This window comes from Aricia agestis, chromosome 12, assembly GCF_905147365.1.
Source record: "Aricia agestis chromosome 12, ilAriAges1.1, whole genome shotgun sequence".
Classification (NCBI taxonomy): Eukaryota; Metazoa; Arthropoda; class Insecta; order Lepidoptera; family Lycaenidae; genus Aricia; species Aricia agestis.
In genome coordinates, this window is record NC_056417.1 from 151,907 (window position 1) to 209,749 (window position 57,843).

A 57,843-nucleotide genomic window follows, 5' to 3' on the forward strand; every position below is an offset into this window, starting at 1 on the left:
AATCTGTAACCTCAAAATACTAGTAAGTAGGTAACGAGAATCATTGTATTGATCTTCCAGCCGCAGTAGACAATTACAATAAAACGTTATCGAAATGCGCAATAGGATTTTATAATTGGAGTCAATTGGATATCACAGTGATAGAGTCCACTGTCCACTGCGTCGTGAGTCGTAACTACTTTTATGAGAGAGTTTATCTATTGAATATTAGCACAATATGTGCCCCCCGACCACGCGACCACTGACTTACTCGGTGAGCGTATGTATTGTGTAGTATCTAGATACTCAATGCGAGAACTTCAATGGATTTACTTTGATTATAGGAAGTTTGCCGAGTCACAATCAACTACTCGGTGTAATAAAGGCAAGTCCAAAAGACCAAAACAAAACATTTTAATAGCGATATCAATAATTGTAATAAATGGGCCGCCGGAATTGTGAGTAATTGGCGCCACCGGGCACACTGCGGGGAGCGGGGCACGCGGGTCGCCCTGCGAAGTACTTCAACGTGAATTAGGGTTTTTCTGCTTAGAAACTATAATGACCGAATGTGTCCTGCGCCTGGATGAGTTTCGACGATGATACAGCTCCGAAAATAGTACCATGGCGTTACTTCCTGTCGCAGCACAAGGAAAGTGAGAAGTTTAGTTTAGTTAGTGCCGGCGGCCGGCGCGGCCTCGCCGACCGGCCGGCCTCGCAGCTGGACGTTTACTTCTTGGGGTTCGCTTTTCCTCCTCGCGGCTCGCTGTACCCATTGCGCCGGACAATGGGGCTCGACCGCGATCACGAAGGGCGATGCATTTATTATATTCACTTATAAGCCTTTAGAGTTTAGAGTTATGAATTGTTTTACAAAATACGAAACAGTAATCAGGGCGAGCGAAGCGAGCCCTAGTATATCTTTTTTTTTTAAATTAAGGTTCACAAAACCTGCCAGACAATTTACAGATAACATTAAAAGGAAATGTGTTTAATACATAACATTAGTGTTTGGCCCTCTCGATGTGAACACTGCATGCATCAAAAAATTAACAATAGGTAGGTACATTACTCGTAACAGTCATTTACAAAAATTTAAATGCTAGATAACAATAATAATCCCACAAACTTTACATTTTGTGGTAAGTATAGATACTTTACGGAAAAAGTATCACGCCTATAATAATTGATCTGTGATTTAACATAGTGATTTCTATTTAGTTATATGTAGATGTGTTATCATCAGTCAATAAGCTGTGACGACGCGAGCCCTCACAAAGCTCGGTTTTTAGCTAGTTATTAAAATATTAATATTATATCCTTTCGAATTAGGGTAAAAATATTGTGCAGTACTTATTTGAAACAAAAGAAATATTATGTGTCGTATTTGTGTAAATCCTTATAAACTCTAGACTTATTTCGACCCTTATAATATAGAGGTGTGAGCTGTGAGTTGTGACACGACGGGTGACGACACCATATTATTAACTATGTGTAAAAAATATTTTGAGAGGACAATGCTGAGGTGCCACGCGGAAGTTATATTATTAACTTTCAGAATAAATTAATACGCATTTTAAAGCGGTTCTGGGAAATAAGCAATAGAATATAGTTTATTGTGAGATTTGAAAAAGAGGTCCAGCTTGTTTAAAACACAGTAATATCTTTTAGGACAATTTCAATAAAATAATACAGTTAAAACAATTTTTTTGTTTGCAACAAAATTTTAAACTTAATTAGTACTACCCAGGACGTCCCAGCTTAGAACACTATGGAAACTAGGACATTTATTATTATATAACCGTCCTGGGAAAACAGGACGGTTGGCAACCGACGTTTGACGACCTCTGTGGCTCAATTGGTTGAGTGTGTGGCAGCTCAAGCCGTAGGTCGCGGGTTCGAATCCCGCCGACGGAACAAAAAGTTTTCAATGTTCCCGGGTCTGGATGTGTATTAAATATGTGTATGATATAAATCTTAAATATACTATAGTATTATTAACCTACTATTAGGTAAATGTCTCTTGTACATAGAGTATTCTGTAAAAGTAACAGCGCTAAAAGAGTTACCTGCTTTTTAGGGTTCCGTAGTCAACAAGGAACCTTTATAGTTTCGGTATGTCCGTCCGTCTGTCTATCTGTCTGTCTGTCCGCGGTTTTGCTCCGAGCTTATAGGACGTACAAAGCTGTAATTTGGCATGAACGCACATAAAAATGATGCGGACAAAATGGTACATAAAATCTTAAAAAATATTTTTTTATGCTACCTCCCCTACAAATCAAGCGGGGATGATTTTTTTTCCGCGTCCACCCCATCGTGTGGGGTGCCGTTGGATAGGTTTTTAAAAATAATATTATGAGTATTCATAGATAATTTTCCGATTTAGGGATCCACTTGTGAAGTATTAAAGTATAAAACCCTTTCTACCAGCTAAACGGTTATGCTGAATTGAAAACTATCACGGCTAAGAAGACTTCATAAGTTATTGAGTAATAATCGATCAAATAAAAAAAAAGTATTCGGCGAAGTATAAAGAAACTTTTCGTTCAAATTATACTTTGAAAGTAACTGAGATAATGTTGTAGTAGTTGTAAAACTCGTTATAAATGTATATTCATTGACCAAACAAAATTTTTCAAAAATTTGCGGTACTACCGCGGAACCCTATATTGCGCGTGGCCCGACACGCACTTGGCCGGTTTTTAATAATTCGACGATCATCGTACAAGCAAATTCATGATTTCTTATCCCACTACTTTCACAGTCTGTAGCAGACAACGTACTTTACACTGTGGAACAGTTTTGCATTCCCTTCCCTTCTCCACAGATAAGGGAATGCAAGACTGTCAATTCAGTACAAATTTACAAATGCGTCTACGGGTCGCGTTGCGGTCTGAATTGACCCTGATACGTACTTAAAGACAATTTATTGTAGGCGTCATTGCCTTCTAATCCTTCTATACCTTACTCACTCACTAGACTGTATACGGTATACAATCTGGATGAATCGACAAACACGCTGATCGTCCATATTATGCACCGCGTAAACCGTATTACATAACAAAACAGCACATAATATTATTAGTTATTTATTACACACAACCACAACGACAACCGTCTCCGTCTATTAATATTGAATACGTTTACAGAGAAAAGTCCATATGTATTGTAATGATCGTATGCGACATAACGCTGTGTAAATAACGTTTACGATCGCTTTCTGTCTGCACAGATAATATTTATTATTAGGTATTGTCTCAGATAGTAATGTACCATTGTTAGGAGCGACCGTACTTCGGAGCAAGGAAACGAGCGACGGGTCACCTGATGGACACAGACTGTCCGTGCACACTCGCAAGTCGGAAGCCTGCCATTTGTGCCGATAGCATACTAGTCCCAGTATTGTCACAAACCAATAAATCTATATCAAAGCCATAGCTTTCATATAGATTCATTGGTTTCTGACAATACTGGGACTAGTGACTACCGAGTACCGACTACGGAGTTAGTGTAACAGTTTACAGAAGCGCAAAACAAAATATTATATCATACAGATTGGTAAATATATTCTTCGAATCGAGTTATCTTAACTAAGAGGCAATGGTTTGCTACGTAGTACTTCAAATAATTCTGAAATCATCATAGGACGTACGTGAGCCTGATTCGCGTAGCCGTAGTCTAGCATGCGTATTCTAGTATAAACTAAGTAATTATGATCTACTGCATGTTATTTATATTGTGACAGGAGGAGTACTGGATTAGGAACACGACGATGGCGCGTGTAATTTGCATGACGATTGACAGTTGAGGAAGGATTGTATTTTCGGAAGTATTTGGGTCTATGTGAAGGTTACCAGGCCGTTTCCTTCCCGGCTTCCGGTCGTAAACTAACAGTGTCTATCTATGATAACGATGACGGTAAAGACTTTAGACCCAATTTCACCAACCTCTGTTTGTTAAATCCTGACAAGGCATTACTTAACGGACCTTAGAAAATTAAACAGACTGTCAAAATACTTATGTCCTACAGTAAAAATTTAACAGCGGATTAGTAAATGCAATGTTAAGTGAACAACGAGTGAACAACTATCAATTCGTTCATTCTTGTTATAAGGCGACGAAATTGCAATGTACAAGATTAATACGACATGTTTGCTGCAATGTGTCACTTTCTTCCTTATTAGTATAATAGTAGATAATGCGACCAAATTAAAATATCACTAATCGCATACATTTGTTACGCTTTAATAGTTCTACTTAATTTACCAGGTTAATAATTATTATCTATCAAAATTCAAAGCTGAAAACATGAATCATAATACAAACTTTTATTTACATATTTCGGTTTGGTAATTTTGATACAAGTTAATATATTTGCAATGTCAAGGAAAATCCGAAGGCTGAATTTTTGGCAAAGTGAAAATAAATAATTATTCATAACTATGAAAATAACTAATAATAAGGACGTAGCGGAAACATGGCGGCTCAAAAGTCAAAACAGATTCTTTTATTGATATTGCATATTATTGTCTTTGAAAGTTGTTATTTTGACTCATATAACAGCCTGTTAAATATTTAACAGACCTCCACAGCAGGAATTAAATTTAACACCGTGTTACGACATGACATTAGGGCCTGGTGGAACGCTCGATAGCTCTAACAGGCCATTAACTGATTTAACAAGCCATTATTTATTTAACATTGCTTGATGAAACTGGGTCTTAGAGTTTTGTTTTACATTATCATAGAAGACGTAAGATACTGTATCTTCGCGTCGTTACAATGCATTAAAGTCCATAGACATATTATCTATGGACGCTTCACACCACGTCAGTCTAGCCCCATGCTAAGTACCTGAAGGACTTGTGTTACGGGTACCAGATGACGGAAATATATTTTATACTTTTATATTATACATATATTTAAGATTTTTATTATATCATACATATATTTAACACACAACCATTAACCAAGACCCAGGAACATTGAAAACTTTTTGTTCCGTCGGCGGGATTCGAACCCGCGACCCCCGGCTTGCGCTACCGACGCGCCACTAGCTGAGCCACAGAGGTCGTCATAAAGAGAGTGGCAGCATGTTGGCCGTGCGCGTGGATTGTGACTCAGAAACCCTTTTAGGCTGCTACTGCTCCTATTTCATTGAGGTGTATAGCGGATAACGGATCAAACAGCGGAGAACCCTGAATCGGGCTTTGCTCAGTTTCAGAATCCGACGGAAAGTACCACGTCCACTAGTGGACCCCGGTACTAAAATTCCAACAGCAGGCTTCGGACTAACCGAGCACTAGGTATAGCAGCCTTCACGCATATTCTCAAACGTTGGATAATTATAGTAAATACCGCATATCAATAAATTTACGGATTTTTACGGATTTTTTTACGGACGGATTCTTAATTTTGTTAGTCTCGCTAAAACTCGAGAACGGCTGAAACGATTTTTTAAATTTCGGTATCGTCTGTTGAAATGTTCGTGGAAGTCCAGGGAATGTTTAAATTAGGACTTAGAAGGGAAGTGTTACAGAGTTCAACGGGTAATTTAGTGATAAACATGTTTGTCATGTTGTTACTCATGGGCGTAGCGAGGTACAGGCAGGGGGGGGCAGCTGCCCCCCCTTACAAGAGCGATCGGTCGCTAATCCTCACGAGTTTCATACCTAAACGTGGAGCAGAGAGAGTTGCGGGGTGAGAGGGGAGGCATTCAATCAAAGTTTTTAATTTTTACCTCACCTTCAAAACTATTGTGAGATATACTCAATATGACAATATGAGTTATGTTAAAATAATCTGCCCCCCCCATATAGAATCCTGGCTACGCCCATGTCGTTACTAATAATTGTTGCGGAAGTACATCATCCTCGTGATACGTATCTGTAATCAGTAATCACCATGACACACGTTCAGCACCGCGGCATGGCGGCATGGCGGCGGCCGCATACGAGTACGTCATGTTAAGTGTTAACTTATTATCGCTATCACGAGTTGCATCTCGATTGATCGCTGGAACTCTCTAGAACAGAAAACCGGCGTCAAACAGCGCTTGCGCTGTGTTTCGCCGAGTGAGTGAGTTTACCGGAGGCCCAATCCCCTACCCTATTCTCTTCCCTACCCTCCCCTATTACCCTATTCCCTCTTAAAAGGCCGGCAACGCACCTGCAGCTCTTCTGATGCTGCGAGTGTCCATGGGCGCCGGAAGTTGCTTTCCATCAGGCGACCCGTTTGCTCGTTTGCCCCCTTTGATTTCATTAAAAAAAAAGCACAGGGGAAGTTCATATAAAATAATAAAAGGGGAATTTGATACATCCTTAAGGTGGGTTGCGCCAACTTACTTTAAGTATACAGTTCGACAAGGCTTTATATTTTGAACGAGGCGAGAAAAGCAACTAAACGCTTCTATCATACAATAATCGGCCAAGTGCGAGTTGGACTCGCGCACGACGGGTTCCGTACCGTTATAGATCAAACAGAAAAAGCCGAAAAAATCACGTTTGTTGTATAGGATAGAATAATACCCTTAAATATTACTTTTATTTTGTTTTCAGTATTTGTTGATAATTATAGCGGCAACTGAAATACACAATCTATGAAAATTTCAGAAGTCTAGCTATAGCGGTTCTTGAGTTACAGACTTACAGCCTGGAGACACACAGACGGACGGACGGACGGACGGACGGACAGACGGACGGATAGACGGATAGACAGACGGATAGACAGACGGACAGACATCGAAGTCTTAGTAAAAGTGTCCCGTTTTTACCCTAAAAACCTAAAAACGCCATTTTTGACATATTGTGTCTGACAGTTCTCCTTTACCAGCAGCTCTCCAGTCAATGTCACCCACGTTCATTTATAGCCTTGTCGAGCTGTAACTGTAACTTTAACCTTAACTACAATGGAAAATGTCAAATCTTTGGTTAAAGTCATAAATGGACGCCATAACCATTCAGCACAAAAAAACTCTATTACGTGCACTTTTTCCACTATATTCATTAATATATACATCTATACATCTATATCTATACATATAAATAAAATTGGAGTGTCTGTCATATTGAGAGAACCGTTTTTTACTACATGCATATGAATGTTACGCTACATACACCAAAACAACATTTTTTTCAATTTTTGTCTGTATGTCTGTCTGTCTGTTTGTTCCGGCTAATCTCCGAAATGGCTGGAGCGATTTTTACGGGAATTTTTTGGCAGATAGCTGATGTAATAAGGAATAACTTAGGCTACTTTTTAACCGACTTCCGAAAAGGAGGATGATATATTTTACTATTTTTTGTATTTATTCTCGGACAACTACGCCATTTGTGGACCAATTTTCAAAATTCTTTTGTTCTTGTATAAGGTGAAGCCCGATTTCGGTCACATGGTCACAAAAGTGATGATCTGATGATGCGATCCATGAGGAATCGACGGGACTCCTTGAAATTCATATATAAACATTACTAAAGTACGCGGACGAAGTCGCGGGCAACAGCTAGTTATTACTACTTTAACTTAAGTCACGACCGGTTTCGATCATAAAGTTAATATACCTAGCGGAATAGAGCAACAATCTCGAGCTGTCAAACGTAAACGAAATTGGTTTCATCTGTGTGTAAAAATATGTGTACGTATACACTTACACAAGCATGATTGAACATGATTTCTATGTGATTCAATTGTCAACGTGCGGCACGTGCCGACTGGACGTCAAAAAAAGAGTGCTGCTGTCATGTATCACACGTCTCTTTTTACCACGCAGTGTTACTGATAGTGACATCTCTCCTGCTCAGGCCTTTGTTTCTCTATTCCGCTAGGTATATTAACTTTATGGTTTCGATATAAATCATCTTTAGAGTTGTCAGCATCATGGTATTTTTTACAATTTGGTAGAATTTTTCGTCCAATAACGACAATTTTCTACTGATGTTAAAATTAATACAATATTTAGTTGGATTTACCCATTTTTATTAATTAGAATAGTTGTGTTTAAAATGAATTTCCACCAAGAACCGACAGTACAATCAATTATATTATATATAACCATAGAGCCACAAAAACGCCATTTTTGACAGTTCTCCTTCACCAGCAGCGCCCCCGCCCACGTTCACTTAAAGCCTTGTCGGACCAGCTGCAGCTAGTAGCTACAGACATCTGTCAAATTCTGTGGTCAAAGTTAAGGTTAAAGTTAAGTTAGCCTTAACTATATAACATCATATATATAACATCTATTGAGTAAACTCAACTAATGCGACCACATCTTGTCCCGATAAACTCTTTGTAGTTTTTGAGGCAAGATTTATTGTATTCTGTAGTATCATTGTATACAATATTGAACAAAATAAATAAATAAATAACCATAACTTTGACCATAACTGTAACTATAACCACGCCTATGGTGCAATCAAAGGTGCAAACCACCCTTAGTAGGTATGGCTTAAGTGCTAAACTATAATTATTATAAGGGACAGATATACATTTAACATTATACAAATATACACCCTATAGTATTATCACTTGTATTGTAAACCTGACATAATATTATAAGTATAATATAATCGCTTAAGGCCCGTATAAATAGTTGGCTTTCAAAATAGCACCTTCTCCGCGACTCTCATTAGTCATTGTAGCTCAGATTTTTGTCAGCAAGATTAAGAAAGAAGAAGATAGGTAGTTCGCAATAGTTTCGTGACTCTACATAATATAACTACAAAAACCCGTATTTAAGTAATATCCCTCTAATTTGCCTACTGAAAATACCTTACCCATTATTGTGATTTGTGATAAAGCTGTACAGAGCAAATAGGCAACTAGGGCCGGCTGCTTCGACTTGCAAACTATAGTAACTACGTCTCACCGGGAACACTCTAGAGTGTAGAAGTCTAGACTCTAGCTTGCAGTAGTATGTTCTAGTTACTAGTAGATAGTATGGCACTCTCTATTCAATATTACAACTATTAAATGCATTTGTGATATTGTGAAATAAGAGGTTATTGTTAAGATTATTGGAGATAGCAGACGAGCATTAAATTCTCAGCTTATTTTTTTAAACGGTAAAAAATTTACAGGCTACTGCAAATATATATTATGTATAATAGCATTATTATTTAGTTATTTACTATATACAAGAATTGCTCGTTTAAAGATATATTTTAGATTGAGCCACGTAGCTGTGACATCACTGCATGGTGTCACCAACGTTAGACCCTGATGCCTGGACAAATTAAATAGCCACAGCCCACAGGCAATATTAAACATAATAATTGCAATTTGTTTGTAATATTATATTTTGGCTTATATTATTAACTGATCAGCATAGTAATATTTCACAGACAAAAATAGTAAACACCAAAATACAACCACCTTTTTAATGTATTATTTTTTACAAAAAATTAAAACCGACTTCCAAGGTAAAAAAGTAATAATATGAACTAAAAAGTATTAAATAACTTTTGCTCTTTAATATTGCCTTTTTCAGAATTCGTCTAAATCTCAACTATTTCTGTACCTACATACTACAGTCTTCATTACTTTGAAGTCGGTACCAGTCCCAAAAGTTTCAGATATTCTGAAATTGATTGAACTCACGATTAAATAAGCTGGTACCGACTTCAAAATAATGAAGACTGTGGTATGTACAGAAATAGTTGAGATTTAGACGAATTCTGAAAAAGGCAATATTAGAGAGCAAGAGTTATTTAATACTTTTTAGTTCATATTATTATTGTTTTTACCTTGGAAGTCGGTTTTAATTTTTTGTTAAAAATAATAATTTCACTCTTTTTAGTCATCTACAAGCATAAATAACCACTACGAATGTTAACTAGATTCACATTATGTTACTGTAAGCAAAAATGTGGTAAATGCTTGCAGTTATCTAAGCGATGCTGCAATTTCCAAACTTTTGACTTTAAAGGTTCAGGAGTTCTGTTCAGTGTATCTGGGTCCATGGACATCTTCGTATGAAATTTCACTTATTTGTAACATATGTTTAAGTTACTTACTAGAAACAACTTCTTAACCACTTTGTGTTATAATAAATTTCAAGGATTTACCTCGACTGCTCATAGATCCCATCATCAGATCACCACTTTCGTAATCGTTATACAAAATTTAGATTATATCCACAACACAATATACAACAACACAAGAATTTTGAAAATCGGTCCACAAACAGCGAAACCATGATCAAAAACATCAGCTTCGATGCAAAATATCACGAAAAGTACCGAATTGGGTCATAATGTGATGACCCATGGTATAATTATAATTGTGATGATAATTATTAATTAAATTGATATATTGGCCTATGCTTTCAGTGGTTTAAACAACGCCAAAATCCCCGAACCTGTATCTATGAGGATTCAAAAGTTCTGTTGGGTACCTTCGGATCCAGGGTATATCCTGGTGTGAAGTCTTACTTTTTGGTAGCATGTGCCTCGAATACTTCAGAAAAAATTGAAATCACTATATGTTTCCATACAAATTTCAAAGAGTCCCTTCGATTCCTCAAGGATCCCATCATCAGATCACCACTTTTGTGAACATGGTACCAAATTCGAGTTAAACCCTATACAACACAAAAAGAATTTTGAAAATCAGACCACAAACGGCTGAGTAATCGTTGAACATACATAAAAAAAAGATACATACAGCCGAACGTATTACCTCCTTTTTCGAAGTCGGTCAATAAAATGATACCTAACCAAAGATTTAACATCTCGCTATCCTATTTATGCGAAAGGACTCCAAATAAATCATTGCTAAACCAAAAGTAGTAAACGATCACCAAAATTAGTAAATGATTACCAACATTATGCTCCATATACCTAATTTCAGCAAAATGGGTTCAGTGATTTGGGCGTGAAGAGGTTACAGACAGGCAGACACACATTCGCATGTATGATGTTAGTATGTATAACTCTCATCATCCATGCTAATATTTTAAATTGGAAAGGGTAAGTGTCCGTCTGATTATCTCTTCAGGTCCAAACTGCTAAATATAACATAATAATAATATGGAGTAAGAATACTTTTTTTTGTTCAATATGCTTACATTTTTGTCAATAGTACTGATTTATTTGGACAGAATCCATACTAATATTATAAATGCGAAAGTGTGTCTGTCTGTCTGTCTGTTACCTCTTCACGCCCAAACCGCTGAACCGATTTTGCTGAAATTTGGCATGGAGATACTTTGAGTCCCGGGAAAGGACATAGGATACTTTTTATCCCGGAAAAATGTACGGTTCCCGCGCGATAAACAAATTTTGGCGCAACGGAGTTGCGGGCGTCATCTAGTATCTATTTACTATATTTGGTGATCATTTACTATATTTGGCGTTCGATTATAATTTGAAGTGTTGTCGTGACTAAAATAGCTGGTAGTATTGCAATTTTAGACTTTCTTTTTGTGGTGGTAAGTATATTTTTTTGGTAAACAAGTTTAGGGTATCAGAGCATTTTTTGGTGGTCATGATATTTGTTCCCACATTATATTTTATATCCCACTAGCTGTTGCCCGCGACTTCGTCCGCGTCAGCAAAATGTGATAAAAGAAGAAAATGAAAAAGAGAGAAATTTTCTCCTTCCTTACCCAAATAGTAAAAATGGGATCTTGACGATCTTGTTAAGTAGTTAATCTGGTCACTTTTCATGAACCTAAAGTTGCAGATAAAAACGCCAATAAAAGTAAAATTATTATTTTTAAACAAAAATTGAAATCGACTTCTTAAATGAACTAAAAAATATTAATTAATAATTCATATTCTGTACTTAGTATTTCTGTTCTCAATCTTCATAATTTGAAGTCGGCACCAGTCGTGTAAGTTGCAGTTATATTTTGTCATAGAACTGGCGTTTAGGTGAGCTAGTAGTTGGTACCAACTTTAAAATAATGAAGACTGAGAACAGAAATACTGTGTAGGTACAGAATATGAATTAAGTATTTAATACTTTTTAGTTCATTTAATATAGATCTACAAAAAAACGATAAATTGCACAAAGAAATTGCGCTAAAGTTAGCTGCTACGGAGTAAAAAAATATTATGAAGATTGAATATAGAAATAGTTGAACTCCTGGATATTTTTTGGGACACACATAGGCGCGCTATGTGTGTCCCAAAAAATATCCAGGAGTTCCCTCTATATCTCACGAATTTCAGTACCAAATCACCACTTTCGTAAGCATTGCACCAATTTCGGGTTATTGTACCTCCATAAACACTAAGTAGCAAGAAAAGAGTTTTGAAAATCAGTCAACAAACGGTGGAACAATAATATAATCAAGAAAATAATGTGATGATTCAGGGCATAATTATAGTGATGTTGATGATGATTAGTATTACTGACACATTGACATAATAATATGCTTTTAGTTGTTGAAACAACGCCAAAATTGCCGAACATATATCTATAAGGATTCAAGAGTTCGTACAGCACCTTCGGAACCAGGGTGTACTTCGGCGCAAATTCTTATTTTTTGGTAGTTTAAGCTTAAAATCTTTAAGAAAAACGTAAAATCACTATATGTTTCCATATAAATTTTAAGGAGTCCTGTCGATTTCTCATGGATTGCATCATCAGATCACCTCTTTTGTGATCATGTTACGAAATTCGGGCTACATCACATACAACAACAAAGGAATTTTGGAAATCGGTCTCTACAAATGACGGAGTTGTCCGCGAACCAATACAAAAAAGGTCAAATATATCCCCCTCCTTCGGAAGTCGGTTAAAAAGTAGCCTAAGTTATGCCTTACTACATCGGCTATGTGCCAATAAAAGTCCCGTCAAAACCGCTCCAGCCATTTCAGAGATTAGCCGGAACAAACAGACAGTCAGACATACAGACAAAAATTGTAAAAAATGTTGTTTTGGTGTCTGTACCCCATAAACATTCATATGCATGTAGTAAAAAACGGTTCTTTCAATATTACAAACAGACACTCCAATTTTATCTATATGTATAGATGTATAGATGTTTAAGAAAAAAATTGAAAACCAGAAGGCTGCTGAGAAAACTTTGTATTCATATTGCATGAAAAAAGGTGGATCATATTTTTAGAACACGACGATACTCGAAAAACTCTCGTAAGGTGTTCGTCTTCGCGCTACCACATATTATTACAATGTGTATTGAAGTAATTTTTTAGCGCAAGGTCGCAGTCGTCGTAGATTCAGTCGAGAGGTTAGGAAGTAAAAGCAAAGATAAAACCTAACAAAACTTTTATTTGTTAGAGTGGGACAGCGCTATCTGTGTTTGAGCTTGTCTCGCTCGCGGTTCTGTTTCTTGAGTTCGCGGTAGGCGGCGACGACGTCGAACCTGGTGCGCTCGCGCCGCGCCGCGTCCGCCGACACCGCCCCCGCCCCCGCGCCGCCCGACAGCATCGCGCTCAGCAGCAACGTGCGACGACCCGGCTGACACACAAACACACAACACATAATTATAAGTTACAATGTCAAAATTAACTTAAAAACGATTTAAGACATATCATTGGTTGATAATTAATAACATTCATTTAGAGACAAGTTACAGCAGCACCAGTATTACCATAATATTTTAGTGTGTCTGCCACACACTAAAATATTATGGTAATACTGGTAACATTGATTTGATGAGCATGATCATTCTTCAATCATCTTTCAAAAAAAGATGGTTCAGCTCTTTGAGCAAAATGATCATGTATTATTTGAATATAGTATTGATCATTTTAGTTAGGAGTCGGGCCTCTATCATGAGCTCTTAAATCCATTCTTTTTACGTCCTTATCTGACTGTAGTCCTTATACAGTAAAGTGTATGGATTTAAGAGCTCATAATAGGGCCCCTGTACTGTAAGTCTACTACGAAACTGTTTTGAGACTCAAACAATCTGACGAGAATGCCGCGTCCTGCTCTCACAACGTCATTTCACGTTTGTTAGAGTAAAACGCGGCATTCTCGTCCAACTGTTTGAGTCTCAAAACAGTTTCATGGTACAAGGCCTGAGTCGTACCCGTGCAGCGGCGCCATCAGCTTTCGCGTGTCGGGGCTTGACGCTGAGCGCGGGCGGCGCCTGCACGATTTCGCCGAACCCCACCCGCTCGTACACCAGCTCCGGACGATTCTCCTGCTTCTGAACATACAAAACTTTAATTCCTTTTTTTTACACACATTTATTACAACAAAATTCAATTAAAAAAAAACAAAACAAACAAATTATATATATATATATATATATATATATATATATATATATATATATATATATATATATATATATATATATATATATATATATATATATATATATATATATATATATATATATATATATATATATAATTTGTTGTAATAAATGTGTATATATATATATTATTAATATAGAATATTAGTTAGGATAGTTTTTATTTCGATTAATTGTCCTAATAATTTATAATTAAAATGGGGATTTGCCTACCAGGCTGCCCACGGGCCGCCCGCATTAAATGCGATCTCGCGGGCAGGCCAACGGGCATGTCTGTGCCCGTACCTAGGAATTGACCAGAATGACCAGCAGACATGCAACAGACCTGCCCGTGATGGACGGCTCGGTATTAAAACAAAATTAGTAATGGCGATTTTGCTGTCGAATTCTTTTTTTTTTATTTCACTTTTTTCTAGCGAAGCACTATCAGGCTGCTAGTATTATTATAAATATATTATAATATGTGGCAACGATCTGACTTCCAAGTAACAATTAATTGTTAACTAAACTTAAAAGGTACAACACCTGTGCCTCAGCTTTCTCCTTCTTGGCCTTAGCACGCGCTGCCCTCTTTTGTGAGCGGCTAAGCTGGGGCTCACTAGATTCTGTTCCATTTTTAGCCTTCTTCCGCCTTCGCCGTTCCCTTTGAAACTCCATCCTTTCACCCTTGGAGTCAAATTCTTCTACATCATCAGGAAAGTCCAAATCCACACTTGGATTGTTAAGAGTTTTGATAGCATTGTTGATTCTCAGGGAAAAGCTCCGGCCACTTTCCCCAGGAATCTTCTTTAGTTTGGCAACAGGATTATCAGTCTTGATTAATTCATTTTGACCTGATGAAAACATTGCACAGAACGTTACCTTTGACAATATAATATGCATATTGAAATCTACTTTCTTTAATTTTGTAAAAAAAAACAAACATAAGTGTAGCCTACAAATTACAAAATAATAAAAGATATACGAACCTCGATTATTTGTGGTCTTATTGTGTTTCTTTTTCTTTTCTTCTAGGTTAGGTGACTTTTTGTTTTGAAACGCAAATAATCTCTCTAAAGACTTCGGTATTGGCTGGTCATCTGGATCTTTCGGTGGCGCATTTATTTTCCCTTTGAGACTAAGACATACGATTTTATAATTTATTGGTATTAGCCTAGTATTAGCACAATACAAAATAATTACTTATAAACTTTAACAACTTCTAACCTTTGTAGCCGACGCGCTTGCTGCTCTAAGGGATCTTTTACACCACGATGTTTTTTGGATGGAATTTTACGACCCATTATAATAAGATTATGTTTCTTATATGTAACTATAACATTTAATTATTGCAATCACTTTAATAATTTAAATAACAAGAACACGCTGGGCACCTGCGTTTACCAACTTATAAACTGTCAAATGTCACTCAACATGTGGCTTTGACAGCTGTCAAATTGAAGTGTGATAATTATAATATCTTAGTACAATAAACAATAAAGGTGATTTAATTTTAGTGAAATCTGAAACTAGTGGAAAGCTAGATAAATTATTTCACGGTCCATTTAGTGTTGTAGAAGACATGGGACCTAATGTTAAAATAATTAAGAATAATAAAGTAGATATAATACATAAGAATAGGACAAAAAAGTTTATAAACTAAAAAAAAATGTACTTTGAAAACTATTAAATAAATATAAAAAAATATATAGAAATGTAATTACTAATTATAATAATTAGTATTACTAGTAACTTAAAAAAAATAAGTATAAATATTATTTTTTTCTTTTCTCCGGGGGTGAAGTGTGATAATTATATTCTAATACTATGCTATAATATATTATAGTATAGTATTGGTATAGCTTAATGTATGATATTAACTTTATGCTTATTTCCCAATGTGTCCAACGTTGTTCCGAATATTGTGGCGTAACTTCTTAATAATTATTGTACCACCCAAGTAGAAGCTAAGTAATAATTTTAAGTGAGATTAATAAAGATGCATCGGAGGAGACAAGTCGTTTTTATTTAATAACTCTACAAGTCCAAACTCTTCAAAATGACACTGATTTTTTTTTCTGATTGTTCATCTGGTACTTTGTAGTCGTAGTACAGTCTGTCAAAAAAGTCATGAAATTAAAAAGTGGCAACATCGTAGTGTCATCCCTTTTTTTATATTGGTTTGAAAGGGATGACACTACGATGTTGCCACTTTTTAATTTCATGACTTTTTTGACAGACTGTATTTAAATATTGTTGGTACTTGGTACTGATAAATATCTATAGACTATAAATTATAATATAATTATAGTGCGTCAAGAAAGTCATGATAAGCGGGAAAATTTTCTAAACGTATTTCACGCTTAAAAGGTGTATTTTTTTCTTTGTATTTTCACAAAGAACGCTTATTACATTTTAAATATTGTCACCTTTTTATCTTGTTAATCTCTATTGGCACATTTTTATCTCGAATTAATAAAGTTCTCTTATTTTTTATTTCATAGGTACATTCTTTAGGCAAATATTATATAGAAATAAATTTATATAAAATAATATGAAATTAAAAAATACTAAGTTTTTTTTATTGTAATAGCAACATTATCAAGAGCTCGATATCTATTGGTGGGGGCTTGTTTTTGAGGCAGCAAGGTCGTTCTTTGTGTCAAAAAATTGTACGTATGACGAATACACAGCTGTAATATTTACATCGAGTGACTGATTATTTTTGCTTAATAACAAAGGTCGTAGTGCGTATATGTGTCAATAATAGCTAATTTTATAACAAAATCAATACTCAGAACGCTCCAATGAGTTTAGTGGGAAATCATAGTGCAGAAGGAACCAGTTCAGGAGGAATTTTCGTACAATTTAATCAAGATTGCACGTAAGTAATAAAAAAACAACACTACAATCTAATCGTTAAAGGTTGGAAGGATTCTGTGGTCCTCAACGCTGGCGTCGGTGGCGCGATGGGTGCCCGAGGAGAGGAGGTGTAGTGAGCAGTATTAAGTATCGAGCGTCAAGGTCCGCTCTGTCGCCTCTGTGTGATGTCCCGGGCTCGGGGTCACGAATTAACTAGCACTCGCTGTAGACACACTTTTGCGCGATTTCGTTATGATGCAATAAGCTAATTATTACTAAGTTACCCTATCCTTAGCTTGGAAGTATTTGATGTTTATTAGTACTTACACAATGTTTTAATAAGTAATAAAAAGGTAGCACTTGATACTTTTTATACTTGTAGAAGTTTTCACAAAATATGTTTTATGACAATCAACAAGTTAAGTCATACAGAAAATAGACAAAGGAAGTTTAATTACTACTCCGCTTTGCCTAATGATATGTTGAGTGTGTTATGTTTGATTATTAATGACTTTTTAATTTCAAGTTTTATTTCTTTTTAACAGTATTTGAAATGCTCTTTAAATATATACAAACAAATAACTAATAAAATATGTTCTTGAAAATACATGCAACAGCAAAATGTTGCTCATTCAAAAAACTACAAATAAAGTTGCAAAATCAAGCGACAAAAGTGGTAATTATTCTAAACTGTAACATTTTTAGCTGCACCTAAAGGGGTTTAAACTCAAAAGTAATTCTCAAATATAAAAAATTTATTGAGAATTCCTTACTTCTGTAACAATATGTTAACTAGGAAATGGTAATCAGACCATATCAGTTCAATACTCTTTATACATCTGTTTAAAACGAGCTTTTGTCCACGGCTTCACTCGCGTTAAGAAGTATTATTATATACAAACTTTCACCCCCTATTTGAAGCCCTTGGGGTTGGAATTTATCAAAATCCTTTTTTAAAGGATGCCTACGTCATAACATCTACCTGCATGCCAAATTTCAGCCCGATCCGACCAGTGGTTTGGGCTGTGCGTTAATAGATCACTATGTCAATCAGTCAGTCAGTCACTTTTGAGTTTTATATCTGTTTAAAATATTTGCTTCTACAAATAACCAAAAATTGCATTAAAATCTTTGTGGTTTTTTTTTTATGTTCCTGCTTTTTTCTGTTGTAATGTATAGAATACATTACTTACAAGTTACAACAGTTTTTTTTTAAATGAAATCTGCTTCCAACACTAATGATCCCTTAGTTGGATTATTATTATCACTTATCATATATAAAAAATCTAAACATAGCTTGATTATTTAGTTATTTTTTTATAATGGATAGCATTGTATATATGTTGCATCAATCTGCACTTCTATGGAATGACTAGCACATTTGTTAAATGACACCATTTAATTGAATGACACCATTTAATTGAATGACTAAAGGACAACTTCTCAATATGTCTAAAACTATGACTAAAAGACATATTATTATTATGTTATGTTTTTTAAGTGACTGCGACAAGTACAATATTGTTTAAATGTTGAACAAAGAGTAAAGCAATTTTTCTTAATGTTACATACACGTAAAAAATTGATGTTTCAGTTCTCTGGTAGCGGGCAGCAGCAGCGGCTACCACCTGTATGCGCTCACGCCGGACGATGGCATCGAGGAGATCTACGCGAGCCGCACAGGGCAGGAGGTCTGCCTCGTCGACAGACTCTTCAGCAGCTCCCTGGTGGCGATTGTCACAGTTTCGGCTCCCAGGTAGTTTACATTATCATTTATTATGACTTATGAGTTAATACTACTACTATCGAACTGAATAGGATAGCGAGTTTGCAACTGTGTAATATTGTATTTAAAGTTTAAAATGATCTAAAACCTGTTCAGTTTATTTGTCAGATATTTTTCTAAGCAAAATATGTGACAAACTATTGAGGCACGTGGTAAATTATAAAACATAAAATTAACAAGCTAAAACACCGCATTCAGCGCGGCCGGGTGTTGTTCAAGTTTGTTATTAATCATAATATTCACCAACAATAGCACAAGAAACATAATATTAAAAATAATAGCTTTAACTTCCGTATTTTCTGTAATGGCCTGCGACGCTTTTATTTTTTAAGGTGGATACGATCCTTTTGTGTCGTATTCTCTACATATTTTCAAAACTCAGGAAGCTAGTTTTGAAATGTTGACATAACAGAACTCGTGTCGCAGTAATGTGATTATGAAGCGGTCATTAGGCAACAGATGATTAGATATAGCGGCGGCGGCACGTGCGGCCGCGGCGGGCGGGCGGGCAACCGCCGCGGTGTTGCGCGACCATCGACAGATGGGCTGCAGGGGGACAGGAGGTCACTCCCGAGGTCTGGGGTGTCGGGGGGAGGTCGCAGCTGCCCGCCCCCGCGCTAGTCGTGCGAGGCGCGACAGAATGGCGAGGTTTCACAAGTCGACCTCAGGCGTGCTGCGTGCCGCGACCGATCGAGCGCGATGCTGTGACCTTAAGATAGAGCTCCGAGGGGCGCGGCCGGATAGTTAATTCGCACTTCGCAGTACTCCATAGTCCGTACATGTTTTATCATCCTAACTCTGTATATTATAATAAAATAATGCCCTCCGCAGCAGTTTTGGGGTCCTGTTTCAGACTTGAAAACAACATTTTTACAACGCGGGAATCGAACCCACGACCTCAGTCGAGAGCCACGCTCTCAACCCTGGGCCACGGAGGCGTAGATCTGCACACTGTGTGCCTACTGCCTAATCGTAGCCGAAATAATATAGATGTTGTGATTTAGAGGAATGTTTAACGTCGAGTACTCAGTAATGTGAGGATAGTGGATAGTGGGTTCGGTGACGCGACTATTTGCGTCTTGGCGGTGAAACGGCGAGCTATTTCAATGTATTGTGTCCCCCGGCACCTGATCGCGTAGGGCTGCCGCGCGTCCGGAAAAGCCGGGTATGGACCGTCCGGCTGCGGGGCTCCGAAATGTCTGCCCGACGACGTTTTCACTTTGACCTAAATTTTTTATAATTTATAATATTTATAATATATAAATGGGTTGATTTTTAGTTTTGAACCTCGACTTGCATTCCTTCTAAAGTCGTCTTCGAACTCAAATACCCCTCTCAATATATTGTTGTATTTGTATTATTGTTATTAAAAGAAGATAAGAGCTGTCGAGCAGTAGCCCTGAGCGCGCGTCGCGGGAGCCGCTTGAACTTGGCCGTGGCGGGTGTTACACAACCCTCCCACACCAGTCCGCCGCTACTGAGCACTGACGCAGTGACGCAACTCCGCCGGCGACACACCTTGTACGTGTGTGGGAGACTATCCGCTATCGGCTCGAGTGGCCTTCCCCGCCGCAGCACCACGGCCTCGCAGAAAACCGGCGTGAAGTAGCGCTTGCTAAGTGTAATCCCCGTGTTGGCCTTTGGAGGGAGTTTGGGACTCTGAGGACGGAATTTAAGGAGGAATTACTCTTTTTTGATTGCTCTGCTGTAGTCAATAACTCGTCAGCTCGTTTTCTGGCGTGTCTCATCAAATAGCTCGACAACCCCCATAAACTCTACACTCTACACTACTCCACAGTATATCGCGATCGCTCAATTACAAACGCTGTTGACTCTACAGTGTACAGATATAGGTCATGCTGTGGTATTGATTTTTCATTGTTTTATATGCACCCTACGCCCGGAGGGAAGGGATAGCCGGTAGCGTTAGTATTTCAGGCCTTTTCTAGACTATGAATAATTATTATGATTACTGTTTCTGTTAATTGAACATATTTAATAATACAACCTTAAAAGTTAAAATACTACTGTCTTTTTCGTCAACATTATTTTCGAACATAAATCGATGTCGGCTTTGTAACCAATAACTTTTAAAGCCAATCGACTCTCGAGCCAATCTGGGTTACTGCTAATCCGGCGTTAAACTATTATTATGCCGTCTTTTTTTAACATGCCAAAAAAGTAAACATAATTACATATAAACATCGGTTAACTGTAAACGTAACTGAGTAGGTAGTTAGAACACGATTGTAGTGGTATGATTTCAATGTAGAACAATGTAACAGATCGCAGACGCATAGTTAGCGCTAACAATACTCGTGATCGGTGTTACGTGTATTTTTTTTTATGAAATAAGGGGGCAAACGAGCAAACGGGTCACCTGATGGAAAGCAACTTCCGTTGCCCATGGACACTCGCAGCATCAGAACGGCTGCAGGTGCGTTGCCGGCCTTTTAAGAGAGAATAGGGTAATAGGGGAGGGTAGGGAAGGGAAGGAAATAGGGGAGGGTGGGAAGGGAATAGGGTAGGGGATTGGGCCTCCGGTAAACTCACTCACTCGGCGAAACACAGCGCAAGCGCTGTTTGACGCCGGTTTTTTGTGAGAACGTGGTATTTCTCCGGTCGAGCCGGCACATGGCTCTCCCACGTTAGTGTATTTAACATCGCGGCCGCGCCGTCTACCACGAATCATATCTTATATCTTTAAACGAGCAATATATATAATATATATATATATATATATATATATATATATATATATATATATATATATATATATATATATATATATATTATATAATATATATATAATATATATATATATATATATGAGTGTTTACTATTAACATAAGCATAGCTCGGTCATCCAGGTACTATATAATATTATGTACCCAGTCGTTGAAAAGCAGTAAGCGAGCTGATGATGATTGATGATGAATAGTAATTAGTAGCACAACTCGCAATCAGTATTCAAAGTAAACTAGAAAAAAATCAGTTCATTTATTTGGGAGCCATGATACTAAAGACTGTTTTTAGCGTAGGTCTCTAGGGAGCTATATCTGATATCTCCCAAATAAAATCTTTAAAAGACAGACACTTGAACCTCCGATTTAGCGCTATCTAATATATAATAACACCCCTCTTTTGTCGGGGGTTAAAAATAAGTCGGGTTTTCCTTCCTGACGCTATAACTCCAGAACGCACGAACCGATTTCCACGGTTTTGCATTCATTGAAAAGGTCTCGGGCACCGTGAGGTTTATAGTAAAAGAAAAAATCAGAAAAAAACTTCAAGAGAAAAATTATAAATGCGAAAGTATCTCTGTCTGTCTGTTCCAAAGTCCACGCGGACGGAGTCGCGGGCAACAGCTAATTTTTTATAGTTTTCACGAGTAACGACCGAGATAGCTGTGATTTGAAGAGCGAGAAAAGGGACAAGTATTTGTCATAATAGAACGTTCTATTCTAATGTTTCTTTGTGTAAAATGCCAAGATAAGTGATTAATAATGCACTGACATTAAATGTGACCTAGCTCGAGCCGAAAATGACTCAAAGCACTAGTAATTAGGTAATCGAAACTCGACTGCTCATATAAAAACTAAGGAGTACCTACAATGTAAGTGATGATAAGTACGATGAATTAAAGCTATCTACGGACCTACTCGCCAGTCGCCACTGTGTACAGTAAAAAAAACGTTATTCATGTCTTTCGGAGATGGTGTTTTCATAATTTACCGAAGTTTTTTTCAAACATTATCCAAACTTTAGGAATGAATAGATATTATGAACTCACGAATACATCTTATACTAGGCTAGGCAGTAAGCTTTCTAACTTTTGTATCAACAGCTGTAAAACACAGCTGTTTTGTATGTGAAAGTAAAGTGCTAAGGCGTCATTTATTTTTTGGTACTTACAGCAGTTTTTATTCTCAAGTAGGTCAATTGCCAAGAATATTATACGTAGTAGTCCTAAAAGTTTGGATGCTATTGAATAAAATCGGCCAAGTGCGAGTTGGACTCGCGCACGAAGGGTTCCGTAACATTATAGAGCATTTTTCGTTGATAGTGCATATTTCGGTAGTTTTATGCCCTCGTAGTCTCCAAACTAGCTATCATGACACACCGAGGCCACAAAACGGAGGTACGATAGATCAAAACACTTCAAATATGTGGCTCCATCCCAATTTAAAGAATGCAATACAGCCGATAGGTACAATATCTTTCTAGAAACAATTTTTTTTTGTAGTAGGCTGTTAACATTAGTAAAAAAAATTAAAGTAGTTACCAATTTATAAAACTTCCATGGGCATTAAGATTGCAATCGGAAAATGTTGGTAGAAAATTATTATTGTTGCTGTATAAAAAATTTAAAATCCTGGATTTGATGAAATTATAACAATTTATGCTTTTATTAACGGCACCATCGGAAAGCTCTTAAAAAAATAATAAATTTTAATAAGAAGTGAATGCATATTTCGGCACTTTGATCGTGCATATAATCCGATGTCTACTGATAAGGAATCATTTCTGGAAAGTAATCGTAATATATGACGCCGCGACGTCACCGTAACGCTGCACACACCAGACGCGCATCCTCACTTGTCGGTATACTTTCACTATAGCTTTTTATGTCATAAATCATAATTACTTACTAAAATTATTACAGGCAAGCCTTAAGACGACAAGATAGAACCTAGAAAACTAAAACTTATAACACCAATATCCAGGAGCCCCAGAAATGGTAGGCGAATATATCGTGATATAGTTTAAAGTACTATTCGCTGAAGAACTTTACAAAACTTCAAAAACAAGCAACGTTGAAAATGGAGAATCGATCACAGTCACAAAATATATGGAGTGACTTATGGACAATCGTTATCGTTTCAGGAAGCTGATAGTGTGCCACTACAAGAAGGGCACCGAGATCTGTAACTACAGCTACAGCAACACCATCCTCGCTGTCAAGCTCAACCGTTCCGTGAGTACACCACTCCTCGTACTGCCCGCGTGTGTGCGCACTACATACGAGCACACTCGCTACCTTTACTGTCGTAAGCCAGTGGGACGCATGACCGACTTGTTACCTTACATCTGACATGTGAATCATGTTTATCGTCAAACAAACAGCTGGTAATCTGCCTGTATTTATACGTGGGAGAGCCATGCTTCGGCACGAATGGGCCGGCTCGACCGGAGAAATACCACGTTCTCACAGAAAACCGGCGTGAATCAGCGCTTGCGCTGTGTTTCGTCGAGTGAGTGAGTTTACCGGAGGCCCAATCCCCTACCCTATTCCCTTCCCTGTCCTCCCCTATTCCCTTCCCTTCCCTCTCCTATTACCCTATTCCCTCTTAAAAGGCCGGCAACGCTCTTGCAGCTCTTCTGATGCTGCGAGTGTCCATGGGCGACGGATGTTGCTTTCCATCAGGTGACCCGTTTGCTCGTTTGCATGTTATTTCATAAAAAAAAAATCATAGTTTGATAGTAAAAAGTTAGAAAACAACAAAACGGCCGGCGGCGGCAGATGCTGCCACTGGTGATCGCCACCCGCTAGCCTCAATAACTAGAAAACTTCGCATATGCCTCGATTACACCTACCGAGCGAAGTGCCCTCGGCCGAGCATATCCATAATAAACATACCGAGTGCACTGTCTCGCCACTCTACTTTTGCGTATATTATATTTTGAGACTCGTGTAAGTAACCCCGCCTGACCGCTCCCCCCCCCCGTGTCCGGCAGCGGCTGATCGTGTGCTTGGAGGAGTCGCTGCACATCCACAACATCCGCGACATGAAGATCCTGCACACGATCCGCGATACGCCGCCCAACCCGCGCGGGCTGTGCGCGCTGTCGCCGAGCGTGGAGCACTGCTACGTGGCCTACCCCGGCTCCAGCGCCACCGGCGAGGTGCAGATCTTCGACGCCGTGCACCTGAACGCCAAGTGCGTGCTCGCCGCGCACGACGCGCCGCTGGCCGCGCTCGCGTGGGCGCCGTGCGGCCGCCGCCTCGCCACCGCCTCCGAGCGCGGCACCGTCATCCGCGTATTCGCCGTGCCCGAGCGCGTGCGCCTGTACGAGTTCCGGCGCGGCGTCAAGCGCTGCGTGTCCATCGCCTGCCTCGCGTTCAGCGCGTGCGGCTCCTACCTCGCCGCCACCTCCAACACGGAGACCGTGCACGTGTTCCGGCTGGCAGAGGCGGAGCCGCCGCGCGAGCCGCCCGCCGACGGCTGGATGGGCTGGCTGTCGGCCGCCGTGAGCGCCGGCGCGGGCTACCTGCCGGCGCAGGTGACGGACGTGCTGGCGCAGGGCCGCGCCTTCGCCGCCGCGCGCCTGCCCGGGGGCGGCGGCGGGCGCTGCGTGGCGGCGGTGACGGGCGGCGCGCGCGCCCCGCGCCTCGTCGTCGCCACCGCCGCCGGCCGCGTGCACGTGTACGCGCTTGACCCCGCCGACGGCGGCGACTGCCCGCTGCTGCGCACGCACCGCCTCGCGCCCGCCGCGCCAGACGACGCCGCCGGTACGACACACACACACACACACTCAGCGCTAGTTCGTTAGCTAATACATTATAGTTTACGTCCAAATCTGAACACGAGATTGACACTTTTGATGTTTCGATCTCGTATTACCTGGGTCGCCCCAGCGACGGGCGGCGGGGGCGCCGGCGCGGCCCTGTGGCCCCGCCCCGCCCCCCGGCCCTACAGTTATACCCCGCCCCCCTCCGTCTCCCGCCTTCTACATCGATAAAAATTTATTTTACAACACTCATAACTACGCAACACTTAACTTATATTTTACGCAAATCTCGGTATTTTTATAATGTGCTAGAACTATGATATAATAAAATATCAATATGTAGGTAAGAGGTATAATATGTATTACACCGAATGTATGTGTATGTATGTGGGCCGCGCGCCGCCAGTGCCGCGCTCGACGCTACCGTTTACCGCCATCTAGCGGCGGCAAACGGACGCCGAGCACCCCGCTCGTCGCGACGAACGGACGCCGAGCGCCCCGCTCGTCGCGACGAACGAGGCTAAATTTAGTACTCAAAAATATACTTGGAGCCCAAATATCGAACACGAAAAGTAATATACACAATATTAAATATATAACGAGATGTCGGCGTGAGTCCCGTGTGACGTGTTGTGTGGCCCGCAGCGGCGGCCGGCTGCAGCTACGCGCGCGCGCTCCGCGGCGCCGCCACCGACCTCACAGGTACCGCACCCCCCGCCGCCGCCGCCCGCGCTGCAGGTACCCCGCCGCCTCACCCCCGCCCCGCCCTCCCCCCTCGCACACCCCTCCCGGCGACCCGCCCACCGCAAACTCATCACGCTTTGTCTCCTCGATTCGCGTTTCGTCTCGTTCGATGGAAGGAGGTCGCCGAATAAAGGTAGCAACTAATGTCGGTTTGCGGTGCAATCATCGTAGCGTGTATCCGTAGTCCGTATACCGAAGTGCGAACACCTAGCGTGTATCCGTAGTCCGTATACCGAAGTGCGAACACCTAGCGTGTATCCGTAGTCCGTATACCGAAGTGCGAACACCTAGCGTGTATCCGTAGACCGTATACCGAAGTGCGAACACCTAGCGTGTATCCGTAGACCGTATACCGAAGTGCGAACACCTAGCGTGTATCCGTAGACCGTATACCGAAGTGCGAACACCTAGCGTGTATCCGTAGACCGTATACCGAAGTGCGAACACCGGCGGAGGAGCCTCCGTCGATGTAGCGATGTCTGCGATACGACGAATAACACTCTCATTTAGATTTTAGACTATCATTTTTATTTTGTTTGACGTTTTCTAGTCTGGAAACGCTTTAAAAATCTAACGATTCCCTAGTAAAGTATTATTTATTTATTAAGTTTAAACCGGAGGTGACAAAGTTTTTTAAGCGTTTCGAGACCACCCATATCATATTCCACGAGGTGAGTACTGCTCAAAAGGTTGTGTACTAATTTAATTTTTTTACTATTGAGTTAATCGGGCATTTCATTAGTCGCATGAGTAACACGGTCCATGTCGTCGGTCCCCGAGCGTCGGGCTTCACACTAACAAACCAAACCGCGCGACACTAACTGTCGCACAGAGCTCCTTTTCAAAGCTTTATAAATCGGGCCCGCGGCCGGTGGACACGGCGGCGTCGTCAGATCGACGCGGACGTCGTTGTGTCCGGCGGCGGCTCGGCTCCGGCGGGCGCGGGAGTCTGACCGCTCGGTGCGCGCGTGTTACAGAGACGGAGCGCGAGTCGGAGCTGGCGGGCGCGCTGGTGGGCGAGCCGCGCGCCGCTTTCGATCTGCGCGACCCGCACCACTTCCCGCCCATGCGCGCTGCGCCGCCCGCCCAGCCCGCCCCGCCCGCCCCGGATCAGTAGGCGCCCCGAGGACGACTTAGGAAAAAAAACGCATAAGAAGAAAAAAAGACCAAAAAAATGATCGCGCGCTCCGGCAGCGCCCCTGTAATATAATATTATCTCTATAATGTATGTACGTTAGGTTAGACCACGTGTCACCCGCAGCTGCCCCCCCCCCTGCGCGCCGCCTCCCCTCTCGCCACGCCCCGTTTCACACCCTGCGCCGGCCCCGGCAGCTGCCGCTTATAAATAAATTGTAAATAGTAATAAATATTTTTACAAAATCATACAACCTTTTCTTTGGCTGTGTTATTCCAACTAGTTTATACAGTGACCACGTTTACATCAATTATGTTACCTTAGTTAAACACGTCCTGTCAAAGATGCTATGTTTTAGTTTTATACGCCATAATATTATGCATTAATTTACTATATTTTTAATACTGAGGGGGCATGGACGTAAAAAAATACGGAGGTAACCTAGTCTAATCACGAGTGAAGCATAGTTATGGCCGCCCGTGTAGGATGTGTGCGTGTCATTGGTGCCGCGTGCCGTCATTTACAATGACAGCGGGTTGTAGTACGTAGTTGCGTGTGTGAGTGTCGGTCACGTGTACAATAAACGAAATTGTCGTACCTTGCATGCTTCACCTCTTTATAGTGTACTGTGTAATGTTACGTCCATGGGAGGGGGTATGACTTTGTCTGTGTAGTGCATAGATCAGTTTCCAGAGTTTTATATTATAAGACGTGTATTAGTACACAGTCCACTTGTCTAAAAGCTTACTTTTTATTTCATTATGAATTATGATATGTTCTGAATATTATGGCATAAACGAAATGGTATAGAGCAGCTATTATCAACCTGCGGCCCGCTGGCTGTTGTAGTTAAAACATTTTGCTATTTACGGGCAAAATAGTCAAAATCGTCGTGAAAATATCTATACTTTTAAATCGCAAAATTTTGAAAATCTTTATTTTTTAACCCAAAAAATTTTGGTTCCGGCCCGCGACACCAAGACAAAAACATGTTTGTGGGCCGTATAAAAAAGGTTGAGTAACACTGGTATATAACACCAAAAAATCGATCTTTGTACATCTTGGAATTATTATAACGAATGTAATGGAAGTTTGGAAATTAAAGTAAACATTTTTAGTTTCTTTTGTATCGCGAGAACTCTATCCCCATCTAGCGACTAGAATGTAAACAAATATTCAATGGACAATGGGGGATACCGCTTTTTTGCTCACTAGTTGTGTTGTCGACTAAGGTACAGTATAGCTATCAAAGTCGACTTTATAATAATCTAGAATCCCATTTATTTGGCCAAATCGTACCAGATGATAAAAGGTAGGCGGCCCGATATGCCAGCAAAAATTCCTTAATATTTTAAGGCATCGAAAAACATTAGAAATATGTCTTTAAATATCCACAAAAAAAAAGATCAATATTTAGTTTCGTTGTTGTCTTTCATAATATTATGTTCTGACAGCCGGCGATCATTCGCATTCGTTCTATTTTTTGGGTAATACTCTAGGAAAAATTGAAATAATTAGAAACTAGATCGCCGAATATAAACTTGTAGGCTACTCCGCAGTCGGAAAATCGTTATTAATTAAGGCGAGGATAAACCCCAATTTGTTATTCCGTGACTCCCGGTTTACCTAGTTCCAATATAATAACAAAAATGTAAAAAATATGAGATATATAAAGCACAATATTTAAAATACCTTAAACCATAAACATTTTAATAAAACGTAATACTTTGGCTGTAATTAATTTACAAACTCACCTCCGACAAAAATCCATTTCATCGAAATATAAGTATTAACTAGGAAAATTATACATTTTATCTGAATAAATTTATAGTAAATTTATATTAAAATCTTCTGAGCCGAACAATTTTGTTTCTTAATATTTATTTCCAAAGATATTTAAAAAAAAACATGAAAAATAGAGAAGATCCGCCTTTAGTAACTACAGTTTTAAGCTAAGCTAAAATGAATCTTATTGCGATGCGTATACGCTTGGTCTTTGGTTGTGTGCAAGGTTATCGTTTTGGATTGAGATTGATCCCCGCCTTAAGCTTAGGCCAAACCTACGCGACCAGGCGACTGCGAAGCGTCAAGTTGTCAATGTGTTTTTTGTTTGTAAAAAAACCGTGGCTATTTAGACATAATTCTCAAACGGAATTATGTTTAGAGTATGGAGTGTAGATGAAGGAGAGCTATCTCTGTATGTAAAAAGTGTCCACTGAAATGCGTTAAAGGCCATGATTCCCTTTATTTTTGATATATTTTTAACTGAATATTTATAATACAATTACTAATAATAATAATAATATCTATGGACGCTTCACGCCACGTCAGTCTGGCCCCATGCTAAGTACCTGAAGGACTTGTGTTACACCAGACAACGGAAATATATTTAATACTTTTATACTATACATATATGTAAGTTTTCTCTTCTTTCGGACCACAAACCTTTGGAGAAATTAAAATTAAGAACGGACGAAGAATTAGGAGATCTTACCTATTACCTTTCACAGTACGAATTTAATATAGTATATTCTCCTGGAAAAAATAATTTAGAGGCAGACTGTTTAAGTAGAAATCCAGTGTTGAATTCAGATGAAAACACTGATGAACAACTAAGAACTGTTGTCAATATTAATATAAAAATACCTATTTCATATCACATCATTATCATAATCATATCATTATCATAAGATAAAAATACCTATTTAAACCATTCATCATACTCCTGCAAAAAATCATAGAATTAACCCGGACCGTTGGTACGGATCGATCTGTTTGAAGCTTTAAGGAGGATACGTCCACATTACTCTAAAACCCTCCCACATAGCTTCATACAGATTGGTCTAAGCGGAGCAATCCATACTAACGGTCCATAATAGTGGCAACAAATAAAAATATTTTATGAAATTATTTGTGAAACCATTTTTATTAGGACACAATAACAAAAACACTACCAGCAGTATCAAATATTGAAGATTGAAAATTAAAAATATCAAAAATAAGATATAATTTAATATAAATAAAAATACTTAAGTAGTTATTTTTCAAGTCCAGTGGAACTAGTCTAGCTATAATGTTTCTCTTTTGTTGATCTTGTCTTACAGTATGTGTTCTTTCTTGTAGTATATAGAATAGACTGGCCACAAGAAAAACATAATCTTCTATGACAAACTTCCTTCATTGTTTGTGTTTGCTCTTGTCTTGAAGCGGTGTAAGAATCTGAAGTCAGCTGTAATAAAACAAAGAATAATTAATTGAATAGTGTCTGTAATAATATATTCATAGAAGTAACAGCTATACTCTAAATGGTTTCACTGCTAGAAGATTACTTGTTAAATCAAAGACTTATGTATTTAAAGCCTTTAATGTTTTTACTGTTGTTATATTTTCAGGTGCTAGTTTAAAATATTTCATTTGTCAGGAAATACATGGAAGGTGCCTTCTTAGACTTTTATATGCTTATTTAGAAAATAAAATAGGTCTGCTTACCTGAGTTATGAGTAGGAATTATCCATAAACATTGGGAGTAGACAAAACGACTCGAATTTCTGCACAATATACTAGGTACTAACTTCTGCACTATACGCAGCAAAAGTTCACAAAATATTTTCACAATATATACGCAGAAAAAGTTCACAAGTCCTGCCCTATTTATAAAATATAGAAACAAGCTTAGTTTATATTTCGTGAAATTAATCTGAAAAAATAAAACCACAGATTACTAGCCACTAGTATTGAATAAAACAATATAACTCTGGAATGGGCTGTCACCAGCAGTATTTCCGGACCGATACGACCTGCAAACCTTCAAGAAAAGAGCGTATACCCTCTTAAAAGGCCGGCAACGCACCTGCAGCTCTTCTGATGTTGCGAGTGTCCATGGGCGACGGTAGTTGCTTACCATCAGGTGACCCGTTTGCTCGTTTGCCCCCTTATTTAATAAAAAAAAAAAAAAAACAATGTCGCAATGACATTACGGCTTACGCAATGACAGATGACAGGGATGAGATCGATAAATCGAAGTCTATGAAAAAAACGATTTTATGTCTAATAGCAGCACTGAATCGATTAAGTGTAATGGATATTAGCTTAATTTTACGGTAAATCTAACAAACATATTATAGTAAAGCTTCTACATGATATCATTATGTAATATTAACATTCGAAAACTGTTATTAAAGCAAGTAATATTTATAACGATTGCAATAATAATTGCTTTAATCGAATGAATCGATATTGTTACAATATCGATTCTTTGATATTATGTTTCTAATAATGCACTACATCACTAACCAAACATGGATGATGTCATATTTAGTAATTTTTATTCTTTAAATTATACTTACAGTTCAAATATTGGATTCCTGGCGTGGAATTACGTTGATTATTTTTCCGACCCAAATATCGACCAATAGAATTGCACCATTCGACGTCACGTGGTACAACCTACATGGTATTATACTGATAATTTTTTGAAAATTTTCTCTGGTAGTTGCTATATATAAAAAACAAATTCTAATTCTATTGGCCGACATTTGGGACGGAAAAATAATCCCCCGAATACCACACGAGCTTCAAAATTATCGGGTATTTCCCGATAGGTTCGTTGCAAACAAATGAAGGAGTCAAGTTTTTCAGGTTAAAAAATCACGAGCGCGAAGCGCGAGTGATTTTTCCTGAAAAACTTGACGACTTTATTTGTTTGCAGGGAACCTTGAGGGAAATGCCAGATAATTTTGAAGCTCTTGTGGTATTATAAGTGAAAAATTCGAAAAAGAATTACTATTATATTTTCATATTGAAGCATAAGACAAATTGGTACCACTTTTAGGGATTCGCCTTTGTACTCAGATAGTCTAGAGCCCGAGAAAGGACATAATAGCAGCGTTTTACCCTGAAATAAAACGCTTATTAAATACTTACCTCATTTGAAGCATAATAATTGAGATAGGCACTTCCGTTTCCGCAGATTTTACCTCCTTTTCTTTCCTGAATGTTGGTAGCTCTGTCAACCTTGGCGCCATCATCGAGCAGGTAGAGGGAGAATTCCCGCTCGACTATGATCATTGAGTCGAAATTACACCAGGCAGAAATAAAAAGTTATGCTTCTAATAAGGTAAGTATTTAATAAGCGTTTTATTTCAGGGTAAAACGCTGCTATTAAACACTTGACCGTTATTTGAAGCATAATAATTGAGACGTGTTTGTTATCGCCTGGTGATGATGTACGCCAATGTGATAAAATAAAAGTAAGACGCCAATGTGAAAAGAAAATATAACAATATAAAATAAAAATAGTAATTCCTTGTGGGAATACTTCAAAAACTTTATAAATGAATATATAGGTGATTAAAGAGTTATGGAATAGAAAATCCAGTGTTCGAACACTTTTTTACACAATTATTACACCAAAAACTGATTGACAAATCAAAAATACAACTTGTAAAAACTTTGATATGGACATACTTAATGCAATCAACTAAAGGAACAAAATAATTCCTTAAATCGTTAGAATTAGATGAAAGTACTAGTTCTTTGTACCGATTTTCAATAACGGCCCCAAAAGTATTTCATGAATAGATACATTGTCTATCCAACTTTCAGCCATAGCTGAGCGGACGTTACCTGGTGGTGCAGTTGTCTTAGACAAGTTAGTATTGATACCGCCAGCTAAAGGCGACAGATGGTTTTCCTCGCAAACTCGTAAATAAATTGCTCATTTAGCTTCGCTAATCGCTACGCCTGCGATGAAAAAAGTGATTACAGCATTTAAGAGGAGTCCACACCGCCCTTTTTTCCATACAAACGTTGTCCCCTGTTTCCTCCCTGGATAATGCTAGTAAAGTTATAATTTTTGTTGTTTAATGCTAGTAGAGTTATAATATCCCTATGTTTTCTTTTTTTTCATAATTTAATTATTAAATAAGATATGAACGTTCAAAAACCCAAAAAAATGGCCAGATTTTCCGCTGTGTTCAAACGTCCAGAAAACAGATTTGGCTAGATTATACAAAAAAAAGCAAAACATAGGAACACAGCTCAAGCCTTTTTTTAATCTTTAATGAAAAAAGTACTTAAATCGGTTAAGTTTTGGAGAAGGAATCAGGGGAAAACGAATCGTTGATTTTCTGGATTTTCTGCAGTTGTCTCTATCGCGTTCTGCGGTATAGGCTTGAGGTAAGGGGTCTCCCTAGCTATAGATATTACACGTACTTTTTTTTCATTTCTCTAGCCCCTGATGTATCCTCTTAAGCCAGTGAACAGCAAGGTTGCTTATTACTGGGATTGCTTAAAATCTTCCAGCTAGATTTCCTAGAATCAAACTGTTCGTTTTAGTTATGACTAAATAAATTAATCACATTAAATAATTTTAAACGACTGTATTCTTAAAGTGTGTAAGATCATGTACACGTCTGCCCGACGAAAACAAAAGCGAAATATCTGTATGTCTAGAAAATACAAATAAATTACTTGCGTCAACTGGCGTCCACAGTATAAGACTTCAATAAGTTTTTAATTTATGTTGTACAAGCTTTTTCAATGCAATAGATTTTAACATGTTTTACCAAACCGTAAGAACTTAAAGGGCCAGAAATATCTGTATCAGACATGGAAGATATTATCTACTTATGCAAGAAAATAGTGTTATAAGAGACCTTAATCTATTAAAAATAGCTAAGCTAAGAATTTTGCAAGGACTGTGGCCGTCGGCTTGTGAGCATCATAGCATCACATCTGTGAAACTTACACCAGGATAACTATCTATACCAGGCAACTTTATAAGTTTTGAGAGTAGCAGGTCGCCATGATAATAACAATAATTTTATATGGTTATCATCTCAGCCTCAGAAATTTTACAATTTTACGACCACCCCCACATTTCTATACTCCCAGGATCATTTCCTGATCTTTGGAAGAGGAACCCCCGTTGAAATGTCGATTGTGCATTTCTCCAGATCGCGAATCGTATACGGTGCTGCTATTGCACTCCACTTGAGATCTGCCCGCCAAAATACTCGTTCCCAGCGTGGAATCACTAGGAGATAAATTCTTTGAGCCTGATTTAGGTGAGCCAGGACTTTGAGTATTAATTAAACACCTAGGCTAGGGGGTACTCATGAGAAAAGGCATCGTGATATAAACTTGCTTGATCGGTCAGGTCGAGAGTTACATAATTAGTCACTACATGAGCTTCGGCGGAAGCAAATAGATCGGTCACACAAGTAAGCCGCATTTTTTGATCTTCTCCGTGCAAGAAGTTAACAGATTTGGAAATGATCCAATAACTCGAAAAATCTGAATGGTTATGTCCATCAGGGCATCTGACCTGGTACGACCTTCGTCCCAAATATAGGTTATAGCTGATCGATTGTCGCTTTGCCAAAGAACTGTCGAGCGAGCAAAGTCTGGTGCTGACCTCGGAGAAGCAGAGCGCTAGAAGCTCTTTCTGATTGTAATGCATGAAATTTTCTTATGCTGACCATGTCCCCGTTACGGAAAGGTGGTCGAGTTGAGCACCATAAGCTAGGTCCGACGCATCTGTTGCCAAGCAGTGCGATGGTGGGCTCCAATGAATGGAAGTTGATAGATGATGACTTTGCAACCACCACCGAAGATCGTCGCTAAACGTAACGCTTGTCTCTGTAGAGAGCAGCGATCCGGAAATGCGGACTTATCCAAGTCTATGAGAAGAGACAAGAGAGCTCGGTAATGTAGCCTTCAGTACTATGAAACTGGCGAAGTTCAGGAGACCGAGGATGCACTGCAAGGTCTTTAGATCTACCAGACTCTTTGTCAGGACTCAGGACTGGTAAAATCTTTTGATGAATTTTAGACATTTTCTCGCCTGGAAGTAGCTTTTCGTTTTGAAACGTGTTCCAACGAACACCTAGAAATACCAGGTCTTGTTGAGGCGTAAGTAAAGCCTTTGAAGCAAAATGTGGACATGCTTCTGTAGGATGATTTTGTTTTAATAAGCAATAAGATAATCGTCTTAATAAACGATGTACGCAGAACTTGCTCTCTGAGGGTTTGTTTAACCCAATTGGTCAGGGAAGCAGGTGACCGGACAATAAGCAAGTAATTTGCAGCAACTGTCGCTTGTATACAGACGTCGGAGCCGTCAGTGCGATGGAGCGACTGCCAGGTAAAATAAGCTTGGGACAGGTATATTTTGCAAAGCTAATCTTTGGGTTGCAAAACAAAACTTTCATTAGTTGAACATTTATGAGCCCGAATGGCTGAGTCATAACATAATCGAATAGAGTGGAAAGATTGAAAATAGGACGGCAGGACCCGTAGACCTTAGGGACCAGAAACATTGTCGAAATAAAACTTGGCAAGGGGCTGGCAACTTCTAATACACCCTGGAATATAATTTGTCGAATTTGGAGATAACTTACATATCCTCCGACTCTGTGGTAGAAAAATGATTTTGGTTTAATTTTGGAATGAACCGAGGTGGTTTCTCCATGAATGGTATGCGGTACCCTTTTAGAATCTTTATAATAATAACCTGGAGCATCTAGGCGCTGCCAACGAGAAACGGCGGTAAAACTTCAAAGTTTGACCCGCTCTGAATTTTTGATTGTCAGTACTTACGTTTTTTGGCATTCCCGAGATCCGAAAGAGAAGCGGCACGTTCACGGGTACTTTTTCCGTGGAAGTTCCCTCAGTTGTCCAATCGAGCTCCTATCGAGTGAAAGGAACTTCGTGCATTGCCAGGCATTGACCGTGGTTCAAAATTATTTCTTTGTCCCTGTGGGGGACGATTGTAAGAACAGCCTTGCGCAGGCTGGTGATCATGGGAAATGTGCGAGCTAGCACAACATCCATGAGACATACCCTGCGCGGGTATATAACACTTAGTCTGCCCCTGCGGGGGTAGGCTAAGCTCTCGAGTGAAAATAACTTCGTGCATTGCTAGGCATTGACCGTGGTTCAAAATTAATTGTTTGTCCTTGCGGGCGACGATTGTAAGAACAGCCTTGCGCAGACTGGTGAGCATGGGAAATGTGCGAGCTAGCACAACATCCATGAGACATACCCTGCGCGGATATACAACTCTTAGCATGCCCCTGCGGGGGGCGGCGTGTCAAACTGTTGCTCTAGAACCCGCTTGCGCAGCGGCAGCAACATTATTCCGACTATTCGCAACAAAGGTTTTGCGAGCTCCCTCAGTCTTTTCGAGTAGTGACACCAGCAACTCGGAATTAACTTAGATAAAATGATTGCAATTTTGTGGCGGTGGCGCCTCGATTTACGTTTGCTGTGTGAAGTAGAAGTCGATGACGAGTTCGAATCACTTGTGGAACAACTACTACTAGATGACCTTGCACGAGAACAAGGCTTCTTTTTTAATAACCACATTAGTGGGTAGTTTCAAATCTAACGTTAGCTGGTGTCACTACCGAATCATTAACAAATTTACATTCGTTATTCATTATTAATAGCTACCTTAACCTAGGAAAGAACACTAACACAAGAACTTAACTAGAAAATTAATATTTAAAAATTTAAATGTAGTATTTAAATTTATAATCGTTATTATAGTAACGATACGAACGATAAAATCGTTATTAATATGAAATGTTCATCTTTTCTTAAGAAAACATGTATAAAAATATAACTTACGTGAAATACCAAAACACTTCAAAAACGGTAAAAACACAACACTGAAATTATTTAACTTTTTACTTAAATGATATAACTAGGAGTTATATAATAAGGAGGTATAATACGTAAATATGACTTCTGAGCACGACTGTGCGGTGCGGAAAAGAAAACGCCAATGATCATAGTCGAGCGGGAATTCTCCCTCTACCTGCTCGATGATGGCGCCAAGGTTGACAGAGCTACCAAAGGAAAGAAAAGGAGGTAAAATCTGCGGAAACGGAAGTGCCTATCTCAATTATTATGCTTCAATTAACGGTCAAGTGTTTAATATTATGCTACAGTTTGATGAGGGAAAATAATTATCTTATTTCCATGGAAATATCTAAGAAAATGAATTCACATTGTTGTTCTAGTATGTGATGGCGTTTTTAAGATAAAGTACTAGTTTGTATCATAAAGTTAATTTATTCCATATATTGTAAGCTTTATAAATTATAGACTCAAAGTGATGTACTAGAGTCTTATAAGTTACTAGCTGTTGCCCTCGACTTCGTCCGCGTGGACTTCAGTTTATAGCGCGCGATGTCAACAAAATTGGTGTCAAAAGCTTTTATAAAAAAACCCTGGTACCCCTTAAATCAATACAGCTATGCAGTGTGCACACAATAAGTATTTCATTTTTTTATATTAAACTTTATATTTTATGCCAAATTTTAAAGCTCATTTAGCCCTCCAATTACACAACTTTACCCATAAACTATTTATCATTGATAGATTTAAGGTTACGTCACTGCACAGATAAAGTACTGAGTTATTTAATACCGTAGAATAGATATAACAATCGAAAAAAATCGAAACTTAAATGTAAGATGATACCACGTCTTATAGGAAGACTTTTGAGCAAGCGTCAGCGCGATGTAGAAGACGCACGGCGCCATCTATTATGAATTGTTGGAACTAACTTAATTTGAACAAATTTACGCATTTTCACCCCCTTACAACCACTTTTTTCCAGTAAAAAAGTAGCCTATGTCCTTTCTCAGGCTTTAGACTATACAATCGGTTCGGTAGTTTTGGCGTTTGAAAGCGAGACTGACAGACAGACAGAGAGACAGATATACTTTCGCATTTATAATATTAGTATAGATTATGTGCACACTGCACAGCTGTTTTTGGGTATTTTGATTAATTAAGGGCCGCGCTACACCAGAATGGCAGCGGCGAGGCGAGCACTTTCAGCGCTGCCATTCCGGTGTAGCGCGGCCCTAAGAGGGGTACCACTTACCAGGGTTTTAAAAAGTTTTTAAATTTGACACAAATTTTGTTGACACCGCGCGCTATAAACTAAAGTCCACGCGGACGAAGTCGCGGGCAACAGCTTGTTATGAATAAAAACAATATTATATAGTAAAGTAGGTATGATTAGTTCTGTTACAATAATAAAGTAAAAAATAAAACGCCATCTGTTGTCATATATTAGAATTAAAATGTTGATTGCATTGATATATTTTCTGGATGGAATATAGGCCAACACGGTACACTCGAACTCCTTTATTTTAGAGCGCCTTCTGTTGTCAACTTGTCACATATATTAGAAAAGCAGTAGGAGTTCTATAAGATAAGATAGATTGATTATTATTATACCAAGTGATTATATTATTAAACATAATATTCTAACGTATTAAAACTATAAACAAAGACATACTAACTAATAAGTATGATTAGTTCTATGTTACAATGAAGTAAAAAACGCCAATCCATCGCCAACGCCATCTGTTGAATCGTATTAGAACTAAAATTTGGCATCAAAATAATAGATATTTTATGTTGTTGCTGGTTACTGAGAATGGGTTCACATAACTTTCGGTCCCTGAAAGGAATTGAAAATGTTGACTGAATGTACACTAATAGTTCTAATATATATATGAACAGAGTAAACAGAATAAATAAAGTAGTATATTTCATGTCACTAATAAGTAATAACATATAATATATTGATGTAAAATACACTTACCATACTCTTTTTACAGTATAATCCGCACTATAAGTATTAAATTTCATAATAGTCCCTTCGTCTCATATGTAGGTATATATTTAATTATTTATTGATAGCACTATACTCGGTAGTTGCTATGAACTTGACCTACATAACTATGTAGGTCACAGGCGGTCGGCGCGAGCGCACACCTGCGCGCGTGCTCCCCGTACAACTTCGTTTCAGGCACTGAAGCGCGGGAAATAGGCACTTATCTCCTGAAGCTGGAATGTCGTTGCGTCACAGGTGCCGCGGGTGTTATGCCGTGCCGTATCGTAAATAACAGCTACCGTACTCTTATTTAAGTATTGTAAATGATGTTTTATTTTATTGTATTATTATATTATGTATAGTATTATTATATATTATTATTATTATTTATGTTGAATCTGTCGTGCGTCAGGCGTAATATGTATAGGAACCACGGAAGATCAGGTACCGCGGTGCAGTGTTCTGCGCCGTGGTAATACACCTGAGTGGGTATCCTTTTCGGCATTATACAATGCACTTAATGATGCCATATATTTTTTTTTGTAGTTTGTTGTTTGTTTTATTTTTTCTTTTGGGTTATTGTTTGCTTTTTTTTTTTTTGCTTTAGTGTGTGCAGTGTATTGTATTTATGTTTGAATAATTTTATTATTATTATTATTATTAAAATGTTCATTGCATCGATATATTTCTGGATTTTTTATAATATTATACATAAATTAATACATTTAAGATTTTTGAAATTTTATTATAATACACATCCAAGACCCAGGAAGTAGGAACATTGAAAACTTTTTGTTCCGCCTGCGGGACTCGAACCCAGGACCCCCGGGATGAGCGCTGGCCACGCGCAATGCGAATTCATTTTCATCGATATTTTCATGGAAATAAGATATTTTCCCACATCAAAATGTAGCCTATGTCCTTTCTCAGACTCTAGAATAACTGTGTACAAAATTTCATTGCAATCGGTTCAGTAGTTTTGGCGTGAAAGCGAGACAGACAGACAGACAGAGATACTTTCGCTGTTCGCATTTATAATATTAGTATGGATAGAGGACAATAATATCAACGTAAAAGTCCGCGATTTTTTTACGTCCGTGTCCGCGATATCGTATGTCTGACTATTACAAAATAATAATAAGTAATAAATTTTTTGAATAAAAATTTTAAAAACTTCAAAGATTTAAGTAATAATAATTGTAATGTAATCAATCTGGTGCATCAAAACCTACAAGGAATGGTAGGTAAGGAACTTGAAACTGAGTTATTTTTAAAGGAATTTGACGTTGATATTTTGTGTATTTCTGAACATTGGTTCAAAAAATATGAACTCATTTTCAATTTCAGTGACCACCAGATTGCCAGTTCGTTCAGTAGAGAGGAGGCCATAAGAGGTGGCTCTTTAATATTAATCAATAAAAAAATTAAATTCAAGGAACGTAAAGACATTATTAGTCTCTCCACTGAACGAATTATTGAGGTAGCCTGTATAGAGTTGAGTCATCTTATTATTGTGAGCGTATACAGGCCTCCATCAGGATTATATGATTCATTCGAACAAGTCATGGAACAAATTCTATACAAAATATGTGCATCTAATAAAAAAGTTATAGTCTGTGGTGACTTCAATATAAATTTATTAGATTCGACCCCGACCACTATTAGATTCACATCTTTGTTTAAATCATATACCTAATCTTCTTAATCTATTATGAGCCAACAATCATAAAATATTATGAGCCAACTAGAGTATGTGATACAACGGCCACTTGGTATTGATAATATTTTTACTGACATTACTCCACAAAAAAAAGAAATAATAAATAAGCTTAGCTCTGATCACTGTGGACAGTTAGCTTCTTTTAATATAAATTGTGATAATAACTTGTAGATGAAACCTCGTTTTCTGTCCTTTGTCCGAAAGCGCGTCTAGTTGTTTGTGAAATTGATTGTGTAATACTAGGACCACCAAGATACAGGCTTTGCCTAGGTTGGGGTCCACAGATAAATCCTGTACAATGTTTTACTTCGCAAATAATTGTCATGTTATTAAGATAAGTCTAGTGTGCTTTTAATTCTACATTAATCTTGACTGTAAGTTTGTTTTGAAATGTATTGTTGTGGTGGGTAACAAATAAATAAATAAATAAATTAAAAAATACTTAGAGGAAAAGCTTGTATTTATTCCTGTGAATACTAAACGCATTGAGAAGTTTAGAAATAATCTAAGTTCAAGTATTCAATTATTGAATGGGTCGAATAGCTCAGATGAAGCTTTTAATAAATTATTTAAGATAATAAGAACCCAATTTAACAGTGTGTTTACTTCAGTAACGGTTAGAAACAATAAAAAAATGAAAAATAATTTTACTAAATGGGCGACTGCAGGAATTAAAATAAGCAGGCAAAGATTGTACTTATAGTCTGTATGAAGAAAAATATTTTAATAATAGTGTAGCATTTAAAGAATACGTTAAAAACTATTCTAAAACTTTTAGAAAAGTTTGCAAATCTGCTAAGGCTATGTACATAAAGAAAAAGATTAAAAATTCCAAAAATAAAATTAAAACTACTTGGAAGGTAATAGCTGGTGAGATTGGAAACGTCACCTGTCGTAGCTCGGATTTTCAACTGTATTTTGAAAATAAAGAAATTACCAATGATCTAGAAGTTGCGACGGCCTGTGAAAAATTCTTTGCTGACATTCCGGTCTCAACTACGAAAAACTTAAACTCCTCACCTGCAGCTGCCGAAAAACTACTCAAAGATAATGTAAAGGAATGTAATGTCAATTTTAAATTTAAAGAGATTGACCCCAAAGACATTATTGATACTTTTAAACTATTAAACATTAAGAATACCACCGATCTTTGGGGCTTGTCTACAAAAATTATTAAATCAGTAATTGACATCATAGCTCCTCATCTAGCAATCATTTTTAATAAATGTATAGAGAATGGTGTTTTTCCTGACTTAATGAAGCACAGCAAGGTTATACCTTTATTTAAAGCGGGAATTAAGTCTGATCCGACAAATTACAGACCTATATCGATTTTACCGACTCTTAGCAAAATATTTGAAAAAATAATTTTAAAACATCTATTGGTACACTTTAATTCAAATAATTTATTACACGAAAATCAATACGGTTTTACTAAGGGTCGTTCCACAACGGATGCTGGTATAGGTCTTCTATGTAGTATATTTGAAGCTTGGGAGGGATCGCAGGATGCCTGAGGTGTCTTCTGTGACCTCTCTAAGGCCTTCGACTGTGTCGAGCATGCTACATTGATTAGGAAATTACACCACTATGGCATAAGGGACTCAGCACTCAACCTTTTGACATCTTACCTCAAAAATAGGACTCAAAGGGTTGAAATCAATAATAAGAGATCAAATGGAACCAAAATAGAATTAGGTGTCCCACAGGGATCTATTTTAGGCCCATTTCTTTTTCTCGTCTACATAAATGACCTACCTTATCTAGTAAAGGATAATGCTAATGAAATAGTACTTTTTGCTGATAACACTTCACTTATTTTTAAAGTGACGAGACAACAGTCTAATTACGACGAGGTAAACTGTACTCTTTCAAAAATAGTACATTGGTTTAATGTTAATAATTTACTTTTGAATTCTACGAAAACTAAATGTTTAAAGTTTACTTTGCACAATGTACGGCAAGTTCAAACCAATGTACTATTGAATGATGAGAAAATGAATTTGGTGGACACTACTGTATTTTTAGGTATTACACTAGATAGTAAATTACAGTGGGGTCCTCATATTGCTAAACTCGCAGATAGACTCAGTTCTGCAGGATATGCAGTCAGAAAGATTAGGGAAATTTCTGACGAAGACACTGCACGATTAGTATACTTTAGCTATTTTCACAGTAGAATGTCATATGGTATCCTTTTATGGGGAAACGCTGCCGATATTAATACTGTGTATGTTGACATTGTATAATTTGAAGTTACAGCATTGTAAATTATATTTTAAAAGATTAATTTTTTTACCTCACTTTTTTTTGGCAAAAAAAGTGGGCCCCGTGCGAGTTTCTTACGTCGGTTGTTGTCGCCGGGATAGTTCCCGAACCGGTGGTAGGCACCGTAGCTAATATTAACATTCTGAAAGTATTTTCTTAAAATCTACTCAGAAATAAAACATATATATATATATATATATATATATATATATATATATATATTATATATATTATATTGGAATCTCTAGCTAGAAATCATTTTCAGAAAATGTCTTTTTATTCGTGTTTTATCGATAATCGATAAACTGAAAAAATTACTCTGACATTACCCTGACATCTAGTGACGAATAATAATACTATTTTGTTAGCAACTAATTGTTTTAACGACCACCAGATGACGTTATTAAGAAACACGAAGTCAATGAGTGTTTGCTATACCGAGCGAAGCTCGGTCATCCAGGTACTGGAAGTATTTATGCGCAAGACGTCTTTTTTATTTTTTGTATCTCGTAATGACAACACGTTTATAAACTACCAGTTTGCGAAATCAAACATAACATTTTCGTGAAAAAAGTCTTTCTCTATTGCATAAAAGAAACCTAAGGCCGGCGAGTGCGGGGCAGTCTCATGCAATGAAACGTATAATTCAAAGATGAGGGTATAAATATAATTTATTTGTATAACGTGGAGCCGCGCGCGCCGACCGCGCCTCACGCGCTGTGCCTGCAACAAACAACATTACAAAATTTAATCGACATTGTATTTTTTGGGTACCACCATTCTTCATACGTCGTCTATTATATTTATCATTCTTTAGACTAGTAAAAACGGTAGTTTGTTAAACTGAAAATACTACTACTACACATTGGTAACTTATCGTCACAGTCACAATAAACACGAATATAACGATGCCTTTCGAGCCAAAATCCAGCGGGGTTATATTATAACAACGTATACACATACTTTGTCCGTGGGAGAGCCATGCTTCGGCACGAATGGGCCGGCTCGACCGGAGAAATACCACGGCCTCACAGAAAACCGGCGTGAAACAGCGCTTGCGCTGTGTTTCGTCGATTGAGTGAGTTTACCGGAGGCCCAATCCCCTACCCCCCTAGAAATGCCGCAGTTGAAAAACAATTTGTTACCCCAGGAGGGTACCAACTGCGTTGGAGAATCCCTCTCTGGACGCCCATGCTCAGGAACCCCTGGAACTGAACGTGGACGTCCAGGCTGCCCCTCGTATTCTGGGGAGGGCAAAACTGCGCTCCAATCTGCTCGGGGCAAGAGCAAACACACAAAGGCACCCCCCTCGATATTAAACATGGACTTTTGTAATATCAGGGGATTACACTCCAACCTTAATGCCGTCCATTACCACCTTGAGACGGCAAAGCCGGCTTTGCTCTTTTTAACCGAGACGCAGATATAATCTCCGAGTGACACATCATACCTTTCCCACCCAGGGTATTACCTCGAGCACTCCTTTCTACCCAAGGCTGGAGTGTGTGTGTATATCAGAGATGATATCAGCTCTCGCCGCCTCAGCAATCTTGAGGTAATGGACCTATCAAACTTATGGCTCCGCATAGATTGCGACGACCACCCTCGCGTCTATGCGTGCCTATATAGGTCCTATAGTGGAGACCCCGAGACGGACCGACTCTTGGAGCACCTGCAAGCTGCTTCAGATTTTGTGCAGCAGCAGATCCCATCCGCAGAGATCATAATACTTGGCGATTTTAATGCCCACCACGCCGACTGGCTCAATTCCAGTAAAAATGATCATGCGGGGAGATCTGTCTGCAACTTTGCCCTTGCGAACGACTTGACACAACTGGTTACTACGCCTACGCGAATCCCAGATGTGGATGGTCAGAATCCTTCCTTGTTGGACCTCCTACTGACTTCAAATCCTGACGGCTACCAAATATCCGTAACCGCACCACTTGGTTCATCGGATCATTGCCTTGTTAGGAGTTCTGTGCCACTTACGATGGTGTTAAGACAGCGCGCTGTTAAATACCGTGTGGTGTGGCACTACAAATCAGCAGACTGGGATGGGATGCGGTCATTTTTTGCATCCTATCCTTGGGGGCACGTGTGCTTCTCGCCGGATAATCCCGACAACACTGCCAACTCTGTTGCCGATGTGGTGATGCAGGGGATGGAACTTTTCATTCCGACCTCTGTAGTGCCAACTGGCGGCAGATTTCGTCCCTGGTTTGGTTCATCCCCCAAAAAAGCTTCTCGCCGGAAGCAGGAGGCTTACCAATCCTGGGCCAACGCAGTGTCTGCTCGGGATTTAAACACCAGCACATATAAAAAGGAGTACAACCTTGCCTCTAGGTTCCTCAAGAAAGATATTACTCGGGCAAAGCAACAGCACGTCAATAGAATTGGCAAGAGACTTGAGCGCCTCCCCTCGGGAACCCGTGCATTCTGGTCTCTGGCCAAAGCTATTGAAGGAAATTTCTGCAAGCCTACCATCCCTACACGTAGGAAATGGATCGTTGGCCCAGGACGCAAAAGACAAAGCCGATCTTCTGGGCAAGCTTTTTGCGTCAAACTCGACCCTGGATGACGGGGGGCAGAAACCGCCGACCATACCGCGATGCACGAGCATCATGTCGGATATACGGTTTCATCAGCGCTCAGTGCGAAAAACCCTCTGTTCCCTTGATATCCAAAAGTCGAGTGGGCCTGACGGAATCCCGCCTATTGTGTTGAAAAAGTGTGCTCCAGAGGTGGCTCCAATCTTGACGCGTCTTTTTCGGCTCTCCTATTCCACTGGCATCGTCCCGGCTTCCTGGAAGACAGCCTTGGTGCACCCGATCCCCAAAAAAGGTAATCGCTCAAATCCTTCCAACTACAGACCAATCGCTATAACCTCTCTCTTCTCGAAGATAATGGAATCCATTATCAATAGCCAGCTTCTTCGATACTTGGACGGCCAGGGATTGCTAAGCGACAAACAACACGGGTTCCGTAAGGGTCACTCGGCTGGTGATCTCTTGGCATACCCGACTCATCGTTGGGCTCAGGCAATTGAGTCGAAGGGAGAGGCATTGGCTGTTAGTTTGGACATTGCGAAGGCCTTTGATCGGGTTTGGCATAAAGCGCTGCTATCAAAGCTTCCATCATACGGGCTGCCCGAGAAATTATGAATGTGGGTCACTAGTTTCTTAGCAGACAGAAGCATAAAGGTCGTAGTTGACGGCGAATGCTCGGAAACTCAGTCTGTTAATGCTGGTGTCCCTCAGGGCTGTGTGCTATCGCCTACTCTATTCATACTGCATATCAATGACATGTTACAAACCAACGGCATTCATTGCTATGCGGATGATAGTACAGGTGATGCTGTATATACCGGCTCCCCTAATATTTCTCGGCAAAATGTCACTGAGAGTCGAAACGAACTTTTGTCTAAGGCGGAGAATTTATTGGAAAAGGTCTCTGAATGGGGTAGACGTAACTTAGTCCAATTCAACCCCGCCAAGACACAAGTCTGCGCGTTCACCACTAAAAAGTCACCAATGGTCGTTTATCCTCGTTTCGATGGCACATCTTTAACCATCTCCCCTAGCATTGAGATACTTGGCGTCAAAATATCGAGCGAAGTCCAGTTCCAATATCATCTTGAGAGTAAGGCCAAATTAGCCTCGAAGAAGCTTGGCGTTCTTAACAGAGCGAGACAGTACTTCAGTCCGGACCAACGCCTACAACTCTACAAGGCGCAGGTTCGGCCTCATATGGAATATTGTTCTCATCTCTGGGCAGGAGCGCCAAAATACCAACTTCTCCCTCTGGATCGTATCCAACGAAGGGCTGCTCGAATTGTTGACTGCCATAGTGTTTCAAACAGCTTGGACCCCCTGGAATTACGTCGAGATGTAGCTTCACTCTGCATCCTCTATCGGTTGTATCACGGGGAGTGCTCTGAGGAATTGTTCGGAATCATACCACCTGCAACTTTTCACTATCTTCCCACGCGAAAAACATACAATCCTCATCACCTTGATGAGTGGCAGTCTTCCACAGTGCGTTTTTCGCGTAACTTTCTGCCGCGCACTGTAAAACTCTGGAATGAACTGTCACCAGCAGTATTTCCGGACCGATACGACCTGCAAACCTTCAAGAAAAGAGCGAATTCCCTCTTAAAAGGCCGGCAACGCACCTGCAGCTCTTCTGATGTTGCGAGTGTCCATGGGCGACGGTAGTTGCTTACCATCAGGTGACCCGTTTGCCCCTTATTTAATAAAAAAAAAACTCTTGTAAACGTAACTCTCCTTCTGGCTTAATCGGGTAAGAAGCGATACTTGGTCGAGAGTACCTGGGCATGGCGCACATATCGCAGGCGTCGTGGGCGGCGTTGTTGTGGTAGGTGCAGAGCGGGCAGGTCCACTGCGCGGCCCCGCCCCCAGCGGCGTCGGCCCCGCCCCCCGCACCCCCCGCGCCGGCGGAGGCGGCCGCCAGCTGCAGCAGCGTGGCGGGCTGGGGGCGGCGGCGCCAGCGCTCGGCGGCGGCGGCGTCGCGGTCGCGCACGGCGTCCAACAGCTCGCCCAGCTCCTCCTCGTCCAGCGGCAGCGCCTCGTTCGTCGCCAGGTACAGCAGCACGTGCAGGTCCGACATCGCCTGGGACAAATCATGTTGTAGTGTAAACATCGCGCAATCTTTTATATGTATAAAGCAAATTCCCCTTTTCAAAATTGTTTATCCAGAATATTTTTTTTCAAATGTTTCCTGAACGTCGGTACTACTGGTGCCTTCCACCGGTTCGGGAATTAACCCGGCGAGAAGAACTGGAACGGGGCTCTTTTACTAAAATTGTGGAAAATTTCTCTTCTATGTGTACATATTATTATAAAACACAAAGTCGCTTTTTCCCCTCATGTCCCTTTGTTTCCTTTAGGGCTCCATTCCACCGCGGCGGACGCTGTGCACGGCCACGCGCACGCGTGGACGTGCACGGATTTATTTCTTTGACTACGTGGGTCAACGTTTCCACTGCCTATGTACACCCTTCCGTGTATACCGCGCATACAGGTCAGTTAACAAGAGCTGGCACGATCAACACATTTAAAGAGTGTCAAATTTGGCGATTTTCGGGGTCATAAATTTGCATAAAAAATTAATTAAAAGAAAACTAATCAAGTAACATTAATTTTGTTAATACCAATTGAATAAGCACTTAATACTTTAGTTTTTCTCCAAATTTGGTTAACCTACTGTGATCAAGTAGGGAGATATTAATTTGAAATTTGAATTTTGATATGAATTAGAAAAAGTTTTAAGCATGAAACGATAGTATGAGTAATGCTTTATCAATTTTATTAAAAATCACACTCTAATGACATCAGTGTCAGAAGTTATTTCCATTTTTTTTTTAATAAAATTTGGATTTTTTGTGCCTAGGGTTGTCACTAAAGGTCTGTTGTTTGATTTATCCGGTTGATACGCAAATTCGCAATCGATATCCTATACGAAAAGTGTATTTCTAATATTTTTTGTAAATAGTGAAATTGCATAAGTGTGAGCACTGTAAACGTGCCAGCTTTAGTTAACTGATCTATAGCATGCGTAGCGTGGCACAGTGTGATAAAAACCTCGATTTTGTTTCACCGCGTTTTTCTTTCAAAATACTATAGTTGATAGCTATATAAACATTAGAGTAAAACTCCGAGATCGATATTCTTTGTAGTTATTTTTTTAAAGAGTGTCAAAGTTGGCGTTTTTCCGGGTCAAAAATTTGCATAAAAATTAATTTAAAAAAAACTAATCAAGTAACATTAATTTTGTATATACCAATTGAACAAGCACTTAATACTTTACTTTTTCTCCGAATTTGGTTACCCTACTGTGATCAAGTAGGGAGATATTTATTTATTTAGTAATTTTAGTTTTTTATTTTAAATTTCGCGATTAGATCGAATCAGAAAAAGTTTTAAGCATGAAATGATAGTGTGAGTAATCCTTTATAAATGTTATCAAAAATCACACTCTAATAACCTCTGTGTCAGAAGTTATATCGTATTAAATTTTTTTTTAATAAAAATTCGGATTTTTTGTACCTAAGGTTGTCACTAAAGGTCTCTTGTTTGATTTATCCGGTTGATACGCAAATTCGCAATCGATATCCTATACAAAAAATATCAGGATCACGTTGGGGTAGGTCTAATAATAAAAAATCTAAAAAGTAAAAAAAATATGACGTAAATTAATGATTTTATATGCTCAAACAGTATCTAATCAGTAATCACCTTCTGATGTAGTCGGGGAAAATAAAATATCAACTTTAGTGACAACCCTAGGTATAAAAAAATCCGAATTTTTATAAAAAAAAATTGAATTGGATATTACTTCTGACACAGAGGTTATTAGAGTGTGATTTTTGATAACATTGATAAAGGATTACTCACCAAAGAGGAGTACACATCATTTCATGCTTAAAACTTTTTCTAATTCGATCTAATCGCGAAATAACAAATAAAAAACTAAAATTACTAAATAAATAAATATCTGCCTACTTGATCACAGTAGGTTAACCAAATTCGGAGAAAAAGTCAAGTATTAAGTGCTTCTTTAATTGGTATAAACAAAATTAATGTTACTTGATTAGTTTTTTTTCTATTAATTTTTATGCAAATTTTTTACCCGGAAAAACGCCAACTTTGACACTCTTTAAAAAAATAACTACAAAGAATATCGATCTCGGAGTTTTACTCTAATGTTTATATAGCTATCAACTATAGTATTTTGAAAGAAAAACGTTGTGAAACAAAATCGAGGTTTTTATCACACTGTGCGTGGCTAGCGTTGAGCTACGTGTGCACCATATTCGAGCAAGCTACGTGAGTCAATTCGTGCGTAGCGTGTCCGTGGGTTGCAGTGGAAACAGTCACATATATTTTCTTACAAAGCGAAGCTTGACGCACGTGCGTAGCCTCTTCGTGCGCCGCGGTGGAATGGAGCCCTTAATCTTTAAAACTACACAACGGATTTTGATGATTCTTTCAGTGTTAGATATCGAGGAAGGCTATAGGCTATATTTTATCACGCTTTGACTAATAGGAGCGAAGAAATAAAGGAAAATGTGAAAAAAAAAAAACGGAGAATATTATTTGAACGCTCAAATCTTTTGAAATCTCAGAAACTACTGGTCCGATTTGAAAAAATATTTCAGTGTTAGATAGCCCATTTATTGAGGAAGGCTATAGGCTATATTTTATCACGCTAAGACTAATAGGAGAATGTGGTAAAAACGGGGGAAATTATTTGAAAGGGCTTATCTCGCGAACTCGCAATTTTTATGTTATTTGGCACAGATAAGAAGTAGACCATGTGAAGGATCATAGGCTATCGATTTTAATCATTTTTTCAGTGGCTATAATATTATATTTTATACCCGTGCGACGCCGCGACGAGTCGCTAGTTTAAAATATATAAAAGTACAGTGTTTAAATAGTGTGTACAAAGTAAAAACTTTGTAACCCTTTTTACGAAAAATGGGGAAACGTAGGTGCATGAAATTTCGCACAGTTACGAGTATAGTTTATATGGTGAAGGAGTGCATCGAGCTAATATTATTTTAAAATTATGCTTTTATCATTTACATTTTTAACAAATAAAACGTTACACACACTACGACACTACTACTAGGAAAAATGACAGATTTTTGAGTGACAAGCCTATATATACTCTTTTATTTATGGTTGAAGTCTGCTGACAAGTTGATAAATTAAAAATGGATTGTTTTTTTTTTAATTTTAGATACTATTAGACAATGCTTAAACGGCCAGTCTGAGCTCAGCTGAGTCCCAGAGATAAGAATTGAAAAAAACTATGATGAAGTCAATATTTTTTACAAAATATAGGTAGTAGTCCTAATGTCGTTGCAAGTAAGGTCGAATTTCGACCATTAGGCGATCTCTAGTAAAAATAAAAACAACAAGTGTACATTTTATACAGAAACAGCTCTGCAGGAGGCAACCTAATTCCTTCTTTTCTAATACTTATGTCAAGTCGCATACGCACGCTGTACTTCACCTGTAATGACAGGTGAAGTACAGCGTTCTAATGAGAACTCATTTTATCTGTAAACAAATTTATGTACAAAAAATGTCACAAATGCTGTTCTGTTGGTGAGTCTATAAAAATAAATAAATAAATAAATAAGTCTTCCCGTATCAAAGGAAAGTTTATATTTTTAGTCTTATAAAGAAAATCTTAACAATATTCTACTGATATAATATGCTAAATCATAATATTAGAACTATGAATACAGATGTTTAAGTTATTCAATGATTTATAAGTACAATATATTTGAAAAGTAGCAGAGACAGATGAGGATGTTTTGTATGTACTATCAGAGAAGTTGATTCCTATGCAAATCGGGGACCTAAGTAGTTTGGTTGCGTTACGTCAAACCCAGCTAAGTGCTGACACATCACAATTAACATTGAATTGACATATTCGACCAAATAACGTTGGTCTGTCAATTGCATAGGAATCAACTTCCTCAATGGTACTATCAGAGAAGTTGATTCCTAGGCAGATGGCGGACCTAAGTAGTTTGGTCGCGTCAAACTCATCTGATTGATCACAGCTAACATTGAATCCACATAAGCCCACAACATGACGTAGGTCCGTCAACTGCCTAGGAATCAATTTCCTCCGGTATACATCATTTAATATTTTAATTAGTAAGTGGACTAATCAACAGCTTTAGCAACTTAAAACACGGGCGAGACAAAAAGGGGACATGCGGTGAGTGTGTCTCGCTAGCTCACCTCGAGGAAGTCGGGCGTGGTCTCTAGGTGGTCGTGGAGCGCACGCAGCGACTGCAGGTGGGCGGCGAGCGGGCGGTGGGCGGGCGGGAAGGCGGCGCGCGGGCTGAAGGTGGGCGGTTGGTGGGCGGGCGCCTCGCCGCACGGCACGTCCACCAGCAGGTACGCCACCGGTAGCCGCTTCGCCGACGCGTTCACCTCGTTGCCGTACGAGTCGCGCTCCTACGCACGACAAAATATATTCTATCATAATTTTAAATTCTTCTATATGTGGGTGGTTCTCCAAAATTTGGTTAACTTGGTGTTAGCAACTTGTATTTTCACATATTAATATTTCTTTCCCCCAATATTTGGTAATACTAAACGGTATTATTAAGTCTGTTTAACTTGGTCACTTATCTTGATACATATCATAATATTCTTTGCTGTCGAAAATGGCTACTTCTCAGTCTAAATATCAGTCCCTAGTCATGTAAAATCTCCTAAATTTTGTAATGATTTCACTACACTTATAATGCAATAGTAACAATTTGATTTAACTCTATTCTAAACTGTTTACTACTACATTATTAAAATTATTATTACGATTTAATTTACGATAACAATATGTTACATAAAATTATTTTATGTCAAAAAGTGTAAGACATAAAAACTATCCCCTAGTCATGTACAAAATTTGGAAATCCAAGCACCATACTATTTTTAAAACTACTCAACTTTGGTAACTTAACTTTTAATTACTCAATACGACCCAAACCACGGCTGCGATCATGGGCGTACCCAGGTAGTGGAAGGTTCAATATACCAGACCTACTAAAATCCTGGGTACGCTCATGGCTGCGATTTTTGTTATAAGTATGTGTATGTAAGTAGTGTGTACTGCGCACACGCTTTGGCACTATATAATTACTCCTGCGTAACTGGCCTGGTTTTAATTAAATCGGCCACTGTCACCGAAACCGGTGTGGGAGTTATTATTATTAATTTTAAAAAAACGTTAATTTCTCCTAAAATATTAAGTTTTAAGTGACTGGCCCTTTTAGATGCAGCAAAGTAATTTATGTTATAATCACAGAATAGGATAAAAACTTTATTGCTTTTATCTAAAAAAAGCATTTTCAAAAATATGTCAGAAGTTAACCAAATTTTGGAGAACCACCCATATACATGAAGAGATATAAAAAATAACGCATAATAAGTATAGGAGCTTCAGTAGTATTTTTTCCTAATTTACTAAATACACAAGTGGTGGACCTTGTAGTAGACGTCGGGCACGTACTGCTGCGGGCCGCAGTCGCGGATGTAGGCGAGGTCGGGCGCGTCGCGCGTCGGCAGCAACACGCCGTCCCGCACCAGCGCCGCGCCCTGCACCGACACCTGGTAGCCCTCCAGGTGCACGCGGTGCTCGCGGTCGCCGCTCACGCACACCGTCACCCACTTGGACCCGTAGTACCCGGACGAGGCGTGGCGGCACGCGCTCGGGTGCTCGTTCTGCAGGTGCGCCGCCGTGATGCACTCCGGCGCGGACAGGAAGTGCGTGTCGGCGCCGCGCAGGTGGCGCACCGTGCCCGCAGCCAGGTCGAGTGGCAGCAGGTCGGTGAACATCCAGCCCACGGCGCGCAGGCCCAGTCGCGCCGCCAGCCGGTCGAGCAGCGGGCGTACGGGGTCGGGCAGCAGGCGCACGGCGTCGCGCGCGCCCTCCTGCGGCGGCTCGTAGGCGGCGGCGACGCGCGCGCGCACGCCCAGAGGCACGGCGGGGTGGCGCTCGTAGCGGCCGTACAGCACGGCGACGCGCTGGTGGCCGGTAGCGCGCCAGTAGCCCAAGAAGCGGTCCACCACCGCGCGGTGCTCCAGCTCCACATTGTCGGTGAGGCGGAACGCCTGCCGCGTCAGCGTCACCGCGCCTGGCTGGCAGCCCGAGCAGATGCCGCGCGGCCACGGCGGGTGCTCCGTGCAACCTGCCCCCGCACACATACTATCGCTATTAACAATCCTTTATGCTAGCTTTGTGCTACATAACATAGTATCATGAAAAAATATGGTGTGAGTACAGTAAAATGTTTAAATGTAAGATGGATTTGATTCTGATAAGCGAACTCACCGGGTTTAATTTTAAATGATGGTTCTTCTAAGCTAATAAATTTTCCCGAAGTAATTTTGCGTAAATAGGAGTGAAAGGACATGTGTTTGATGTTGTGCTCCTTCAGGTAGTTCTCATCCCAAGGCTCCAGTGGGGAGCAGTGCACGCAGCAGCCTTTGGAGTTGTGACGGCATCTGACACACCAATACATATACAGTTGTATAATATATAGCTTTGAACATTATGGTAAATCACAATAATTCTTTCACCATAGTTACAGTCATAGTTACAGGCAACCAAAATCACATACATTATAATATAAATAACCATATCTACTTTGTAACTCTTTACACAGTCATGCTATTCATTATTACGAGAAACATAGTTTGTAATGTTAACTTACAATTTGTCATCTCTCTGTCTCTGTATGTTGCCATCAGCCTTGTATAGTTCCAGGTCTACATCATCTTCTACAACATGTATCTTTGATTTTGAAGGGTTTGTGTCTGCGGAGGCAGTGGAGGGACCAGCCTCACTCATTTGTTTATTTTGGGCCTAAAAACACAAAAACATAAGTGTTTTTTTTATTTTGATCCTAGGTTGATTAACAACAGTTTAACATAAATTCTCTTACCTCGGCACTAGTCGAAGGCTGATCGAAGAGCACTGCACCGTTGACGGGACTGAGGAAGAGCATATCTCCGTGTTGGATCCCATATTCACGCAATTGCCGAGATTTACTTGATACAATTTCCTCCTTTTTGGCTCTGTCCTTGTGGAGACTAAATGCAAATGTATTGAGATGGAGGGCCTCGTACACTCGTTCGAACAGACGCGCCGTCACGTCCGTGTCCAGCACGTCGAGGCGGGAGGTGCCGTCGGCTGATTGAACTCGCAGTGTCTGAAAACATATTGAGCTATTGTTGATGTAAACTTTGTCAGACAGTAATAAAGATACCATCAACCCAGAATGTACTGTTTTTTTAGCAACATTTCCAAATTATTGAAGTAGTTGGAAGAGCTATTACAAGAACGTAGCCATGAATGTACACAAGTGATCGATAGCAATTGTGTATCAGCGGCTAGTTTGATGCAGGTTGCTCGTGACAGTCTTATTACAGACTAAGGTCGTTTTCGTAATAATTATTTTGAAAAGTTAAAACAAATATCAACAAAGGAAAGTTCCTGCTAAGTTCATTCTTTCGTGAGGCAGGCGATGTTCCAATATGACCAGCAGGTTCATTACGCCTCGCTGTACTTGTGCACCTTTGATGAGATATGAAATATTTACCAATTTCTTAGATCCAGACATTATTTTTCTTATAAAATTAAATAATCTAAACTACAGCACAGCATAAATCTGACGTATAACATGACATGACAAAATCATAAAAGTCAATTGACACTGACGGCTGTCAATATTTTTTTTTTTCTCATTTTTTTTTCTTATAATGGCACTTCGGCTATAACCATGGCCAGTGTCTAGTATAATATTATGGCGGGAAAACAATATTCTTTAATACAATTTTTTCTATATTATCGTCAGGTCAGTCAGGTCTGAAGTCTAGTCAAAATCTAAGTATAAAGGCAATACAGTCAAGAAGGCAAGTCCGTCGATTCAGTAAAGTGGTAGACGCTTTATTGAAAATTTCGATGGAGTTTTGGAGGGAACATAAGAGTACGTTTCTGGTTATTACATCACTTTCCCACACTTGTGCACGATAACGAATATCTAATGGTTAATATCCTACCACTATTACACATTAAAAACCCAGATAACACAATTTTAGGAAAATAATATAAATACACGACATCACCATTTCACATTCCCGGCAAAACTCCTACTTCTTCTTTTTTTTTTCATATAATGGCACATCGGCTATAACCATGGCCAGTGTCGAGTATAATTTATAATATTATGGCGGGAAAACAATATTCTTTATACAATTTTTTCTATATTATCGTCAGGTCAGTCAGGTCTAAAGTCTAGTCAAAGTCTTTAGTATAAAGTCAATACAGTCAAGAAGTCAAGTCGGTCGATTCAGTAAAGTGGTAGGACGCTTTACTGAAACTTTTGATGGAGTTTTGGAGGGAACACAAAAGAGCACGTTTCTGGTTATTACATCACTTTCCTACACTTGTGCACGATAACGAATATTTAATGGTTAATATCCTACCAATATTACACATTAAAAACCCAAATAACACAATTTTAGGAAAATAATATAAAAACACAACATCACTCTTTCACATTCTTCCAAAAACTCTACTTCTTCCTTTGGCGTAAACCTTCCCCACTGACCTCCATTATACAAGTACGCCCTCCCCTTGTCAATATCTTTTCACGACTCTGCGATTTTTATAATAACGAATCGTGCTATGAGTTAAATGACTTATTTAGTTATACTGTTATGACTTGTTCTGAGTATTCAAAGACATTGCGATCATCCAATCGTAGCGTTTTAAGCACGAAGCACTACGCATGTGCGGCCGCGGCATTAATAAAAACAACGAATAGTGATGGTTAATAATTATTACATTAATTTATTAATTACCTACATTAATTTATTACATTGCATGAACTCAAGAAAACAACAAAATGGGACCCTGCTTAGTGCTCATTTTAAATAATAAGTATGAGAAAAACACAAAAAAGTGAAGAAATTAAAAAGTGGCTGATACACGGTTGTTGATTTGAAAGCGATGACACTACGATGCTGCCAGTTTTTAATTTCTTAACTTTTTTGACAGGCAAAATATGGCAAAAAAACGGAACCAACACTTATAGATTCGTCATGTCTGTCTGTCCATCTTACTGTCCGTCTGTATGTCATAGCCAGGGAGGGTTTATGTTGGGAAAAAGGTGATAAGACTTAAAAGGTTCATCGGGTCATCTAGTTTGAAATAAAGTATATTTTTTGCGTACTTTTATTATTTTTGTATTTTACAAAGTACCTTTATAAAGGTGCCCATACACGGGACAATTTGTCGTTTCGATTGATCGTCAAGAAAATCGTCCAATCGATCTTTTGAACGTAAAATCGTTTGCGATATTGCTATAAACGTACAATTTTTCGTTCGATTTTAAAGCGCTTATTCCAATTATCCTAGCTAGGAAGTCCTAGCTAGGATCCTCAAAAATGTAGTCAAGTGGAATAACATTTAGAAAGCTAGGATCCTAGCTAGTTGGGCTTATTCCACTTGTCCTATTTAGGAAGTCCTAGCTATGATCCTTAAAAAATTAGTCAAGTGGAATAACATTTAGAAAGCTAGGATCCTAGCTAGGATCCTAAATCGGAAAAATAAGTGGCTCCTGAATGACTAAATCAGTGTTGCCAGATGGTTTCAATCTTTTATCTGTAGTGGGAATAATAATAATAATAAATTCTTTATTTGCACACACAAAAGAAAAGACAAAAACACATAAAAGAGAAAAAAAACAAAAGAAATAACAACAACAAAAAAGGTATAAAAAAAAATACAAAATTGTGCAAAAAGTTAAAAAATAAGCAGTTTCTTCCAGACAACCGAAACCAAACCAAAAAACCTGGGAACTGCTAAATCTATATTAAAGTCAATTTATATTATGTTATAAGATCTGGAATCCATTCGTAGGTAATTTCTTAAGTCTGCTGGTTCCAAGTAGTTCAGAAAGTTCATAATTCATAATTTTACGTGGAGCAAAAATTATTTCAACCATCTTTTTCGCCGAATCAAGAGATTGAATTATTTGCGTCTTTCTGTCTGGTATAGCGCCGTCCCCTTCTGTTCGGCAAACACGGCCAACGTGTAGAGGCTGCTAAAGACAGTCAACCATCAGTCAACACCACAGAGTACTTTATTATATATGTCAACACTCAACATTCATAAAAATTGCAAAACGTCAAAATCAAAAATGATATAGCAAATTCGTTCTACAAATATGTAGGTACTACTAGTAATCTGTGAAATTCGTCGTGATTCTGAGCGTGTTTCGCGTTCTTAGAAAAATATTTCATCAATTTTATTGAAATTACAATATTGTTTACGTCTAGTGTATAATACAACTATGAATATTGTTTCACAATAATTAATTATGTCACTTTATGAAGGTGCTATTATACAGAAAAGTGTTTAATAT

At 38.9% G+C, this 57,843-nt stretch overlaps 3 protein-coding genes and 1 long non-coding RNA gene across 4 annotated transcripts; 2 read left to right on the forward strand and 2 right to left on the reverse strand.

Moving 5' to 3' along the window:
• Positions 1–13,195: 13,195 nt before the first annotated feature.
• On the reverse strand, positions 13,196–15,596 carry LOC121732284 (coiled-coil domain-containing protein 137). The gene is made up of 5 exons (XM_042122116.1): positions 15,419–15,596; positions 15,181–15,329; positions 14,738–15,045; positions 13,982–14,101; positions 13,196–13,404 (listed from the first exon to the last, which is right to left on the reverse strand). Exons 1-5 carry the CDS (start codon positions 15,493–15,495, stop codon positions 13,237–13,239), a joined length of 822 nt encoding a protein of 273 aa, XP_041978050.1. The 5' UTR covers positions 15,496–15,596; the 3' UTR covers positions 13,196–13,236.
• Positions 15,597–16,820: 1,224 nt separating this feature from the next.
• Positions 16,821–27,479, forward strand: LOC121732283 (WD repeat domain phosphoinositide-interacting protein 2). Its single transcript, XM_042122115.1, has 5 exons — positions 16,821–17,075; positions 18,648–18,809; positions 23,727–23,817; positions 24,579–25,353; positions 27,074–27,479. The coding sequence occupies exons 1-5, from the start codon at positions 16,999–17,001 to the stop codon at positions 27,211–27,213; spliced, it is 1,245 nt and encodes a 414-aa protein (XP_041978049.1). The 5' UTR covers positions 16,821–16,998; the 3' UTR covers positions 27,214–27,479.
• Positions 27,480–30,586: 3,107 nt separating this feature from the next.
• On the forward strand, positions 30,587–47,841 carry LOC121732285. The gene is made up of 3 exons (XR_006036346.1): positions 30,587–30,598; positions 37,280–37,284; positions 47,770–47,841. It is a non-coding gene; the product is annotated as an uncharacterized LOC121732285 (long non-coding RNA).
• Positions 43,514–55,117, reverse strand: LOC121732281 (nuclear protein localization protein 4 homolog). The gene is made up of 8 exons (XM_042122112.1): positions 55,015–55,117; positions 54,358–54,624; positions 54,127–54,278; positions 53,745–53,917; positions 52,898–53,601; positions 51,647–51,865; positions 47,191–47,492; positions 43,514–43,583 (listed from the first exon to the last, which is right to left on the reverse strand). Exons 1-8 carry the CDS (start codon positions 55,033–55,035, stop codon positions 43,571–43,573), a joined length of 1,851 nt encoding a protein of 616 aa, XP_041978046.1. The 5' UTR covers positions 55,036–55,117; the 3' UTR covers positions 43,514–43,570.
• Between the last annotated feature and the right edge of the window lie 2,726 nt (positions 55,118–57,843).

What these genes read in the sequence shown, in the direction of transcription:
- LOC121732284 (XM_042122116.1), bottom strand. Translation starts at nt 15,495, where the DNA reads ATGGGTCGTAAAATTCCATCCAAAAAACATCGTGGTGTAAAAGATCCC. An exon ending in TAAGACCACAAATAATCGAG is followed by an intron (nt 15,046 to 15,180) that starts GTTCGTATATCT and finishes TGTTTTCATCAG; the next exon opens with GTCAAAATGAATTAATCAAG. An exon ending in AGGAGAAAGCTGAGGCACAG is followed by an intron (nt 14,102 to 14,737) that starts GTGTTGTACCTT and finishes TTGTATGTTCAG; the next exon opens with AAGCAGGAGAATCGTCCGGA.
- LOC121732283 (XM_042122115.1), top strand. Translation starts at nt 16,999, where the DNA reads ATGAGTTTAGTGGGAAATCATAGTGCAGAAGGAACCAGTTCAGGAGGA. An exon ending in CAATTTAATCAAGATTGCAC is followed by an intron (nt 17,076 to 18,647) that starts GTAAGTAATAAA and finishes TTGATGTTTCAG; the next exon opens with TTCTCTGGTAGCGGGCAGCA. An exon ending in CGCGCCAGACGACGCCGCCG is followed by an intron (nt 25,354 to 27,073) that starts GTACGACACACA and finishes CGCGTGTTACAG; the next exon opens with AGACGGAGCGCGAGTCGGAG.
- LOC121732281 (XM_042122112.1), bottom strand. Translation starts at nt 55,035, where the DNA reads ATGTCTGGATCTAAGAAATTG. An exon ending in TGTCTGGATCTAAGAAATTG is followed by an intron (nt 54,625 to 55,014) that starts GTAAATATTTCA and finishes ATATGTTTTCAG; the next exon opens with ACACTGCGAGTTCAATCAGC. An exon ending in CCACGCCCGACTTCCTCGAG is followed by an intron (nt 47,493 to 51,646) that starts GTGAGCTAGCGA and finishes GATTTGTCCCAG; the next exon opens with GCGATGTCGGACCTGCACGT.